Below are 72,089 nucleotides of genomic sequence, written 5' to 3' on the forward strand. Positions count from 1 at the left end.
GTAGGAGCCATGATTCAGATTCTTTCATCCACCAAACCCTTTATGAATATCTCCACCTTGGGCTAGACTCTGTGTTTGGTTCCAGAGACATAGTCCTGGTAGCCAGCCCTCAAGAAGGCCCTGGTCCAGGGGTGACAGACATGACAGTCTGTGTGCTGAGGCCCGTCAATGGATGCACAGCAAGCCGGTGGGGGCACAGAGAGGGACTGGGGAGGGGTTGGAGAAGGGCAAGAGGTGTGGGAAGCTGTTTTTAAGATGAAATAAGGCATGGCCTGAACCTTGAAGGTCATGGAGGAGTTAGCTTAGTGGGCACAAGTAAGGATGGGCATTTCGAGCCGAGGAGAATACAGAAAGCCAGGCTGTGTGAGAGAGGAGCTGTGGTTTGAAAGGGAAGGGGTTGAAACTCAGGGCGTTGCCGCACGAAAAACGAGCCTAGGGAGGTTTAACGTTGTCTTCTGTAGGCACCGCACAGTGACTAAAAATCTTGAGGCCCAGGCATGATGTGGGCCAATTTGTAGTTTAGAATAATCCGCATGTGCATTTTTTATGGCAATTAATAGATGGTCCATGTGATACAAAAACAGGAAGTCAGTTAGGTCAACCTGGTTTCATGGATGAAAGCTTATCCGTTAAAGTACCCTGACAACCTTAAGTGGTTTATTCTTTTGACGTAGGAGGTAAGGATTAAGATGTGCTTCTAGAAGAAATTTCTTTAATGTTGTTCCCTTGTGCAACAGGGGAATTCACTCCTCTAGCTCTCCAACTGCTCCTGTCCTTTGGAAAATGGAGATCAGTAAAACTTTATTTTGAGTGGAGGTAAAAGAGACAGAGACTACAAGAGTTTCAGTGGAAATGCACTCAAAAAATTAGAATAGAATATTACAGAAATTAGAATAAAATATTCTCTATATAGCAGAATTTATATACCTCTGTACCTGTACAGAAAATTCTTTCTTAATAAAAAAATCGTATGGTCTAGGGGCTCCTGGGTGGCTCAGTGAATTAAGCATCTGCTTCGGCTCAGGTCATGTTCCCAGGGTCCTGGGATTGAGCCCCATGTCAGGCTCCCTGCTCAGTGGGGAGTCTGCTTCTCCCTCTCCCTCTGCCCCTCCCACTGCTCATGCTCTCTCTCTCTTTCTCTCTCATTCACTCTCTCTCCAAAATAAATAAAAAAAAAAACTTAAAAGAATATTATGGTCTATTGAAATGATTGTTGAGAAGATGTTAATGCTTTAAGATTTATTAACGATAAAAAGTGACCTTGAAAAAAATTGCAGGCAGTTTTATAAAAAAGATTAAAAGGTAACAAGACCAAATTGAAGAAAGTGTATTTTTTTCAGAAAAAAGTATTAGTGGCATGACATTCAAGAGAGACCTCGCTAAGAAACTAATCAGAGCAAGTGAATATGTGCAAGAAAATTCTACTTACGTTACTTGTCAGCTTTCCGATAATCAATATAAAGAAGGTCTCGGGGCACCTGAGTGGCTCAGTCGGTTAGGCATCTGCCTTCAGCTCAGGTCATGATCTCTGGTCCTGGGATGGAGCCCCTCATTGCATGGGACTCCCGGCTCAGTGGGGAGTCTGCTTCTCCCTCTCCCTCTGCCCCTCTCTCTTGCTGGTGCTTTCTCAATCTTTCTCTCAAATACATAAATCAATAAGTAAAATCTTGTAAAAAATATAAAGAAGGTTTTGAGTTTGATTTATACGACACAGGTATATATTACAGTTTTAGAAAGTTTATTTTTGAAAGTAGTCTTTGAATTGAACTATTCGGCAGATCCAACAAAACAGTGACCCCAATTTGCTAGTCAATAAAAAAATAGCTCAACATGACATAACTTTAATTGTTTTAATGCCCATTTCCTTCTAAAAGGGTCCCAGGTAGGTGTGATAAACTGCTTTAAATTTTTTTTCCCTTTTCTCTTAGTCAGGTTTAGGTTTATAAGGATAAAAACTCCCAACAACACCAGCTTCAGCAAGAGGTTGGCTTCTGTTTCTCTTTTCTGTAAAGTTGGGGGTCAACTGTCCAGGGCCTGCGTGCAAGTCCTGCCCCTTCCCCCTCACACCTCCGGTGTCCGAGTTGGCATTGCCATGTCTGGTTATTTCAGCTGCAGCCATGTGAGGAAATCACAGTCCGCCAGAAGGAAGGCAGCAGGAAAAGAGAGATTGGCCATGTGCCAGCTGTCTTTTAAGGAAGTTTCCAGAAATCGTCTCATTACCTCACTGCTTTCATCACCCTGGCCAGAATTTAGTCACAGGGCCATGCTTAGCTGCAAAGGAGGCTGGGAAATTCAGAATTGGTCATAGCTGGTGATGAATCAAAGTTAATACGAGGGATTGATTACTCTGAAAGAGAACAGTACGTAACAGCGGTTCCTGCCACACACTCTTCCTGCAAATTCATGCCACCCTCTGCCAGCCCCGCAGGCTGACAGGTTTGGTTAGGAAACAGTCTTCGTCTGTGCTTTTTAAGTATGCCAAAGATGGGTCCTTCATACCCCAGGACTACCTTAGTATTCCTTACAACATTTCCTTGAATCTCTCTTTTCAGTTGAAGATTTATGCAAATTTTGATATTATTCTAGAATATTTCTCTCTTTGGTTTAAAATACAAATTATGTCAAAGTTAGGTAGGGTAGAAAAAGCAAACACTCTAGGAAAATGCACCTATTTTGTCTGTGGCTGTGCGTAACCCTGATTTGAGGAGAAACAGATTCTCTAACCTTGAATGGCTCAGCTATCCAAAGGGTATTCGTATTTTAACAGGGCTCTCCAAATTCTAAAGAAACACATTTCTTCTGGTGGAATTCAGGTGCCTGGGAAGGTATGGTGGACATGGGGCTCCCCAGCTCTCCACCCACGCCTCCCAGATAGACACCCCTTGGCCATGAATTTTGTCTGTGTCTGTGACTTGTCCAGGTTTTGATAGACAAGGAATTTACTTCTTTAATTCACTGTTTAAAAGAAGAAAGCAGAAGCGAACTAAAGTTCTGAAAGAGGAGGCCTGGGAACCACGTGTTCTCTCTGTGTTGTTTGCGTCAATATTTAGAATTCCTGTGTCAATGATTTGGAACTTCAGTATACGAGCCATACGCCCCTTGCATCCACGCACTAATTATTATCACACTTAGCCACAGCATCCACAGCCCTCCTAGCAAGGAAATTGTACAGTAAATATAAGGCAACATGTCTAACATGCCCATGTGGGGAGGCCAACATCAAAGCTTAGTAACTAAGACTTTAGCTTCCATTAAACCTAGGAGATCTAATATAGAGATATCTATCAGCAATTCTCAGTGCGGGAGGGAAATATTTACTCATTCGTAGTAGCGTGATCACGTGCCTACTTGTGGCCCTCCTGCACTGGACACAGGATAGATGGGTGATCCAGAGCGAGCGTGGGTGTCAGCCCAGTCATAGACAGGACACTCACCTGAGCTCCAATTGAGTAATTGTAATAAAGCCCATGAAGGAAAGTACAGCCTGCCGAAAGACTGCACCCCGAAGATACCTAACCTACTCTGAGGGTCCGGAAAGGCCTGCCTGAGGAGCCTGAACCCACAGGGTGACAAGTTTGGGGACCAGTGTTTTCAGGTCAAACGAACTGCCTGTGCAGAGGCCTTTGAGACTGAAAAGACTGAGTTTTTTTGTTTTTTGCTTTTTTTTTTTTTTTAAAGATTTTATTTATTTATTCGACAGAGAGAGAGAGGGAACATAAGCAGGGGGAGTGGGCGAGGGAGAAGCAGGCTTCCTGCTGAGCAGGGAGCCTGATGCGGGGGCTTGATCCCAGGACCCTGGGATCATGACCTGAGCCCAAGGCAGATGCCCAATGACTGAGCCACCCCGGCACCCCAAGACTTCGAGTTTTTAAAAGAACTTCCTGCAGGCCATCCAAGAAATTATCGAAGAGTTGAAGCAGAGAGATGATGTACTTAGATTTGCCTTGTTCAAAGACAATGGGGGTCGGAGACTATGGCTTGGGTAGGAGGGCCCGTGGGCTCGGGTGAAGTGGAAGCTGAAATAGAGGTGAAGAGAGGTGGGTGAAGACGTAAGGATGCAGGACGCGGGCTGGCATGTGCATCAGACGTGGGTGTGCTGGGAGGGAGAGCTTGAGAGAGGGTGAGTTGCCTATTTTTTGTGGGAAAATGGTGGTGGGTGGTGGTGACAAGTACCATGATGGGGATCGTGGGGGAGGAGAATGAAGGACGTACTTGAGGGGAAGATCATGAGTTCATAGGATTTGTCAGTGAACCTAACCCTTCGTCTTACAGTTACAGATTCCCAGGCCCAGAAATAAGAAATGATTCCATCTGAGACCTTGCTCCTTGAAGTGTGTGCCAGGGACCAGCAGCATAGGCTTCGACCGGAAGCTAGAAATGCAAAAGCTCGGGCCCTCCCAGACCTCCTGAGCTGCATTTTAACAGGATTCCCCAAGTGATCCATAAAAGATACTAAGGAACTTATACATGGCAGAGCTGGATTGGTACTAAGCTAAACATATGCTTTAGAATAAGTTTTCTTGTTTGTTTTAACCTTTTTCTAGCTGCATGGGTTAGGAGTGACGCCCAAGTTAAAAAGGTAGGTTGAGGGCTGCCATTACTTTAGGGATACTTTATTTAATGGACAAAGGGTTACCAATGTTTTACCTATAATATTAAGGAAGGAAGCGGGGAGGGGAGGGAAGGAAGGAGAGAGAGAACAAGAAAGATCTTCAAAGGCCATACATGCAATGGATTATTCACAATTTGTGAATCTGGGATGGGAAAGAACTGGCCAACTCCAGTCAGCATTACATATTGTGGACACATGCTCCAGTGGATTCTTAAGAAGGGATTCAAAACTTCCAAACTCCTTTTTCTTTCATGAGTTTCTTTTTAAGGAAGGGATATTGGTAAGGATTGCGGATTTCTAAATGTTGCTCATATAACCAGCACTATAAAAACTTCTCAGCATGATGGTTCCTTTTGTTTTTGTTATTTATTAAGCCCCACTGGGCAGGAATCCCAGCTAACACTGTGCCATGTGCCGGCGTGGCCAACACGCTGTGGGTGCCCAAGCGTGAGCCCTCAGTACAGGTGTGGAGTTCAGAAATGACGCATATCAGCACACGTCGTCTAGTGTCATGCGACATATTACTGCAAAATTTAATGGCTCAACACTCAAACATTTCTTGTCTCATAGTTTTTGTGGACCCATAATCTGAGTTCGACTTAGCCTGGTGCCTCTGGCTCAAATCTCACATGAGATTGCTGTTAAGCTATTGGCTGGGGATGAGGTCTTATCTGTGGGGCCACCTGCTCCGAAACCCACTCCGTGTTTGCTGGCCGACCTCAGTCCCTTGCCACAAGGGCCTTTCTATGGGGCTGCTGCCTCATGACGTGGTGGCTGGTGTCCCCCGGACAAGAATCCATGAGAAAGAAGAAGGCAAAATCTTTTTATAACCTAATCCCAGACTGGTCACCTGATCATTTCTGTCATATTCTATTTTTTAGAGACAACTCAGTGAGTCCAGCCCGAGCTCAGGGCGAGGGGACTGCACGAGGGTGTGGCTATGTGGAGGTGGGCGTTCTGAGGGTCCTCTTAGAGGCTGCCTACAACACGGGACTATTTTCTTCTTCATTTATACTCTTATCCGAGTAATATGATACTTAAGGATTCTTTTCCAATGAATCTTTTTTTCTGACCAGTGCAAGGTATTGGGTTTTTACCCCAAATGTTCCAAGGAGAGACTTGGCTTACTGCTTTTTAGGCAGGAATGGGACAGTACCAGAAGCCTTTTGAGGAGATCTGAAAGGGCTGAGAGGCAGGGATGAGGGCAAGAGGGAAGGGATAGGCAACTGTCCAGGCTGGCAGGCCTCTGCTGCTCCACCAGCCACCTCTCACATTCCAGGGCCTTGCATGCGATAGGGAAAGTCCTCTCCTGTCCATTTCTTCCCTCCTCTCTGCTTTCATAGCAGAGTAAGTTCTAAACTTAGGCAGACCTCTTCCTCCCTCATTCCATTCCTTCCTGGCATTGCTGAAGGCCCAACTCAAAGTAGCAGCTCCCCCCCCAGGGCTCATTCTTCTCTTCCCTGTGACCCTCTAGACTTTCATGATGCTAGCCTGCATGTGCCTCCCCTGGGCAGGGGCTAAAATCACCCCTGTAGGCAAAAGGGACCTGTCCCTTGCCCTTAAGGACCTCACAGCCCATTTGGAGAGACAGTACTAATCAAATGACTGCACCAAGTAATGTACAACTCCTACAAAAAAAGTGAACCAACAATGCAGACCTAAGCCATTCTGGGGGTTTGGGCGAGGACTCCGAAGGGACATTTATGCAGAGTCTTAGGAGGGGAGCAGAGTTGGCTGGGTATGCAGAGAGGACTTGGGTGGAGGCAAGCCCAAGACCAATTTGAGAGTAGCCCTGGGGTGCCTGGTGGCTCAGTAGGTTAAGTGTCTGCCGTTGGCTCAGGTCATGATCCCAGGTCCTGGGATGGAGTCCCACATCAGGCTCCCTCCTCAGCGGGGAGTCTGCTTCTCCCTCTCCCTCTGCCCCCGGCCTCGACCTGTGCTTTCTCTCTCTGTCTCTGTCAAATAAATAAAACCTAAAAAAAAAAAAAAAGTTGAGAGTAGCCCTTTAGAAAAAGGAAAGAGGGCCTGGGAGCCTGGAATGAAGATCCGGGTGGAGCAGGCTATGACACAGAGGTGGGATGCTTCATTTGATGTGTGTTATGGAGTGACAAATGGGAAAGACCAGAGCAACCCCTCACTCAAGGCCAGCTTGGGTGTAGAATATGGAATTCCCAGCTTCCCACGAAGGTGGCAGATCTCAGAGGTTTGAGGTCCTCCAGGGCTTTGCAATTAAAGTAGGGAGGTGAAGTCCCTCACTGTCCTTCTCCCCTGCCATGTTCCCCTTCCTCCAGAGCTGAAAACTCTATCTGGACTACCCTACCAGGGCCTCCTTTCCCTGTCCCTGGCTCTGTCTCTCCTTGTCTTTTGTTCCAGGGTCTGCCCTGATCAGAGCTTCCTGCCATTATCAGCTTTCTGTTCTGTGGACACATCACCTCAGGACGTTTGCACTTGCAGCCCTCCCACTTTGAATGGTCCCACCTCTCCTGCAAATGCCTCTTCTCAGAGCTGGACCAGGGATGTAATTTGTGGGGCTCAGTGCAAAATGAAAATGCAAGTCCCCTGGGTTTAAAAGAAAGAAAGGACCTTTCTTTTTGCAGTCTTTCATTTGATTGTCACGGGGTTTTTATTTGCTATTTAACGTCATGCTTTCTTGGGCATGAAGAAAGTTGTAAGCCAAGTGCACACCCTCACAGGCTCCCTGGGGCTCATGACCAACCCTGAGCCTCCCTGCGCTAGTGCCATAGCCCTTGCCAGCCCAGACCCTGAGAAGCCATCCTCCAACATATGCTCCATTGCCCATCACACATCACTTACCCAACAAAAAGCCAAAGATAGAATTACTAAGAATTTTAATATGATGACAGCAGAGTATTAGTCTCTGAGTAGAGGGCCCCTTTTGAACATAGGGTCCTTTGTGACTGCACTGTCTCAGGGACCTGCTCAGATCCCGTATCTAAAATTGCCCCATTCCGTACACACTGTGCGAGGCGCAGCCCATCCCACCACCCTGTTCTATGTCCCTTAGAGTAATATTATGTTCTGAAAGTATCCCTTTAATCTGCTTTCTCTTTTTGCTGTCTGCCTTCACCACGAGAATGTAAACTTTACAAAAGCTTGTTCTAATGATCTCCATGCCTAGTGTGGGAGCTGGCACATGCAAGACCTTCAATAAATATTTGTTGATTGAGTAAATAAACGTAAAAGGGAATTTATTGTGCATAACTTTAAGTAAACTTGCTGTTTCATGCAACCTGGCAACACGACAGAACCTTCCGGCTAACCAGTTTTCGGTCTTTATTTGGGGTTACCATCGGAACCAGGATGTTCCTGCCCATGTCAAGCTGACATAAAGGCTGGTCCAGTCCTACCTCTGCCTTGAAATTTGTTCCTGAATTCCTCCGACCCCTGGGTGTTTTGTCTCTTTGCTGGCCTTCTCCTGGCCTTTCTTATCTGCACTGTGCCTCAGAGCTGACAGGAGGAACACAAGGAAGCCCTGGTATTCAGAGAGACCTGCTGTTTCTTAGTTCATCAACACCATGGCTGGCCTTCCTGGCACTCCCATCTTCCCCTTCTTGGTCTTTTTTTTTTAAAGATTTTATTTATTTATTTGACAGAGATAGAGACAGCCAGCGAGAGAGGGAACACAAGCAGGGGGAGTGGGAGAGGAAGAAGCAGGCTCATAGCGGAGGAGCCTGATGTGGGGCTCGATCCCATAACGCCGGGATCACGCCCTGAGCCGAAGGCAGACACTTAACTGCTGTGCCACCCAGGAGCCCCCCTTCTTGGTCTTTCTGTCCACCGTCCAGGAGGCTCTGCCTGCCCTGGGTGCCCACCAGTCACTGTGACAGCAATCACCTCCCATGTTGCTCAGCAACTGTCACTTGTCCAGAATGAGGCTGAATGTTTGGAAAGCTCCCGAGTGTACCAAGATCTCCTGTTCCCTATAATGAATATAGGCAGTAATTCATCAAGATGAATTGTAAGAAGCTTAAACATTATAGCTTTTAAAAATTATTTATTTACTGCATTATTTATGACAAGTGTGTCATTAATGGAGGTTTGGAAGCCTTTCCAGTTATGCAGAGAGTTTTATACTAAAAAATAATGCGGCATGAAAACTACCAGGAGAGTGTTTCCACTGTAGCTACAAATGATTTCAAACTGCTCTATTTCATAGATGAGGTGAAAAAATGGAGAAGTGAAATAATCCTCCATTTCTTTTTTATTTTTTAAAATATTTTATTTATTTATTTGACATACAGAGCACAAACAGGTGGAGTGGCAGGCAAAGGGAGAGGGAGAGGGAGAGACAGGCTGCTCCCTGAGCAGAGACTCAGAAAGCCAGATGCGGGCTGATCCCAGATCCTGGGATCGTGACCTGAGCTGAAGGCAGACGCTTAACCGACTGAGCCACCCAGGCGCCCCTAATCCTCTATTTTTAAAAGCATCCTTGGATCTTATATTTTTTTTCTAATAAAAATAGCAATATTTTGAGCAAATTCCCACACATGGTGTGTATGTGTCTTTGTTTCAATTTAAAGTGTGGTTTAGGTCTGTTTCTGTGGGCTACTCCATTTGACTAGACATCTGAAGCCAAACTGTTTATTGCATGCATACGTATGATTTTTTCCTGTTTTTTAAATGGAAAAGTATTAATGGCTAATCTTTCTGAAGCAATTTCTTCCCCTGAACATAGCATTAGAGTGGACATGTGCTATATGTGTGTCGAAGCATTTTTTTTTTAAGTAAGCCTTTCCACAAACCAACATCTGGCTTTGTTGATTCTCTGTACTGTTTGTTTTCCATTTCTTTGATTTCTGTTTTTATCTATATTCTTTCTTTTCTTCTACTTTGAGTTTACTTTGCTCTTCCTCTTCCAGCTTCTTATGGTGCACAGTTAAATTGCTAATTTTAAACTATTTTCTTTTCTAATATGGGCATTAATTTTTTAATGCATTTATTTATTTATTTATTTGAGAGAGAGCGAACGGGGATGGTGGTGGGGGGAGCAGAGGGAGAGGTATAAGCAGACTCCATGCTGAGCACGGAGCCCAACACAGGGCCAATCCCAGGACCCAGAGATCATGCCCTGAGACAAAGTCAAGAGTTGGACACCCAACCGACTGAGCCACCCAGGCTCCCCTCTAATATAGGCATTTAAAAGAACACATTTCTCTCTCAGGATTGTTTTTGCTGTTTCTACAAATTTTGACATGTTGATTTTTTTATCATTCAGCATGAATACCTTCTAGTTCCATAATGACTTTTTCCTTTTTGAAAAAACACAACTGATGGTATTTAGAAATGTGTAATTAATCTTTAAATACTTGGATGTTTTCTAGAAATCTTTGTTAAAAGCATCATGTAATTTATTTTTAATTTAATTCCATTGTGGTCAGATTTCAATTGGATGACATTTATGGAGACTTGCTTTAGCATGACATATGCATCTTTAAAGAACTGCCACATCACTTCTGTCTTCAAACCTCACTTCGAATTTCTATCTCCTCTTTAAACTTAGCATGGAAGCTAGAGTGAATTTGCATGCCCAGAATAGCAACACATAATGCCAACTCTGGCCCTATTTGTGTTGGAAAGATCTGTTTATTTTGCAATTAATGAAGATTGGCAAACTTCTCCTAAAATGTTGACTCCAGGGCACAGATTTCCAATTCTCTCTCCTGAAATCAAGTAATGAATACAGAAAAATGTGGTCATCTCTGTGTTTTCCAGTGAGTTACCTTTGACAAGCAAGAGGCATCTAGTGGGGTTCAGCATAGTCCAAAACATAGGATTTGTCACTATCGTTCAATATTTAAGTGTCTGTGTCATTGCCCCATTACAGTTTCCAGTTTGTTGACATCCCACAGGGTCCCACAGTCTTGGACATGGCAGACACTCAAGAAATTCTATTTAATTGAATGATGAACATATAATAAGCATCCTCCAGCAGTGAAATGGTGACATTGAGAAAACAAATTTATGAAAATGAACATCCCCATTAGTTAGACACTGTATTGCTATCTTTAATGAAATTTATGTATTGGATGTTGCCAAATCACTCAAGTGGTTGTTAATAAACACCACAGCTTCTATGCAATTGTTAAGTTCTCACTAAAAGTAGCAACTGTTGAATTCTAAAACCAAGCCCCCAAATTTTAACATGAACATAGTGGGGAGATGTATTTATCAATTAAGAAGTAAAGTGTTGAATATAGCAAAACAGTATAACATAACAAAAGGCAGATTTAATGAGAGGTGAAGGCAGTGCAGAGAGGTAGTTTTCTCTTTTATAGGCTGTCTGGTATATTCACATTTGTTGGTGGATTGAAGAAAGGCAATTTTATCCCTGTGATTAAATTTATTGTCCATAATCTTAATCTAATGGAGAATGGTGTACCAATTATATTTTTATGGTTCTGTTTACCAGATTCCAGAAGAATGTGTTGATTCTGTAAATTTAATTTTCAAATCAGTGAACATCATGTAGCCAGATTTGCTGACTGTTTGAATCGTTCTGCTAATAACCGGTTATTTTGGTGTTGTGCTGTGCCTAGTATATTATCTCATACATAGTAGATCTTCAGTAAACATTCTTGGATTTAATTGATTTTTCTTTTTTTAATATTTTATCTATTTATTTGCGAGGGAGAGAGATAGCAAGAGAGAGAGAGCATGGCAGGGGAAAGAGGGAGAAGCGGGCTCCCTACTGAGCAGGGAGCACAACCCCAGGGACTCAGTCCCAGGACTCTGGGATCATGACCCTAGCCGAAGGCAGATGCGTAACCAACCGAGCCACCCAGACAGCCCTAACTGATTTTTCATACAACTGCGATGGGAAACAAAGTAAAGTCTTGCTGTCATGAATGCTCGTATTTAATAGGAGTGACTGAAACTTAGAGTCATAGCTAAAGAACTCAAGAATGCCCTTTTCCTTATTCTATACCAACCTGCATTACTATTCCTTGCCCATTTCACCAACACTCCTTGTTCCGTCCAACCTTGCTCACGACTTTGTAAACTGACCTTCACTGAACTCTCCTGGGTGTAAGGGCACCTTCTGTTTCTGGAATCCTGACTGATAAGGCAGAGTTGAGGTTTTGCTAGGTATTAGGTGGGGTTCTCTGGAAGGAGACTCTGAGAGGACTTTTGCAAGCAGAAGGTTTACTGGGGAATCCTCTAGTAAAGGAGGGAGGGAAGCAGCATAGGACAGAGGGTAAAGATCAAGTGTGACACAGTTGCCAAGGCCTCAGTCTGTCCCACCAGACTCTAGAGCTGGGAGAGCTGTTCAGAGTTGTCTGGGACAAAGGTGAGGGGGCAGGCTTCTGCACCCCTGTCATGGATGCAGGCTACCCTTGGAGACTGGAGGGAGGGTGGGACGAGGGGTTTGGACGGGACAACTCCCCTTTGCTAAAAGCCATTCCCAGAGAGCAGGTGAGCTGTGAGTCTTCAGCCAGCAGTGATTCTGACAGCTGCGGAAACTAGGCTCTCCTTTCGGATGGGTAGTGCCCCACTGCGCCTGCTTGAGTGTAAGGTGAAACAAGGGCAAGAGGGGCGAGGAAGGATTCAAGGGGGAGGGCATAATGACAAATGACAAATCCTAAATTCTAGCCTCTGAAGACGCATGAGTAAGGGATGGTGAAGGCAGATCAGTGGACGGTAGGCCCCGGTGGAGTCCTGCAGCAACACCACTACAACAGCCACGTTTAGACCTTCCCGGGGCCCTGCACCGGAAACCGAGACTACGGGTTTCCGGGCTGGTGCTGGGAGGGCGGAAGACACGAGGCAGCCAAGTGCATTGGAAGGGAGGGGGAGGAACCAGGAGTTTTATCTACGACGACAGTAAACTCACTAAAATGCGTGATTTAAAATATTATGAAAAAACTTAAAAATAGATTCAAATGCTTTTTATTGTCCTCATTTCGTATTTGGGGGAAAAAACCATTAAGAAGTGTGTGGAGGAAGATAAATACACATTTTGTTTAAAATGAGACCACCAGTTGATTCAGATATTAAGTCCTAAATGAGATTTCTTAGGATAGAGGAAGGCTTTTCCACTCGAAGCCTGTGGCCTTTTCCTCTTTGGGAGCTTCTGCAGCCACCGCGGGTCTTTCTCCGAGTTGTAAACTAGTCTGTCCAGATACTCATCTCTGCCCCGTTTCGCTGCCCTTCTCCTTGGGAGGTTCGTCCGTCACCATCTGCACATGGCTCTGCTGTTCTCTGCTGCCTAGCTCGAGGCCAGCTGTGGCTGCCAGATGTCTGACCTCCTCTCACAGAGAGAGCTGGGGTCACCTCTTCTGCCTGGAGGCTTTCAGCTTTTGTGTCATTCTCTGAACCTGGTCTTGGCTTCCAGCTACCAGGAGAAAGCCAACTTTGATCATGCTTGGCTTACAGAACACCATTAAAAGTTGGCAAGTGCTATAAATTTTATTTTGGACAGAGCATTTTAAAGGCTAATGAATGAAATTAAATGCGTAGAATTTTATTCTGTCTTTTGGGGGTTTTTTGTTTTGTTTTGTTTTTGTAGATTTTTGAAAAAAAATTCCACTTCATGGTCATACTTAACATCTAGCAATCTAGATTCCCTGCCCTTGGTGTTTGTTTCTACCATTTCCATTTCTGGGTCTGACTCTAATTTTCCCCCTATGTTGATTGTTTTTTTTTTTCACCATGCAAAATAATCACTATTTTGAATAATCAGTAATCTTTTCTTTTTCTCTCTTCCTTCTCTCCTCCCTCTTTGCAATACAATATCCTCATTTTTCTAATTCCCTTTCCTGAACAATTCCCAACTTAAAGATAATTCCTTCTGTGGCACTTCATTGGTCTTTAGCCCCATAGCCAAGGCTCTTTTTGTCAAATTAGTCTTAGAATGCCTTTGTGGCCTTCCAAAAAGGAAGCAGTTTTGCTGTTGTAGTTAGGGAACTTTAGGTGGTCTGAAGGCACCTCCTGAGTGAAAGATGGTTTTTAATTCATTCATTAAATTGGAACAATTAAAAGAGTTTCAGTTCAGTTTGTACGTGGAATTCGTGTTGCTTGGTCGGAGTATAATGGTTCCCCTATGACTCTAGGAACATTAGCTGGACAGTCATTTATCTCTGCTTTATCAACATCATTGTCAATCACAGAAATGCTGGGTTGCCTTAGTCAACATGAGGGTCTTTCTCTAATAGCACATGCCATGCCCTAATCAATACTATTGTCAAAGCCTGGTATGAAGACTTCAAAAGTACAAAAGACAAAAATTTGTCTCTACAATTCCAGGACATCTTTTGCAAGCAGAGTTTTGAGCGTCTATGTTTTCCTTAATTGTTATCCAGTTAATTAAAAATGTAAAGTATTTCTCTGATTATAAAGTGAATAGGTGTTCATTGCAGAAATATTAGAAAATGATGAAAAGTATAAAGAAAAGAAGAAAATTCACATTAGATTGCATTGAGTACAGAGAATCACTGTTGACCCCAGGGCAATTGTTTTCCGATTACTTTTTCTTTTCATATTATAAAAGTGGGACCAAAGGAGATATATAGCCTGTAAACTTTAATTCTTTTCACATTATGGACACTTTTGCATATCATTAAATGTGAGATAATTTTTAAGTGACAGCATACTATTTGCTCAGACAGTCACAACTTATGTGAACATTTCTCATTTGTCCTATGTATTGGCTGTTTTAAATGTTTCATCATCACAAATTATGCTGCCATAAACACTGAGCACTCCAGTAGAAGCGGAATTATTGGGTCTTACTACGGTGTTCTGCAAGCTGACAAAAGCTTGTAAGATGAAGGCAACATTTCAAAACCACATTTATGAAGATTTTACAGTTTTAAAAGAGATTTCATTTTGTTCTGGTGAAGTCTCTCTTTCATTTCTTCTTTTTTATAGTTTATAAAGGCATTACAAAGATCTATGTGAGGAACATTCATCCCCACTATTTTATTGATGCCAAAGGGGGCACAATGAGTGCGGGCTGAGGAGGGGTTCTGTACCCTTACCAAGCTAAAACCACCAATGCAATGAATGTGTCACAATGGTCAAGTGCTTTACTGAAAGCCAAAGAAGACTGTCAACCTCAACTTTGTCTGGACTTGTATTGTCTGACCCCACAGTTCATAGCTCTGTCATCCAAATCTCAAGCCATCACTCTTCTCTCATGTCTGTAAATCTTATTTGTCTAAACCATTTCTCAGCACTGCGTTTGCTCAACCAGAAGTTAAAGACAGAGCATCTAATTTCCAGTAGTCATTAAGATACCTCTACTATTTGCTTAAAGAATGACCCCAGGTTGATAGTTTTACTTCCCCCTTTAATGTATCCTCATCCTTGTGCAACTCGGTTTATTTCTTCTAGGATACCGTCTCTTCTTCCCAGACAGTTAACTATTTTCTCTTTCATACTCTCCTTTCTCATTGGATAGTGTTGTGTGATGATTATTAGTTTACCCTCCATGCACCCCTTATCAGAGACTACCTATTTATCCTGATATTCCCTCTATCTTCCCAGAGCCTGCCGGAGTGTGTGTAATAGGAGGTGACCAAATATTGGTTAAAATAATGAATGAGTAGGGGAGCTTGGATGGCTAGTTGGTTAAGCATCTGCCTTCAGCTCAGGTCATGATCCTGGGGTCCTGGGATCCAGCCCCGTGTGTTGTGCCCCACCCCCTACTCATGCTCTCTCTCTCTCTCTCTCTAATAAACAAATAAAATCGTAAAAAAAACCTATGAATGAGTGCTAAGCTTTACTAACTGCTTCCTTGTGTATAACTCATGGGATGTTTGGATGGGAATAGACCAAGACTATTATGTGTATGCTGATCATAATCTTTTTTTTTTTCCCAGATGGCTTGTAACTTCCCAGTGTATTAAGATCAAATACAAAGTCTCTCACTAGGTTTTCAGACTTTTCACACATGGACTCTTGCACTTTTATAATGTTGTTTTTATCCATGGAATTTTGGCTTATCTTCTACCATGGATGCATCCAAAACTGGACCATTCTGCTCTCAAATTGGTGAGAATTGATGGGAACACTTAACTGGATTTATTCCACTTGGTTATGTCCTTGTCTTTCTGTTGTTTCTCTGTGCTCCTCTTGCTTTTAACTTTGTAAATATATAATATTATGTAAATGTGCCTATGAACAGTATCTGTATAGGAGGAGCTCTCCTAGTTTGAAGAAGACGAACCAAGAACAGACTCAACCAAGTAGTATTAATCTTTGACATTAGCTGCGATTTCAAGTTCCACAACAAACACTGTTTCCCCTCTAGCATAGATACTGATCCCCTACAAAAAGAATGGAATTTTATTGAAACTTTGTTATCAAAGTTATTATCAAATTATCAACTTTGTTATCAAATTATTATCAAAATAATTTTTGAGATAATTTTTAAATAAATACAAGAGTATATTTCCTATGTATCAAATCTTCTAGGGAGAAAATTAACAAATGGAAATATTTAAGGTAATTTAATTGGTTATAAATGAGAAAAATAGAATGGTGTCACTCCATACTGGACTATAATTAACTGACCAGTAGTTCTTAGAATATTTACTTTGTTTTAGAATATCGAACTTGCAAAATTAAGAAGAAAGATTTTGCTTTTGAGGACATTTTAAACACATAAGCATATTTTAATTAAATTGGTTAAAAGCACATAGGAATTTAAGGCTTCATTTTTATGTATCTGTTCTAGTCTAATGGCAGTATTGTCTTTTCGGATTTATAATATTGCTAAACAAAACCACTTGGGTCATGCATTTTAAAATGGCCTCTGCAGTTTTGACCCAGGTAAATGCATATCTGGGGATACACAAGAATTAGTGAAATAAAACATGCCAAGGCAGGCTGCTACGTGGACCAGGTACAAAATTCTCAAAACATGCTGAAGAACACTGGTGTTTCCATATAAAATGATTATAAACAAATAAAGCATAAGGCAATGTAAGGCTTGTATTTTAGCTGGAGTCCAAAGAAATAATATTTTCAAGCTCTGAGGCTAATGCTGTTTTGTTTAGTTTAATTTTTGAAAAGCCCTGTGTTTAAAAAATGATTTACTTTTGTTAAAGTTTGGTCATTAGTATAACAATTAGGCAGCTGCTAATAATCAGTTCCCTTTCTGGGGCTCTCAGAGGAAATGAACGGTTTTCTTGTTCAGCATTTTGAAATAAAAATTGCAGGTCAGGTAGAACTTTCTGGGTCACTGTATTCCTTCTGTGACTTAGCGAAGGAGAAGAGTTGAGAAAATAGGGCTTATTTTACACTAATTGCTCTTCCCATTCCTTCAACACTCTTATAAACTAACAAGATTCCAAAAAATAAACATGAGCTGGGGCTCAAGGCCGCTCAGGACCCACCACTCTGTCCACTTTCTGCACCCCTAAGAAGGATGGCTGAGTGCTGGGTTCCACCTACAGCTTCACTGCAAAGCGTCTGTGCACAAACCTTGCTCTCTAACTCATGTGAACCACGTCTGCATGTGGATGGGCACCACTGTTCTCAAAACCGGCTCTGTGCATTGACCCCTGGGGCTGGCTGGTTGCTGTGTTACACAGTTGAGATCGTGATGGTGGGGGAGTACCTGTCCTTGTTCCACAGCTTCGTGAAGCATGATCTGGCTGGGGCTGTCAGACAGAAGGAAGGTTGTGATTGCCAATCTGGCTCTTGCCTGCAACTTTAGACTTTAGGGATTGGTGACTGTGGGGGCTGCTGACATGCCCTCCAATAAAAGATGTCCCCAAGTCATCTCCCCACGAGCTGATTAGCGCTTCATCAACCCATGAAAGAGCAAGGAGCACCCACTGATCATAGCTATTAGACTTTGGCCTGATCCAACCATGAGCTGCTTGGTGATAGAGCTGGATGCATCCCCAGACCTTCCTATAGACAGATGGTTGTGTTGGGAAGGGCCAAGCAAGGTTGGTGCCAGTCATTTTAATGGCTTTGTTTGCAGGCTTTCTGTACAGATAAATTATGCATGTGTGTCAGATATAAAGTGTATTTGTTCCTTCATATTCAATTGATAATGGGACTAAACATCTCATTTCTTCTCTTATTTTAAAGCATGTGTTCTTAATTTACCGAATACTTGAAGACTTGCTGCGTATTGTAAGACGTAGTGCTAAGCATTGAGTAGAAGCATTGTGGTTTCCCTCCCTACCTTATTAGAAATGGCTACTGAGTTTTATCAAATGTCTCTTTAGGAGGCTGACGTCATAATATGCTTTTCCTACTCCAGTTTCTTCGTATAAACTGTTTTGTTGAGAGCGTCTCTTGTGTTGAGCCATCCTAGAACGGTATATACCGAGGGAGTGATGGTAGATACAGTGACCCTTGAACAACACAGGCTTGAACTGCACGGGTCCACATAGACATGGATTTTTTAAAATGAATACAACGTAGTACTGTAAATGCATGATCCCTTCCTTACAATTTTCTTAACGCTTTCTTTTCTCTAGCTTCCTTTACTGTAAGAATGCAGTTTGTAGTACATATAACACACAAACTATGTGTTAATTGACTGTTTATATTACCAGTAAGGCTTCCAGTCAATAGTAGGCTATTAGCAGTTAAGTTTTTGGGGAATCCAAAATTATAAGTGGATTATCAACTGAGTGGGAGACTGGTACCCCTAAGCCCCACATCATTCAAGGGTCAGCTGTAATTATTTTATACACTGCTGGAGTCTACCTGCAAATATTTTATTTAGAATTGCTGTTTATATTATTTGAAAATATTTTATTTAGAATTCATATTCATGAGTGAGATGAGTCTATGGTGCATGTCCGTCTTTATCGGATTTTGGTGTCATGGCTATCTTAGATTTGAAAACGAACTGAGGTTCTTTTCTGCTGGCCTAGAGTGGAAGAGCGATAATCTCTTGTCGTAAGTTATTTCCTGAACCTTCACCTTTACCTATGCACAATGAAAATCACAGATTTCTCTTTGTTTTTCAGAATTGCTGTGAAGATCAAATGTACGTGGTAATGTTTTGCAAATTATAACATGCTATGCAAATGTTAATGATTATCATTCTAATCCAAAGTTGAATTTGTCTGCGTGTTTATAGCTGTATTGCCTTCAAATGTCTTTCCCTCATTCTTTCTCTTTTATGTACTTTGCAGGTTTTTGTCTAATTGACTTGGAAATCCAGTATAATTAAGATCTCATTTTAATCTTTGGCTCTGCCTGTACTAATTTTGTGAACTTTCATCTAACCACAGAATATTTTAAGCCTCAGTTTCTTAATCTATGCAAAGAGGATAATAGAACCTACCTCATGGGCTGTTGTGGGGGCAAACATACTTCAACCACCCTCTGAAGTATACTTGCAAAAAGCATAGCTTGGTGTCTGGCACAAAAGAAGCCTGAAATAAATGTTAGCTTTTATTACTATTATTAATGGTAGTACTTTTGGAGATTGACTGAATTCTTTGGGAGAGCTGGGGTGGATATATGAAGCAGTTTGACTCCCTGAGAAGTTTGTTATTTATCCTGTCTTTAGTAGGTGAAAAGGATTTCAATTCAAGATCTTCCCCAGATGGCATTCTGATACACATAATATATATAATATATATAATTTTACATATATTTTTATATATTTTAAATATATATAAATTTATATATATTACATATATAAATTTTTAAATTTATTTATATATATTTATATATTTTATATATTTAGACATACATATTATATATATATATAATTTTTTTGGGTAAATCTGCACTAGAGCTACTGCAAATTGTGTGACATTTGGGAAGAATTGGGTGATTTTCTGGTATTTTGGTGCTCTGGGATTTGAAATGCAAAGGTATGTATTTGGAACTGTGTTATTTTATTACATTTGGATAAAACCCCAGACTGTATGCAACTTTGTTGAAAGAAGGCGGAAAGAAGAAATCTTGAGAAGTCTTTTTTCCCCAAACTATACATCCCTTCTGCCAATCACTCCTGCCTGATTTGTATTTATGACTCAGATGTCCCCAAAGCAGGTCCCGACAGGATGGAAGGGGAGGCAATATGAGGGAAGTTGTTTTTTTTTTTAGGAGGTCAGTCTTACCCCTAGCTCTAGTAGGTGAGATCTGGACACACATCAACCATGGAAAGTTGGTTTTCCAGAAAAAGTTGAAAGAGGAATTTATTCTTATTCCCAAAATACACCCGTGGACATGTCATACCATTTCCACTCGGTATGCTGAGTAGCTGACTGCAAAGAACAAACGTAAACCTTTAAGATGTTTTTTCTTAGTGAGAGCTTTACCTCAGTCTTAGCCATTGTGGTTATTTCCTCGTTCATAACAAGTCACCAGTGTTCTGAGTTGCAGTGTTAACTGTGAACCTTGTTTTTGTTCATTCACCAGAGTGGAAAATCATAGGGTTCATGTAATTAGCAGTCTAGAAAAATATCAACAAACAGATGTGTCTTCTGTGGCCAGAAAATTTTGAGCCGAGGAGACCACCCTGAGGAGTAAGTGACATCTCGGGGGACATGGTGTGCAGAAATGCTTGACTGTGCAGCAGTTCATGGGGACAGAGGGGATTGTGGCCACATAATTGCTGTTTTTCTCCAACATTTTATTTAGACTTAGGAAGGCTATTTTAATGTGGCTACAAGACCAACCAAATGATGAATCTGCATGCTTTCCATCAAAAGTAGCTAAAAATATATATGTTTTTGACAAAGTGACAAAGATATCTCTTGTAACTGCCCCCTACCTAATCCCACCCCAACCTTCACGTCTGTCTTAGTTTGGTAACTTTTGAGGGATTTTATTATCACTTTGGTGGCATAAACTTTACAAAAATTCTTATGAACATTACTCATTGCTGGTGGTGTGCTGGAGCCTGCGTGTACTGGTTTGTACTGGCTTGTACTGGCTCATGAGGGCTGACTACACACATCTCTTCCCAAACCCACGGTCAATGGCACCATGTTGGTAGCTTGAAATGGGACATGGTGGGAGTATTTACACCATGGAAATCAGCAGATGCTACAATTCATCTCCCCAGCATGCTGGCTCTCCAACGCTTCCCAGCACTATACCTCATACCACTACTCTTTCAATAATTGATCTATTGAAACAGAACTGTGTTTTACTTATTTTTAATTTTTTTATTTATTCATTTGAGACAGAGAGAGACAGAGAGAAATAGCATGAGCAGGGGATAGAGGCAGAGGGAGAGGGAGAAGCAGACTCCCTGCTGAACAGGGAGCCCGACATGGGGCTCGATCCTAGGGCCTGGAGATCATGACCTGAGCCAAAGGCAGAGGCTTAACCATCTGAGCCACCCAGGTGCCTCCTGAACTGTGTTTTAAAACTTACCTCATGAAAAAACACACACACACACACACAAACATACACACACTCGCAAAAGCAAAACAAAACAAAACCTCAAACAACTTACCTCAAGGACTTCATAAATCCATGAGGATACCCTCTATGACCTGCCCTTCTTGGGAAAGGGGAATTTCATTCTGAAGTGAATATTTGGCTTCCTGCCTCCAAATATCCTTCTTTGGGTAACTGTACCGGAACTTCCATCTTCAATTTGCATGTTATTTCCTCATTCACCAACAGCCCAGGGCTCAGTCCTTGCTCCGAGTTGGAGCACGTTACTTGACCAAAGCCCATCAGAGCACTGCCTTCCTTTGGCCAGAGTTCAGGCATGGGCGCATAATGCATGTGGCATTGATGAAGCATGAGAGACATTTTACTACAAATTCTCGAAGAAAGACTCTCGCTTTTTGTGTTGGAATTGAATTACAAAAATGTCATATCTGGAGTTGCTGCTACCATCTTGCTACCATGAGAGCACTGCCATTGAAAAGTAAAGCAGCTCAGAAGAAGTAGAATCAAGGGACAGAGGAGCACTATTGGGTCCTGGTGGCATTGTCCCTCTTTTGATGTCTTGCCTGAAGCCTGCTTTTCCCATTGTCTTTCAGTCATGTGAGCCAATATATTTTCTTTTTACTTAAGTTACTCGGGGTTTGGTTTTCTAGTGCTATAATCCAAACAACATTCATTGGTATAATGAGGAATCTGTCAAATAATTTCTTCCTGATATCATAAAGGGTATTGTGTTAACCCTGCTGCTAGCTTAAGGAAATCAATTCTAGGTCTCCATAACCTGGGATAAAATAGTATGCTGTATCCACTGTATAAGGGGCTAAAGGTAATTCTTAGATAGTATCATTTCTTCATAAATATCGACTACTCCGAATATGAATACAAATGAAAAAAAGCCTGGAGAATCTTAAATCATGAGCTCTCCATTTAATTTGCTGCCTCAATCTTTAGAAACAGGATGTGGTTCCAAGAAAGAAAGAACATTTGGACAATCCTACAATTCATCAGTGGTGGACACTCATGACAAACACTCTTATGATATTTGAACAGATCCCTCTAAGCCAAGGAAGAACATCGTCTTTCTGCCATTGCCCAAATTCGTGTGTCATTCGGCCTCATGGGGAAAACGCCCTTCTTTGATCTACAGAGGACGCTGTGTTAGTAACCACAGTGTAATTCCCTACATTCTCCTTATTGGGCAAGAAAGATGAGGCCAATCCACTTGGATTCATGCCTTTCCCAAATCTCAGACTGTCAGCATGTAGTGTGACCTTCTGCAGTGCCTGGAACAAGACAGGTTCTCAGTAAGGGTGCGAAAAGGATGACCAACAATGACCCTAATAAATGAATCGCCTGGTACAGTGAGGCTCACAGGGCACGAAAATAATCTGCTTATATTAGTCCACCTACTAAGGTGCATTCTGAAATATTATTAAATATTTGTTTCAGCTTTAAAAGAATTAAAAATCTGTTAGGACACAGGCTCTTTCTTCAATTGAAAATACTATTTGTATATTAGAAAAAAGGTTTCTGATACTTTTATTAGTACATTTATCAGTCAGCTATTTCATTGAAGTTGCAATTTTGCCTATTTCCATTGTTACAGGAAAAAGGTAATGTTCTTAACTCACTGTTGCTGAAATAAATGCATTTAGCATCTCCCCTTTTCCCCCAAACCCCACTCTAGATTCCCTTCTGTGGCTAATGACTCTCACTTCATGACTCAGTCCTCTGGCTTAATTGCATAACAGAGTTAGCCTTAAAAAAGAACTGGTGGCTTTATCTATTTAAAATCACAGTAATCGCACTCATCAGAGTGCTGGTGAGGCAAAGGTAGTGAGTTTAAACTTGAACAAGGCAAGTAGTTTTAATGCGAAGCAAAACAAGAAAAATTTCATTGTATCCTAATTAGTCACAGAAAGCAACCTCAGACCTGGCAAGTCTAGTGGGTTTCTTTGGTTTGGTTTGGTTTGGTTTTTGTCACAAGTAGAAAGGGCCAGATAGTACAACTGCATTGTCACGTCTTCCTCATAAGGCTTGGGAATGGCAGCTGAATCTGTAGAATGGGTACATTTTATGTTGCAAAAAGCCACCAGTGAAGCCCAAACTAACAAAAGAGGTCCTTTAAATTTCCTTTAATTATACAAACAGTTCTTCTGTTAGGCCTTTGCATTTCTGTCTTTACATGAGAAAACTGACAAAGCCTTTGGAATCCCAAAGTGTCCATCCAGTGGCCTGCAGACAAAGTAGTTATTAGAAGAGCGACATCACTGTCAAGTCAATGACAGCATAGGCCAGAGATTCCCAAACTTTCTGAGTTCATGGCTCCCTTAACTTCACCATAGTTTCTTTGATGGCACTCTAGGCCAAAAGAAATACCAAATAATTCCATTTATGAAATCCAAACTCCTTAATAATATTTATGTCCTGACAACTTAGTAGCTGTTTGAAAATATAGAATACATACACTAAAAAAAAATTACTTTATTTCATTCTTCAAAACCACATTTACTACTTGGATGTATGTGCCTACTGACACTGCATAACTTCTCAGACTTTGGAATTATATTGGCCAGTACCCCTTCATTTCTTCTTCCACATTGTTTTTCATGCAGTACTGGCTTTTTATCATAGAAATCAAAGAAAACCCAGTTTTGCAAAGATATGGCACCATCAAAAGGATGTCAGATAGCTCTGCATTTCCCTCAAAAATCTAAAATATTCTGTTACGTCCTTGGGTGTTTATGTAGGCTTGACACAAAGTTTGAGAACAAGGGGTGCAATTAATCAATATTCATAAACACCTTTGGTTCATCATTAACAGAGACAATTTTTATTATACTTAATCAGTTATTTTGAGAACTGTAGAATGTGTTTCATTGTGTTTTTCTTTGATGTCTAAATGTTTTCATCAACTGTAATACTTGTCTTGCAGAGGATTTCCAGTCTATTGGTAATGAGGGTCAAGACAAGTAGTTGTCTGTCTCCTATAGCTTTGAGAACACCACCCATATTTAAGCACGGATGGGTCAATTTTTGTCATAAACATTCATGCTTTTCACAAAAGGCTATATAGGAAAGTTGTTGAATTGAGTTGAACTGGTAGCTAAACTAGATGGATCAGACAGAATTTGAGTAGCTGGAGAAGGAAAACAGTAAGATGTGGGACGAGCTGGCCTTTCAATGGAAAGACTAGAAATTGCATTCATCCTTGAAGACCCAACTCACAGCTAATCTCTCCTGGGAGGCTTCCTGACTCACTGTCACTAGGGGGAACTACTCTGTCATACTATTGATCACTCTACTATGACTGTTGGCTCACCCACTGACCTCACCCACCCCATCAGTAGCTCTTTGTCCTTGTTATCCAAGAACCAAGCATAACACCTGACCATGAAAGAATAGATGAATTAACGCTAATAATAAGAGCTATAAGAGTTGAAAAAAGAATTACTGATAAGAAACAATATTGCTAAGAGAAATTATAGAGGGCATTGAAAAGGAGGTAATGTTTAGGCTGAGTGTCTAAGGAAACATAGGAATTCATCAGAAAGCAAAGGGAGAGAGTAGCTTGGGGTAGCATTCCAGGTAGTCAAAACAATAAGTGTGAATTTCGGCAGATATGGATAGAAATGGAATATTTGAAAATGTGTGAGAAGTTCTGAGGGGTTGGAGAGGAGAGTGAATGTCTAGAAATGGTAGGAGTTGAGAATGGAGAGGTAGGTTTGGGCTAGACCATTCAGGGCCTATAGGCTGTTATAAAGAGTGTGGGTTTAATCCACCAGACAAGGGGAACCAATGCAGGATTCCAAACGGGGCAATAATCAGCCCTGTGTTGGAAATGGAGCATTCAGGCTGCAGGGTTGGAGATTGAATAAAGGCATGCGATTAGTTAAATGACTTTTATTTTTATTTTAAAATTTTATTTATTTGTTTTTCAGGGAGAGAGAGAGCACAAGCAGGGTGAGCAGCAGGCAGAGAGAGAAGCAGGGTCCTGCTGAGCAAGGAGTCTGATGTGGGACTTGATCCCAGGACCCTGGGACCATGACCTAAACTGAAGGCAGACGCTTAACTGACTGAACCACCCAGGCGTCCCAGTTACATGACTTTTAGAAAGGACGGTCCAGAAAGGAAAGTCCAGAAAGGAAAAGAGGTGGATATCCTTCACAGGGCCTTGGTCTCTGACTGCCTGGTCTTCATCAGCCTTTTATGTGTAATGTGTTGATATGACATGACAGGGACTTTTTCAAACTTTTCATCTTGAAATAATTTTAGACTTACACAAACATTACAAAAATAGTAGCTATGGTCCTGTATAGTATTCACCCAGTTTTCCTTAAAGTAAACATCTTACAAATCTATAATACAGCCATCAAAACCAGGAAACTAATGTTGACAAAAGACCAGTAACTGATCTACACACCTCATTCGATTTCAGGTTTTCCCATTAATATTCTTTTTCTGCTCCAGGATCCCACATTGCATTTAGTTGTCATGTCTCCTTATCTCTTCCAATCTGGGCCAGTTCCTCATCTTTCCTTATCTTTCATGATCTTGACACTTGTGAAGAGTATTGGCCGGCTGTTTTGTAAAAAGTCCCTCAGTTTGGGTGTATGTAATGGTTTCTCATGATTAGATTGCTGTTATATATTTTTGGCAATAATACAAGGTGACGTTGTGCCTTTCTCAGTGCCTAATATCAGGAACTACGTGATGTTGGTATGTCTTATTATTGGTGATGACTGTTGAGCGTTCACCAATTGGTGAGCATCATTTTAGTGAGAATTTTTGGAAATCTTCGTTTTGAGTCTCTCTCCTGTCTTCTCTACCAGTTTAGATCCTTTATTGCTTTTATTCATCCTTCTTTCATAAAGGGGTTTCCTGGATTCTTCGGTATAAATTGGTCTCTCTGTTCTCAGATAACAGTGATGGGACTACTGACTTCCCAATATAACCCTTCTTTTCTTCCTCTTAGTAATAGAATGCCCTGAAGAGCAGCTCAGTACATGACTGCCTAGCCAAGGATTATAGTTTCCAGATTCCCATGAAGCTAGGTGTGATCATAGACCAAAATGGGGCTGATGGAATGTGAGCCGAGATGATCCCTGCTCATTATAGAACGTCTTTTTTCCTAGGCTCCCTCTAGGAGCTATCAGCACCCATGCACATTGGAGCAGCCATCTCCATCCCCGACTAAGCCAAGGACAAGGCTGGCAGAGCTGCTCCAGGACTGTTTCGTCAAAGAAATAATACCACTGTACTTGAGGCCTTTCTGTTACAGCAGCTTAACCTATTCTCTATTATAGGTACTTAGAGTTAAGAGAGCACAACCAAGATGATGTGTGTATTTTTTTCTTTATATATTAGCTTCTTATTTTCATAGCTATATTCCTATGGGGGGGCATGAAAATTACACGACATATTTCTTATTATTCTCCAGGAAAGATGTGAGTTTTCCAGGCTATTTCATTCTTTTTTGGAAGGTGGGAAATCATGATAAGCTGTCAAATAATTCTGTTTCAGCTGGGCATAGGTTTGCAAATAGTAACATACGGGCTGTTACTCCCCTCTCCTAAACACAAGACAGACATTGGTAACTGATCCCATCGACCTGCTCCTGAGTTGAGATGCAGCATCCTAATCTTTCTCAAATAAAATGCCAGCAGCCACTACTTATCCATTGGAATTGTTTCAAAACATGGCTCTCGTTTGCCATCCTGGAGCTAGAATTTTCATAGAGATACCTTATCAAGTAGCATATCAAGCTTTCCACTATGAACAATTTTATCACTTTATTATAAACAGCATAGAGTATAATTAAGTATAGAGCAGATTGTAACTAAATACGTAAAAAAGATTTTTCTTATCTTTATCCTTCACTTTTTATAGGGAAGAAACATCTCTCACCACTTTTCTTCACTTTTTTTAATTCCCCTGAGGCTGGGCTTACCATTCAACTGTGGCTGTTAACCTGTAATTGTTTTCCTGTCTCTCTTTCATCCTGGGGTAGGAGTTTCTGCAGGACGGTGTGACCCTGTGGTATCCTGGGAGCCTAGCACCATGCTGGGTACATAGTGGACAACTGTCAGCCAGCAGAGGTCCCATTACACTGGAATAACAAAGTCCCAGATCTCGTTCTTACTGAGAGGTTCCCATCATCAAATGAACTGGGGCCTGGAGGTGCCATGTTGCCACCTGCCTCCACGGTGGTGGATGTGTGGAGAAGGGGACATGGTGAGTCACACACCAGTGCTTGGAGCTTTCACATTTCACTGGTCAAAGGAAGTCACATGACCACACCTCGCTTCAAAGAGGCTTCCAACTTACAAAGAGGTAGAAGAAAGAGGCAAATTAGGATATTTCTGAAAGATCTTAACGACTACCACAGTATCCAGGAAGTCACTGGAAATGAATGCAGTCATGTCTGGCTCTTAACAACTGGGATGAGAAACTCAAAGACCACACTTTCCCCTTCCCACAGCTTGCAGAAGCCGAAACAGAGAGACGGTAGCCAAACAGTACAATTCCAGGTCAGCAATACGAAATTCCAATGTTATCGTTTTGTCCCCAATCAGAAGGGAATAGTTGTTGTTTTTTTTTTTTCCTTTTCTAAAAAGGAGCATCAGGAAAAACTTGGAAGTTTCGGAAGGGCTTTTATTTATTCTTAAAATACTTAAACAATGTGTCCTCCACAATTGTTTCAGATTAACTAATTTCAATGAAGAATATCCTTTTCTTCTTACAGAAATCCAAACCTACTGGAACTTTACTTTTAAAAACATATTTAGAGTGAGCATAACAAAGTTTTATTCATTAAATTCTAAACATCAAGCATTAAATGGTCATTCAAGAGACAGCGCTCTTTTCTCACACGCTGCAGCACCAAACCTAGAGCATATGGGTGTCCAATAAAAATTTGATGTTGGGGGCGCCGGTTAAGCGTCTGCCTTCGGCTCAGGGCGTGATCCCAGCGTTATGGGATCAAGCCCCACATCAGGCTCCTCCGCTATGAGGCCTGCTTCTTCCTCTCCCACTCCCCCTGCTTGTGTTCCCTCTCTCGCTGGCTGTCTCTATCTCTGTCAAATAAATAAAATCTTTAAAAAAAAATTTGATGTTGAATTGGTTTTTCCCCCTTTAACTTTTAGCTTGGAGAAAACTCTTTTTTTTTTTTTTTTTTTTTGTTTCTTTCTTTCTTGGCCAAGAAGACATTCTGAGACTATGGAGACTATTTAATCCTTCTATACTTTAAAAAGATTTGCTAAAATTTTTACATCCTGCATTTCAGTGTTAAATGTAATAATGGTGCAAGTGCTTGTTTTAATTTTGGTTTATTTTTACTGGTGTTTTCACTCATTGTCATTATGGCTTGGCTTGGGAAAAAAGATGAAAAGATTCCATGTACTAGAATTTCTCAAACATAAAAGGCCATTGCTTTGTTGAACATCCTGTTTCTCATCACCACGAGCAATGACCACTTTGGACCCCAGGAGGATGCGGTACATCCCCAGCACAAGCCTGCTCTGTAGCATGATGTGGGCAGAAATGGACTGGGAACAGACTTTGGGTAAATACCAACCTCCATGCCATGATATACATGACCTTCCATAATCTGATCCCTGACCATTTTTCTAGTCTCGCCTCCCACTGTTCTCTCTTTGCCAGAGTAGGATAATAAATGTGCCATGGACAGAGACTGTGCCTATCTCATTCAGCATCAAATCCCTAAAACCAACAGCAGGAGGAGGACTTAATAAATACCTGTTGGGTGAGGGAACCTGCAGTAGTCTGGGCATATGGCGTGCTCTTTTCTACTTCCATGGCTTCTCTCAAGCTGTTCCCGAACACGGCAAATCCCCACTCTTCTTTCAAGGCTTGACTTAGCCATCACCTCACCTGTGCACCTGCTTCAGCACATCAGGCAAAAGCGATTGTTTCTTTACTTCTGTGATACTGTGGGCATACCCAGGATATGTCATTGCTCTATACTTGCCCGTCTCATTCACTCAATATACAAGACCTTAGCAGCAGGATAGCGTCCTATTCATCTCAATTTTCCAGAGCCTGATTAAAGTGCCTGGCGTAGAGCCTTTGTATTTAGGATTTGTTAGCACTATACCTTCATTAACGCAGGTCCTAGTTAGACTCACACAACCAAAGAGTGAGGTTTATAGCAGACATCTGATGGTTGCTTGCCGACATGAAATGAGAAGCAAGCACAAATCCGGTAAACCTATATTGCAGGTCTCAAGACCAACGTGATTTGCTCCAGCTCTGTGTTGCTGGGATGAAAGCCTCTGCCCATGTTGCAAGGTGACTATCAACTCTGCCACTGGGGGAGATGCTCCTTCCCCACACTCTTGCTGTTTTTTTCCATGTGGAGGGTGCACACTTTGTATAGTACTCCTGGTTCCTCTCTGCCACTCTGTGGACTCCATCCAGGGATATAGAGGAACTTACTTTTTTGATAAAGTTGGGAGGAATACACTGGGCTTACTCATTTCAGCCCCTCTCTTTTCTTTTAGATGCACACAGGAAGCACGTGTTTTCCTGTGTTCCTCCATGTCATAAGTTTTGCCAGATTGTGAATCCCACTGTCATCCAAAGCTTTCTTGGACTAGGTGATAAAGCCTGCCTGATTCTGGGGTTCACAGCATAAGCCCATGAGCCTATAAGTCCTCTCTCACCAGCTTTATCAGAAGGAATGTGAATTTCCAGTGCCCAGCTCACATACACTGGGAGAGCGGGGGGGATGTTTTTTCTCAATTTGTTTACAGCTGGAGTAGGGAAAGAGGGCTGCTATTTACTGTTTCTCCTGAAAAAACCCAAACAGCTGTCATGGTGTGACTGTGGGTTTCCAGGAGACAAGACTGAGTCCACAATCCACCTCAGATCTGCTCAGAGCCCACCCTGCTGCCAGCTCTGGGCAGTCCTAGCACAACGGGGGTGGAGGTGAGGGTGGGAGGTCCTCTGAGGATCTCACCCTTGGATATGCTTCATGTTTAGCTGACTCCTGGCAGCCCACCACATAAGGAAGCCCTGCCGCGGGCAATACCTCAGGCCTCAAAACTATGTCTCTCTCTTCCCTTCCCTTCAAGAACCAAGACTCCTATTCCTCCCAAAACTCCTAAGGAAAAAACAAACAAACAACTGATCCATGTATTCATACTCGGGAATTAGAGCCTAAAGAAGTCAATTAGATGTATGACTATGCCCAGGGAAACTTATACCTTGAACAACATCTAGAAGGCAGAAATACATTAATCCAAGACTCAAACCAAAGAAGAAAACAGGTGTCCAGCTGGGAGCGTTTCTCTCGTCAGGTAGTAAGTCTCTGGGCTGTCCACACGATCCCCACGTGGCCTCCCCAGCATGCTGACTTGAGGGTGGTTGGACTACTTACACGGCAGCTCAGGGCTCCAAGAGCAAGCGCCTCGTGCCACCTGTCCCACGTTGGCCCGGGCTCTGCCTATTGCGGGGTATGGGTGGGAGCTGCATGGCTTCTTGTGCCTTAACCTTGGAAGTCCCAGAACACTGGGGCCGCTGCACTCGGTGCATCAAGCAGCTTACTAAACCCAGCCGGGGTTTTGACCCCTCCCCTCTCTGCATTAATCAAGTGCATAGTTAAGATGAGTAAAGCCTTGTAAAATAGCCTCTAAAAATTAAAGCATATGGAACATTCAATATAGCTGAATTAGATTCCCAATCCTTAAAGATATCATTCTGAATGATTATCATTTTTTATAAAGTCAGTCATTGAAGTTGTAAGGTGCTCTATGGTTCCACATGCGACTTGCTTTGACTTAAAAAAATAATAATAAAAAGTGAGGAGTCATTTCCAGGCATAAGCTTTAAGCTTTAAGAGCCAATGCAGGCTTCACCATTCCCTGTTGTCCTACCCCCAGCTATTGTGGAATGGTGTGCAGGCTGGAGGCATTACCAACCTGGGTCCCCAAGGGATTACGATGGGCCAAGTCCTCAGCAGCTTAGGATGTATGTGTAACATAAGCAAGAGAGAATCCACTACAGTTCAAGCCTCCTCTGAGACCATCGGGGTCATTGTCACTGCAGCACGACCTAGACTGATCCTGACCGATGTGTGTGCTCTTCAGAATCTAACAGTCTTTCAAAAACACCGATCGTTTTGAAGCCTTGAGTTGGGCATTTATGAAAACATCTCACATCTCATGTGGTCCATGTTCTCTTAAGCAGTTGTCTAAAGAATTCCGTTTTTGTTTATAATGAGCGTAGGTTTTTTTATGTTGAGTTCAAAGAAGGACAAACAGTTCCCTGCCCCGTATCTGAGACAGAAGAGCTTTCTTCTGTTTCTCCAACAGTATGTCAATGAATCGAACACACAGCTACCACTTGTAAGGCATTTTTGTTGCAAGTGGATGAGAACTACCCAATCCATGGTTTAACTTTCAGTTTTGGGAACTGAGAGATGCAGAGAGCCACTGAGAACAAGTCGTCATCTAGCACTTGCAACCCCTATTTCCCTATTTGAATGGTCTATGTGTGCCTGGAAGTTTCCTTCTTGGAGGACGGGTGTACTAATATGTAACCTGGACCAGGGCAGGCCTGGGATTCGCTTCCATGCTTTAGGTGTGACAGCAGATTCACCCGTTTGAAATTTTCTTGGTCCCCTGACCCTTTTCTCCTTAGGATCATATCTGCAATATTCATTTGCCGTTGTACTCTGCTTTAGAATGCAAACTCTGTCTCACTCAGCACTATATCCACAGCACTGAGTGCAGTGGCTGGCCGGGAAGGTGGACACACTCTATTGTCAAATGAATGACTGAAGTCGCCATCTTTTTAGCAGCAAGTTCTTGTGAAACCCGGCAGAGCTGCTGTAAGTCACAGAGAAAGCACAAAACCAAGGACAGAGAGCTATTAAAGGCTATTAAGTATTTTTTTTGTTTGTTTGTTAAATAGTTAAAATGCATTTATTGTAGAGCAGTCTTTAAAAATGATTTCACTACTACATTTGTATTATTTGGTCATGTACATTTATACCATTTCTATAGCATTTAGAAAATAATACAGACATTCATTTGTTTTCTTAATTTGACCTTCTATCCAGTACTTATTTCCTAAGAAATGTTGAGGAAGAAGAAGTTTCTATACCCTTCTGGGTCCCTGTCTTGAGCTCTATATATGAATAAAGACACTCATATCTTTGGACTGTGGTCTTTGGGCTACAGGCCCCACATCTCTGTTCCTCCCTTAGCCCAGGGGGCTTCCTCTCTTCTGCTGGAGATAAAGGGATGGAGGATTCTACTGATAAAGTGCTTTAGTTACAAATTATTACATATACTCCATTTGCCAGTCCTGTTCACTCCGTTGTGCCTGGTATCTATGTGAACCCTGTAGGTTGGTGGTTGTGACGGACACCTAATGTCTTGTTAGTCTAGCTCTTTTCCCCTTTCTTCAGAGAAGTGCTACTTTCACCTCTCCAGCCTTATGGCTCAAGAGGGGGCTTCTAAGTTTTTATTCAATGCCATTTCTTGGGCCAGAGTCCATTGACTAAAGAAGTCCCCCTGACTGGGTACCTGGCTGGCTCAGTTGGTAGAGCATGCAAGTCTTGATCTCAGGGCTTCTGGGTTTAAGCCCCATGATGGGTGCAGGGGTTATTTAAAAAAAAAAAAAAGTCCCCTAACATTGCATCAATCGTAGTGTCACTCCCTCACACATCTGGCCATAGCTGATTGGATCCAGGGTGACTACCTGATCTAGTCCTGGCCAATCAGTGCCCTTCCCTGGCAGTTTTTTTAGGTGAAACTGGGGAAATAGATTCCATCACTCTCTGATGGTGATGCTGAGGGATAAGAGATATAGCAGAGCCTGGAAGGCATATATATTACCAGGTAGGGAAGGCCAACCTGAGTGATTTAAGCTGAAATGCAGAAAGAAACAGAAAAGACAGGGATGGTACAAAAATCTTGGAAGAGTTCAGCCCTACATTCTAGTTTTTTGAGCCCCAGCTGCTTCTCTGTCCTACGGCTGGGTTGTTCAATTTTCCTGTAGAGTCTGTGAGATAAACCCCCATTCTCCCTAGCTAATCCGATTCCTGTGACTTACAACCGAAGGATCTGACCAATCCAGTGGTCCCCTTTGCCTTCCTCATCCCCACCAACTCCTTTCTCAGGGTATACGATCAGGAATACCTGAGAATTTCCAGGTTTTGAAATAAAGGTTTTCCCTTCCACAACATATTAATCATAAAGGAATAACGAACAAAATCATTGTGGAAAGACCCTCAGGTTCATGGTGAGTGGGTCACTTCTTCCTCCCTCCTTCCTTCTGTTGCCCATGCAATGTAGTTACTTAGGACACTTTGCCTTCTCTTAAAGGGGAGGAAAGTGTCTCAGTGAAACTCGTGACTCCACTGTATCCATATACTTACGATGTGCACGTCTGTTGTCCAAAGAGTTGGGGTATTTTACTACCCCCCTCTCTGGTATATAACTCTTTATGTTCAAGAACTTTTAAAAACCACAATTTTGGAAACATCCATAGTTCCTAGGATAATGCTGTACACTCTGTGATCTCTTCTTTGTGTCTGCCTGTTCATCAAACAACTAAGAAATCCCCACCTCTTGTGGATTTTTAGAAAGTTCTTACCAAATATACTTATGCATCCTTCCTTTCCTAGGGTGCACCTGACAGAGGGCTGAGACTGGGGTCTCACTCCTGTCTTGCCATTACACTCATTGGCTCATTGGCCTGAGCAAGGCTTACAAAGACTCAGATTAGACTTCAAACAATCAGCAGCAGGACTGAGGCAAATCTGGTCATCTCCTCCTTTGGGCAGGTTTTGGTGGGAATTGCTTATGGGGGTGAACTTCAGTTTGTGCCCCAGAACCACCCGTCCTGAATTTTTTCGGAACATGATGTAGTTCACTTCAGGTAGGGGCAGCTCAATTCAATGTAGCTGGGTCAAAGTTAACACTGTACAAGGGTTCACTTGGCTAGGAACTTGACTTCTACTTTTCAATCTGTGAATATGTCCCCATTCTGTTTCTCTCTCTCTCTCTTTAGTTTCTATTTTGTTCCTACTTTCATGTTGTTATGTTGGAGGTTTTATGTTCTTATAAGCCAACTGAAATACTTCTTGGAACAAGGCAAGTGTAAACAGATATATACATATGTGAGTGTTTTTACAAAGCAAGTACCAATCAGTATTCTTTGTGGTCTTCAGGACTGGAACAAAGGGAAGGGATTGAAATCCAAGCTGGGAGGATTTGGTGGGACATAGAGAGTTCTGTGCTCTCTGAAAGAGATAAGCTCATTAGCAAATTTAAGAACAATGTTGTTCCTAATGGTTTGTGATTCTTTTCTGGGACACACATGCTCAAGGTCATGCATGGTTCTTAGTTTTTTGAAATGAGGTCATTTAGATCCTTTCTGACCAAATCTATATGCCAGGGGCACAGAAAGGAAGACACAGTCCTGCCTTCAAAGAAGCTCGTGGTCAAAAGCAGAAAAGCAAACAGATCATTACAATAAAGCGCAAGGTATATCATAACAGAGATGGGCAAAGAATTCTGGGATCCCAGAGGATGCTAAAAGAAGTATTGAAAGACTGTGTGATAAATGGAATCAGGGAAATGCAAATAAAAACCAAATGAAATATTACCACACACCTGTCAGAGCAGCTAAAAAATCAAAAACACAAAATAACAAGTATTGGTGAGGATGTGGAGAAAAAGGAACCCTTGTGCACTCTTGGTGGGAACGTAAATGGGTGCAACAACTATGGGAAAGTATAGAGGTTTCTCAAAAAATGGAAATACCATATGATCTAATAATTCTACTACTGGGTATTTACCAAAAAAAACCCTAAAAACATGAATTCAAAAAAATGCATGCACTCTTACGTTTATTGACGCATTATTTATAATAGTCCAGATATGAAGCTGCCCATGTGTCCATTGTCCATCGGTAGGCAGATGGATAAGAAGGATGTCACACACACACACACACACACACACACACACACACACACACACGAATAATATACAGCCATAAAAAAGGATGAGATCTGCCTCTGGTACAACATGGATGGACCCAGAGGGCATATGCTAAGTGACATAAGTCAAACAGAGAAAGACAAATACTATATGATTTCACTCCTGTGTGGAATCTAAAAAACAAAATAAATGAATAAACAAACAAAACAAAACAAATGAATAAACACACAAAAAGCAGAACCGACCTATAAATACAGGGAACAAACTGATGGTGCCCGAGGAAAGCAGGTCGAGGGATGGGCAAAATGGGCGAAGGGGACGGGGAGGTACAGGTTCCCGGCTATGGAATGAATAAGTCATGGGAGTAACAGGCTCAGCATAGGGTATACAGTCAATGACATTGTGACTGTGTTGTGTGGTGGCAGATGGCAGCTACACTGGTGGTGAGCAGAGATAACGTGTAGAGAAGTTGAATCACTCTATTGTACGCTGGAAACTAATGTAACGTGTCCAGTATACTCAAAGAAAGAAAGAGAAAAAGAAAAGAAAGGCTATGTGATAAGTGGAGAGGGCTTAAGCTTAGGTTGAAAGTGCATTGGTTTTAACACTATACTCTTAAGTCTGCTATTTTCGGGTAAATAACTATTACCTTAAACACTTCAAGGTTCTTCCCATAAACCTGTTGTCCAAGACATTAGGTAAAGATGCTACCATCCGAGCAAGGGCATTAAAGAGCAGGATACAGGGGTGCCTGGGCGACACAGTTGGTTAAACATCTGACTCTTGATTTCTGCTGGGGTCAGGGTCTCAGGGTGGTAAGATCGAGCCCTGTGTTGTGCTCAGCACTGGGCATGGAGCCTGCTTGGATTCTCACTCTCCCTCTCCCTCTGTTCCTCCCCCTCCCCCACCCTCATTCTCTCTCTTAAGAAAGAAAGAAAGAAAGAAAGAAAGAAAGAAAGAAAGAAAGAAAGAAAGAAAGAATGGGATACAGCAGCACACACCTGTCTTGGCACACAAGGTATCAAAAAAGAGAGGGCAATAAAGTTTGTGCTATCTAAAAAGAGAGAGAAAGAGAGAGAGAGAGAGAGGGCGATCAGGAAGAAACCCAGGTGATAAGAAGGTTGGAGAGAAGGGTGTTGGGAAAGGAGAGCAAGAACACGGATGAAAGAGATGCTGCCTCTATCTCTTAAAGGTGTGTTGCTTATGACGCCCAGCCAGGGTGGCCTGGTGCAGTAGTACAGGTTGCTTACTGCATCAGCACACTCAGCCAGAAGGGGAAGGTGGCTGAACTGGAGCCTGCATTCTGTGCCATATGCCTCCACATGGGGCTGACTCTGCTGGCAGAAAGGAAAGGCCGTTTTCTAAATTATATAGATTTATTAAGCAATGGCCTTGAGTGCAACCCTCTCCCCCCATATGTTTCTGCCTTTAAATGATCGCTAGCCTTGGCTTTCATAGCTATTTAAACAAAAATTTCATACTATGCTTTTTAAAAACAATGTTTGCTACATGGCTTGAACATCAAAAAAGCAATGCATAATCTTTAAAGCGTGGTGTGGCAGAAAGAGTGTGGCTTTTGGAGTGAAACAGATGTTATTTCAAATCTTGGCTCTCTTGTTAACTTGGGCAAATTGGCCAATCTCTTTGTACCTAAGTCTGCTATCTGTGCAACACGGATAAAACTTACCTTGACTTCTGTCCTGGGAATGAGAGACGATATATACAAATGGCTTACCATTGTGCCTGGCACACACGTACTCAATAAAAAGATATTATTACATAAAATCGGGAAATGGTAGGAAGAAGATCGTGGGGGAGCAAGGATTATGCTTGATCTTTCTACCCAGTCACGGCCAACTTTGATATTCCAGCGTATTTCTTTTAGTCTTTCCTCTGTGCATTGCCGTCGTTGGTGTACAGTCGAATCACAGTATGTGTGCGCGTGCACTGATTTTGTTACAGTACCTATCACTGCATTTTCTTATATTCTTAGAAACACTTCACAAATGTCATTTTTAATTGTTGCATAGCGGGCATCCTGTAGTTACACAGACTTTAGTTAACCAATCCCCTGTTGTTGGCCCTTTGAGTTGTTTCCAGTTGTTTTTTGGTTTTTTTTGTTTTCTCAATTATAAATCCCATGCCTACTTTTAACTGCTTATAGGTTGCCAACTCCTTAGCGTGCTGCTGTGTGGAAGGAATGCAGGATAATTTACAGTCCAAGCACCAGACCAATGTTCAGATTATAAATTTACCCAAGAGAGAAGAAAGGCAGGGAAAAAATAGCTAAAAGAGAGCCCAATCATCCTTACAGTGGCAGACCCAGAGGATGAACAAAGAACCAAATCAACAATGCAGATAGAAATGAGAGGCCTCAGGGTGCCTGGGTGGCTCAGTTGGTTAAGAGTCTGTCTTTAGCTCAGGTTGTGATTCTGGGGTCCTGGGATCCAGTCCTGAATCAGGCTCCTTGCTCAGTGGGGTGTCTGCTTCTCCCTCTACCCCCTACCCTGCTCATGCTCTTTCTCTTCAATTAAAAAAAAAATGGGAAGCATGAATGGGCCTTTCAGTGCAAACTTTTTAGTGCAATTAACCTGTGCCGCCAGAGCTGAGACTAGCTGCTGAACAAAGTCTCAGAGAAAACGAAGTAATCAGAGGTGAGCCCCGACCAGGGAACGGCCACAGGCGGCGTTAGACCAGGGAGAGGCCGAGGAGATGTTCTCAGCAGCCTTCTTCCGCCAGACTGCCTTTAAAACAGCTGCTGCAGGACTACCTGTGAGCAGGGTCAGGCATCAAGTTCCTTTAATGCCCGGCTACTGCCTGGGAGGGCCCTTGGGCCGGGTGCTCCCAACAGGCCTTGCCACCCCTCCCAGCAGGACCAGGAGCTGTTATTACCTGTTTTACAGATAAGAACATTGAGGCTTAAAGTGATTAGGCAACATGTCCGGAGGGTCAGTGGCTAGTAGGTAACAGGGCCGGGTACCTGCTGCCAGCCTAGGCTGTGCTTCTCTTCCCAGCCTCAGGCAGGAGAGAGTTCTTGGGGGCTGCACAGCTGCCCCGGGGGCTTGATGTTGGGAGGCTGGTGCTGCAAATGGGGCTTTTGTTGTTGTTGAGAGCCGGCTCTTACCACTGTGTGCTTCCACCAGTCTGCTAATTTCGTGTCTCCATGAAACAAACACATGCTTTTCTTCCAAAGAGAAGAGGAAATAAGACAAACAGAAACAAGGCCTTTATCTCTTCAGTGAGGAGGCATCAACCTGATTAGATCAAGTCAAACAACTGATAAACTTAATCCCGAACCATGAAGATCACTGCCTGATTGAATTCCTTATCTATGTCAGTGGTTCTCAAAGTCTGGTCCCATCACCATCACCAGGGAACTTGCTAGAATTGGAGATTCTTGAAAACTAACCAGCCTCCTGGGAGCTTTCAGGAGATTCTGATGTTCACTAACGTTTGAGAACCACTTACGTAGACTAACTCCAGTCTCCTTTCATTTATTTATTTTATTTCTGTCAAAGTAGGTGAGTTTTGAAAAAGCACTTACCAGAAAAATTCAGTTACTATAAAACATGTAAAAATATTTTTCTCTAACTTTTCTTAAAACATAATTCAATTTTCTTGTTAATTTATGGGACGCCAAAGCAAGATGCCAATCAATTTCTCGAGCAGCTTGCGCTTATAAATTAATCGATTTTAGAGTTCAGGTAAAGTTTCAGGTCAACTGGTTAGAGAGTGGAAAATCATTTAACTGATTAGTCGTTTGGTGTTCACCACACTGGTTTGGGTCAGTGAGCAGCTGACTGGAAAGCTGTTGTAGCCAAAGCCAGAGAAGGGCTGGAAGGGACAGAACTTCTAGAATCTTCAGACATCTTAGTGTATGTGGAGGTCCTTGTAAACGATAAAAGAGTTGAAAATCTATACAGCCACGCAGTCAGCAGGCCCAGACGTCGCCGTCAGCGCTGAGGCTCAGAAGTCAGCAAGCCACATCTTGAGGCTTGAGGAAGTCACGGCCAAGGGGCCCGGGCCGACGGAAGTGTGTGTTTCCCCGCTTGCAGCATGAACAGCACTCTGGGAGCAGAGGAGAAGGTGAGTCTGTGTGCGACTGATGTGGGGTGGCAGGATATGGTTAAAATATCGCAAGAACCTTGGTTTCCTCCACCCTTAGGTCTTTCTCCGTGGATGACTGATGTGGGGGGTGGCAGGATATGGTGAAAATATCGCAAGAACCTTGGTCTCCTCCACCCTTCGGTCTTTCTCCGTGGATCCCAAAAACCTGTCATCAACTACCAATAAGGCTGATAGGCAGCATGCTGGTTTATTCCACTCTCCGAAAGGTTGAAACTCACCCAGCAGCACCTTTATTAAGCAGAGAGACTTCATTTGCAAGACAATGGAGGCAGAGTCCGGAGCTGTGGGGTTTTTCTTGGAAACGGTCCTCGTTTGGATGGCAGGGGTGGGGGAGGTGGAATTTCAGAAGACACATTTTCCAAAGCTAATGTCTACGTCAGGAAAGTGGAGACTGTGTTTGCTTTGTCTTCGCGTTGTCATTTTGGGGTGGCGAGCGCTTTCCCCGTCAGCGAGCATAGAGCACGTGTTCCCTCTGCGCAGTGCATCGCTGGCTTGCTTTTCTCACTCAACCACAAAGGCCTCTGACAAGAGGCCCAGAGCTGATGGAAAAGTCTTGGGTAGAAGTAATCAATCTAAGGAATACCAGAACAGTATTCCCATGGTTAGTCAAAATATACATATACACGCAGCATACACACAATTATGTCATTTAGATTGTCTGCGTTCGTGGCTCCATTTGAGAAAGAATGTGGGGGAAATAGCTCCTCTCAGGTTCCATTGGTGGAAAGAAAAATGTTAAACTTCATCTCCAGCAGAACACGCTATTCTTCTTAAGTACGAACTACGGAGACATCAAAGGTCCATAAAGCATTCTCGGCAGAAACCAGAGAAGTGATACAGCAGGAAAGGAAATAGAGCACACTCTTAGTTTATACAATTATTTATAAAGTAGTTTATGAAGGCTATAAGGAGAGAGATTGCAGTTAATGAATTCAGCAGAACCATGGAAATGTCATGTGCAAATTGCAGTGACTATGTCAGGGTAGAGCAGAGACCAGAGTCTGTTTATCAAAAATGGTATGGACACAATTAGCAGAGAATCTTTGCACTTGGCAGTCCGACCGTCATCTCGAAAGATTGATTCCCTGGGTGACTCTTCCGTCACAATGGCTTGCTGAACACACAGATCAAGGCTTTTGCTGCCACTGTGGTTACTCTTACATAACATCACAGCCATAGAGCCGTGAGAGACTCTCTGCAGCGCACACTCTCCCCCCGCTCGTCTTTTTCCACCAGTAGATTCCTGGTGACGAAGTAAGTGGCAGAAGGAACAGATGCCTTGTCATAAGCCACACTAAGCTTGCAATTCATAAACATGAAAATTTGAACCAGAAATTACATAGAAAAAAAAGTAGATGGAAAGTCCCACACTATCCCTTTTGCAGAATTTCTTCCTTTCCCCACCTCTGGCCTCCTAAAGCTGAGAATTACTCTTCCCAATCTTTCTGAGGATGACCCTCCCTGCAGGTGAATGTGTCGTCAGGGGTGGGATCTGGGGAGGTGTCTTGTCATCCATGGTTCCAGGCCACTCATGTATAGTATAGACCAGAGGTCTAGAAGCAGACAGTCCTTGGTTTTAAGTTAGGCTGAATGTAGGTCTGTGGTCGGAACCCTGTGTGCCATTACACTCCATCGTTCTTGTTGAGGGAGCTTGAATTTGTCCAGAAGTCTGCTTGATGCCCACCCAACTTTATTTTTATATTTTTTCACTAAATAATTGCAAGCTGTTTATAACAAATTCTTCTTGCTCAATCTTTGCATGAAACCATAAGAACAAACAGCACAAAGGCTCTCCACAGACATGTTTCACATTACAAAGAGATTTAGGGCTCTACGAGGGACGCAAACTATGCGAAGCAGCCCCCTGCTCTCTGGGAGGAAAGAGACTATTATTAGATGTTCCATATTGTCTGCAGTATGATAATTGTGCCCGAAGGGAGCCATTGCCCTCAGAGAAGCTGACTGCCCCCAGGTGAGCATGTCCCGACCACAGAAAAGGTGCCAACACCAGTCAATATACTATGGCTTCCCTTGCCCGCTCTTCTGGGAAACTGGATGATATTCAAACCCTTCAAATGTTCCAATTCCTAAAATGTTAGGTCCCTATTCAGGAGAAACTGCCATTGAATTGCTCCAGACTCCTGTTGGCTCCTAGTAACCAGAGTGCGTCAGGGCGGAAATAGCTTCCTTTTCTGGAACATCCTTTATGTGATACCATCGGGCATTGGTACTTTACATGATTTATCTTGTTTAAATATGCTAACATCTCTACCCGTTGGGTATGATCATTTTATAAATGAAGAAAGTGGCTCAAGGAGGCAAGATTAGGCAACTAGTAAGGAAGAGGAAGAGCCAGGTTTCCAAGCCAGATCTGCCTGATTCCAGAGCCCCTGCACAGTCCCCTACACAAGGAGACGGCTTCTTCACCACGTTCCTTTCTGAACCTCTTGCTCCTAAACCTGACACATGGAAGCCCCTTAGTGAATAAATATTCTAGTAAGTATAAGGTAGAACCTCTTAAAACAGCAGAAACGAGGGGCGTCGGGGGGCTCGGTGGGTTAAGCGTCTGCCTTCGGCTCAGGTCATGGTCCCAAGGTCCTGGGATCGAGTCCCGCATGGGGCTCCCTGCTCAGCGGGGAGCCTGCTTCTCCCTCTGCCTCTGCTGCTCCCCCTGCTTGTGCTCTCTCTCTCTCTTTCTTTCTCTCTCTCTGACAAATAAATAAATAAAAATCTTTTTTAAAAAGTCAGAAATGAGTAAGCTAAGTGAAATAGAATCATGAACTCAGATTTGGCCCATAATGTAACAAGAAAATAAGATATGAATTTTCAGTGAATTTGTAAGTACCATGAAGGCTTCCAGATCAGACTTTCTTGGTTTCCTGATTGGATTTAGATATTTTAGAATGCAATGTAAAGTGCTTGCTTCCATAGTCTAAATCAGATCAATCTTCCAAGACCAGACTCAGGTTGCCGCAAATAGGCAACAATTCCCACCAGGTGCTACAACCCATCACCTCGCTCCCGTGTCATCTGCTCGATGCCCAGACCCTGGCACAGTGCCAGGCACATTGTCATTCTACCATAGATATCGATTGTGATTGTACCTTGCAATAAAATGGCAAAAAGGATGGGTGTGTCCATGTTCACAGGAGGCACAACGGGGCACAGGCTACGTCCTACACTCTAGTTATGAGACCTAAATCTTTCCTCATCCCGCAGAGGCTCATTCACCATTATCACTCTAAGTGATTAAGCCTGTATCAGTTTAGAAAGAGTCTTAACATCTCGCCTCTCCTTGTTGGGCATTTTTGTTGCCAGCGCAGATTGTAAAAAGCAAAGGAAGTCTCTCCTAACCGGTCTTCTACTCTCTATGCCTTCAGTTTGTTAACTGTCGCTGGCAGATAAAAGAAATCATGCTTTCGGAATGGAAAACAAATCCCTCTCTATTCTTCACTCATTGCATTGATTGTGCACCCACTGTGTGCTGGGCACTGTCCAAGGTGCTGGGAATACAGCATTTGGCAAAACCAGGGTTCTTGCTCGTGATGCTCATGGTCTGGTTGATGGCAGACAGATAATAAAAAATAAAGACATTATATGACATGAGGCAATGAGAAGAAAAGCAGAAGCAGAGGACAGACACTGAAAGAAGGGTAGGGGAACATTTATCTGGAGGGGTCAGGAGAACAGCCCGTGTAGTTGGTGTTCTGGAAAGCCCCAGGCATGTGGTCCCATGTCCAGGGTCTCAGTGGGAACCTGAGCTGGGTTTAGGCCTAAGATCCAGACCAGTCTGGGGGGCTATGGGCCTTGAGGACATGCCCTGGCAGAAAGAGTTGAGGGCCCAGGTCCGGCTCAAGAACAATGGGCCAGTGGAAGGGAGGGTGGCCCTGAATAGGCATCATGGCGTCCGCCACTCACGCTGTCCTCAGCCCAGCCCCAGGGACCATTACTGAGTCTGGGAAAGGAGCGGTGATAGTCATGCAAGCTCAGAGCCCGGGCCACACTGCTCTGTGCAACTGGGTGCAGCTGGGGGGCTGGGGAGGATGACAGTCCTTTCTCTGGGGGTCCCTGTTAGAGCCACATGTGACCAGCAAGCCAGAGGTGGCATGGCAGGGACATGACAGCCTCCGGGGAGCTTGGGTGGCCTCAGTGGCAGGTACCACAGGACAGAAAGAGCATCAGAGGAGGAAGGTGGCAAATGCCGGGTGGTACCTGAAGGACTACATGTTGAGCGTGTCGGAGAAGCCCCTCAGGGAAGCTCTGGAAACGGGTCTGGAATTCCTCGGCTGGAGGTAGAGCCAGGGAAATACCGTGATGTTACTTCTACCCCAGGCTGGTGTGTTCTGACACAAGCAGACCAAACTTGGCAAGAACAGTCTGCTTTAAGCTTCAGTTGCAGAGCCCCCAGCTTTGCTGGGGCCCAGAGTGGGGGCAAGACTTACAGCCTCCAGGGTCCTCGACAAAGGCCTCCCCTCCAGCAGGCAGTGGGGCTGATGTAAATGGCCTGCTGTGCTAACATTGCCGTCATAGGGTGAAAGATTAGGACCTGGGAATTTGCATTTAATAGGTAATAAAGTGATTGTGAGGAATGCAGTAAAAACAGCCCAAATATGTGCCCAGGAGAAGCTAATACCACATGACAAACGCGCCTCTTCTGTGCTTGCAGGACCCTCCTACCCACCCTTGGGGCAGCAATCTTGAAGCTAAGCTATGACCTATGACCCATGTGGACCTATTTGCCATAACTAACCTGCCAGGCTACAAATGCATGAGCATCATTTAAAAGGCAGGGCTGGTACTTCGCGCAGAGGTACTTCTTTCTGACCTCGTGTTTCCTTTCAAAGCCGCGGGAATCTCAAACTTGGAAGCCGAAGGAGCCGCACAGGACGTCTAATGAGGAAAACCCAGGCCCCTTGGAGATTCTGGGACACTCAGCCCCACCTGACATTCTCCGTGTGAGAAAGTAGGCCCGTTGTTTCCACATCTTTGAGTTTTTTCTAGAGAAGTTAGAAGGTTATTTTTAAATGCAAAGTCTCCCAATAAAATGTGAAAGTTTTACATTTTTCTCCCAGTAAAAGTCGGCAATAACTTTTTTTTTTTTTTTAAAGCACAGTATGGAGCAAACAATATCTGTGGGCTCTGTAGGCCACCAACCATTCTAGAGCCTCTGGATGAAAGGATGGTTGGGGCCTCTGTGTAGACACAGCTCGTTGTGTGTTCTTTCCTTGGTGCTCCTAGCATTTCTGTTAATAATTTTTCCATGGTGAAGTAGAGACTCATTTGGCCAAGTTGTGCCTTGGGCCACCAATACAACACGATCTTCCTCTGTGCCCTGAATCAGCAAAGCTCAGTCCAAAATGCAGACAATTTGACTTTAATGGCGGCTATCGTTCTATATCCTTCAGGCCACGGACAGTTGTGTGCTGGCTGGTGAAGTGTGAGGGAAAATGGCTCCTGGAAGAACAAGGAGAGGGTGATGGGACTCCAGCGACTTGTACATACCAGTGACTTCCAACTTTCACCCGGAGAGCAGACTGAGGACAGCAGCCAGTATCAAAGTTAGACCTGAAAGACCTGAATTTGGGTCACTAGCTTTGTGACCTGAGCCCCAGTCATCCCAGCTGAGGCCCGAGGCATCATGGCGTAGAGACGAGCTCCTGCCAAGCTCTGCCCAAATTACAGATTCATAAGCAAAATAAATGCCTTGTTCTAAGCCACTAAGTTTTGGGGTGGTTTGTTACTCAGTAATAAGGAGCCAGAATAGTTATTATGACTATGGGCAGTTAGGAACTGAGGAGCTCTGAAAACCCAGGGAATTATAGTCGCCCCGAGTCCAAGGCTTCTCCCTCTTGGCCCTTGTGGCCACGACTCTGCTGTTGGGCTCCTCTCTTTCTGAGTCCACCTTACCTTCTGCTCTGTCTTCTAACTGCGTGGCTTTCTTCATGTCTCTACTTCAGATCCCTCTGAAAAAGAGCCTCTCATGGGCTCAGCTCATCACCTTGTGCCAGGCCCTCGATTGCTGGCTCACCCGTAGATTAGCTATTGTCAAATCAGATGCCACCCTGGTCCAGCTGTGGCAGGTGCCGCTGGGATGGCGCACTTGCTGGGGAGGCCATTCCAGGAGGCCATGGGAAAGAACGTTTCTCTGGGAAGGTGCTTTGGAATAGGTTGATATGATCAACATGTCTAGAACACAAAGGAAAGGAAGGACAAACGGTGGTAGAAATTCGTGCAGTGGACAGCAGTCTTCAAATAAGGTGCACAAATTTTCCAAAGGGTGCGCTAGCAATGAGCTCTGTGACCCAGATCAGGAGAGGTTTCAGAGTCAACTTGTAATTGTCCTCTTCCTACATCTAATCAGGAGGTATGACGCTGGTTTCCTCTGCTCATCTTTACTCTTAAAATCAGCCTTCTGCCACTTTCTAAAAGCAAGGCATATCTTACTCTTCCTGAATATTCTCAAACGAATTTCTTCAAGGTCCGAAAACTTTCAGAGTGTTTATCAAGGCCATAATTAAAATATTGGTGTCCCTTAATGTTGATTCTTCATTCTAAGGAAAAAAAAATCCTCTTCCATCATGGTGAGAGATTCACTTCCAAAATCTTATTTTTTTTTCTTTTTAAAAACCATCCACATTCATATCAACAGTGCTTTTGATCAGTTGTAGTAACAATGAAATGACAACTCCATCCAGGTACATGCTTTAGTTGCCTGAAAACTTACGGTCCTAAAGAATGTTTTTAAAAAAATGAATTTAGTTTTATTTATGTATCTTTGCCTTAAAGGAACAGGATAGCCATTTTATTTTGAAATGTTGTGGTTGAGCCTCTGGGAAGGGCATGGTGACACGGGGTTTTGTGTGTAGAATGTTCTTTCGGGGTTGCCCTTGAGAGGAACCCGCATGGAAAGAAGAGAGGGAAAGCAGGAGTGGCAGAGAAAGATGCCCTGCGATGCAGCCGTGGGGCAGATGTGGCCAGTCCCATGGGAGTGCTGCCACTAAAAGGGTCTGTCAGCATTGCTTGCCTCTGCCTTGTACCATTATACCCCCACCACCATCCTTCAGCAGATGTAGGCTGCTGGGAAGGGACGTGACCTTGGAGTAAGCAGCTCTGCAACTGAGGCAGGCCCTGACAGGACCGCAGGGCAGCGGCAGTGGGTACAGGGGAGAGTAAATCTTTCCTGCAAGGGCGATCTGGGTGGCAGGTCACTGCAACCACTGCAAATGTCATATTTAAATATGCCAGAATTGCATACTTTCACAACTATTTTACACTTATGGTGAAAAATTTCAGGTGCAAGCTTTAAAATGCAAAGAGGTACACCACGTATGAAAGAAAGTTTAGAAGAACATGAGTGCAAACCCTGATCGCTGTTGGGAAACTTCCTTTGGAACCCTTTGTAAGCATAGACATCTGCCTCAGAGGCATGTTAAATGTTCATTAAGCTCTGCTTTCTTTTCCTCCTGGGCACCCAGATAGACTTTATTTGCCAGGTTTCTCCTGCAGACAGACCTGCGGGACCATGTGACCAAGCTCCGATCAGAGAATGTGGCAGAAGTGACATGTTCTACCACATCCAAGCGTCGACCATGAAACGTCCTGGGAATCCCCTGCACTCTCGCTCTTCTCTGTCCCGCTGCTCAGGGGCAGATGATGCAGGGGAGGCCTCCAAGACCTCAGGCCATGGCAGAGCCACCAGATAGATCGTGCTTGGTCCCCCAATGGTGCACAGAGGACAGTCTCCTCCAACCTGCTTTGAATTGTGATGTAATCAAGAAATGACCTTTATCTGGCATGCCCCTGAGTTTTGGGGATTGTTAGTTCTAGTGGTTAGCTTATGCTGACTGATGCAAAATCTGTTGAAAAGAGGAAACTGTGAACTCAGATGTTTTTGATATCATACATGGGGGAAATGCTGCTTGATTTCCAGGCAGCTCAGAAAAATCAGAGTGGGAAAGATTTCCTCTGGGTAACTTTCACCGAGAAGGAGCCCAGTTTGCACTGAATCAGAGGGGGTTTGTCACAGTGACAAATCAGTGATTTATTAATGGTACGCATGTGAGTGATTCTGGTGAGTGAGGCTGGCACTGGGGAAGTGTATCAGTTAGGGAGTTCAGCAATATTTAAAAGCAAACCTATAATTGAAGCTTAAACAACATCAGGATTTATTTATTGATTTATTTATTTGTTTGTTTGTTTGTTTTTGGTCATATAACAAGCTCAAAGTTATATGGTCCAAGGTTTCTTAGCTCCATGGTGACTCAGGAGCCTAGGTTTCTTGTAACTTTCCACTCAGCCCTTCTAAGGGTATGGCCCCCTCTCAGTGCTCACGGCTGTTAGAGTTCTTGTCATGTTTACACTCTGGGCAGAAGGAAGAGGAAAAAGTGGGGTGTGCATAGACATGTGCTGGTTCTGGTAGGTGCTGTGATGCTCTGACCACATTCCCTTGGCCCCCTTCATTTAGCCATCTATGCCCATAATCCCATGCGCATTATAAGCATCACAGACCAGCCACACTACAGCATCTCTGCTTTGCTGGGGCCACAGAAGACTACCCAACTGCAAGCAAGAACAACTGGTTAGTGTTGGGGAGTTCAGAGTGATCTCAACCACTGGAGTACAAGGGGTGCCAGCTTGCTTGTCCTCCACTGAGACGGTTGTGAGGCACATTCCACACAGCTCCTCTGAGGGTCCCTAGTGGGACTGAGGTCCTGGTAACTGGCTCATTAATGCTTCCTTCCTTTGCCCTTCTGCCTTCCCCTTCCTACTCTCCCCTCCACTTCTGCTTCTTGTGATCACCATCTGAGTAAACCACCTGCACCTAAATCCTTGTCTCAGGATCTTTTGGGGGAACCCAACTAAGACACCAACTGAGACTACCCCATTTAAGGGGATTTCACAGGAACCCTTTCTAATACACTCCAGCTAATCTCATTGGCCGGAATCAAGTTGTGTGGTCATTCTGAGCTGCAGGAGAAATTGGGAAATATACCTTTTTTGGGGGTGGGCACTTTGGTACCTCCAACTAAATCGAGGTTCTGTTTGCATGCAAGAAGAAGATGCATTTTGACAGATAACTAGGCAGTGCTGTCACAGACACAGGCATCTGTAAAAGTAAAGATCAACAAATGTTAATAATAATCTTTTGGTGATTTTTCAGCAATAAATTAATGAAAAAAATTAGGGAAATGAAATACATAAAAGTATAAACAGGTATAAAGAGTATAAAAAAGAGGATTTTTACAAAAGTTTTTATTTAAATTCCAGTTATTTAACCTACAGTTTCAGGTGTACAATTTCGTGCTTTAACACTTATATGCAACACTGTGTTCATCACAAGTGTACTCCTTAATCCCCATCACCCATTAAACATCCTGCCCAAAATAGGAATTTTAGAAACCAGTTCTTGATCATTAAGGATCCATTTAAGCTGGGAGTATTTTATGTAGTACGAAAATGTGCTGTGTTCCAGTCAAGTCATTCTTCATGGATGGCCCCTTTGATTCACCATTGTGGTGATTCTAGCCTTTTGAGTTGGCTTTGATAAAATGTATTGAAATAAAAACACATTAATTCTCTCTCTTCCCCATCTACTGATTGTTCCTTTTCCACAGAACATTTGACATGGGTTACAACAGGATACAGTCCATAAAACAATAACAAATGAAAACCATGTCAGGGAGAACAGGAAGACAAATGAGCCTCTCCTGGGGCCATGCACTGTTACTGCTGTGGTCCAAAGTTGGATCTGTGCTTCTGGTACCCAAGGCTAAGTGGACGGGACCATGCTTTACATTATTTGTGTTAGAAAGAAGACAGCATGCCAATTTCCCTAGAGCAAGAGAATCTTTCCCAGCACTGAGCTCTAAAAGAAATCTCTCAGGGCTTAATTTTGGGAATTGGGAGCAATGCATGGAAATTGTCCTCAAGAACATTTTTACAGCAAATCTCAATAATGGATTTCATGGGCTTGGGTCCTATAGTATAAGAGACTCTATGAGCATTGAAGATAAGAGCACTAACATCAACCAAGTGACAGTGATTCTGCAAAGGACAAATGTGTGATCTCTAGTGACTCAGCAGATTTCAAGGATAGACCTTGGAATTTCTAGAGGAGTGCCGAGAATGCCTGACCCTCATACAAGCTGGATGGAAGAAGAGTACTCTGATGAAGCCAGAAAGTTCTAGCTATCTGTTTCCTTGTTGAGACAGCCACTCATTGCTTGGCTAACACAACAGCTATTCCCAGCCCTGTTTCTCTTGTCTGTCTTTTTCTGTAAAAGCTTCTTCTCCCTTCTTCCTGTTTTGAGCATGGATGAGATGCATGATATAGTGGTAACTACAAAACGAGGCCAAAAGTGTAAGATGGAAAAGCCAATTAGCTGAGGACTGTCTTGGGTAAAGAGAGAAAGCATCTGGGTCTTAGCTGACACTGAGCTGTCAGTCCAATCTTGAGACAGCCCACTAATAGATTCTTAAGTAAACAGTAAAATAATAGCAATATAGTAAGAAATCATAAGTATGGTCTGTCCTATTGGTGGTGGGGAGTTACCTATTTCTTGCTACTGAAAGCAAGTTCTAACTTTTTACCTTTGTGAAGAGATAATCTGTGTACTTAAAAAAAACCAACAACAGAGAACTAATGATGACATTAGTATTGTGTTATGAAAATAAGGAGTCCAATTAGGATACCAACTCATAAGCAAACAGAGGTGGGACCTGAATAGAGTCAGAATTTTCCTCAGGAAATAATCTTGCACCAACTACAGCATGGGAATCGTTGCTTAATTGAGTTCTCAATATGTGATGCTCTAAAACTTGGCTAAAGAGGTTTTGATCACTAAAATTTTAAAACAGGAATAATTAGTCACCTAATTAGGGCATTGTAAATCCTCAATAAATCTATCTTGAATCGATTGACTTGAAAAAAACATGGCTTCTCAGTGAACTGACTGGGATAATTGAGCTGGAGAATGTATCCCTGGATTATTGAATTAATTCGTCTGCAGCTTCAGGTTAGTAAATATAAATAGATTTAATTCTAGATGCTGTTATTAAAGATAATGATTTTGGCTTTCAAGAAATTAATACGCTTCTGTCATTATTTCTGAAAAATAGAAATCAGTGCTGGATTCTTAATAAGAAACGTAGTTGTCTCATGGACAAGGTGATACGTACGTAGTTCTTTTCAAAGCAGTTTCAAATAAGTGAAAGATAATTGAAAGGAAAGGGAGGATACTGAACATCAGGAACCTGTTTAAAACCAGTTAGAATAAATAAATAAATAAATAAACAAACCAGTTAGAATTATTCTTCCATGTACTGATATCCTGTGAGCATTTTCATGCTAATCTTGATTTTCATGATGGCTTGGTGTGTGCACCAATGACCAAGGCTCATGTTGTTCTTTTGCAACTTGACCACACAATTGTCATCATTATTATTATTTTTAAAAGATTTATTTATTTATTTTAGAGAGAGAGTGCGAGTGAGCAGGGGGAGGGGCAGCAAGAGAGGGATATAAGCAGACTCCCTGCTGAGTTGATATCCTGTCTTGGGGGCTTGATCCCAGGACCCTGATACAATGACCTGAGCTGAAACCAGGAGTCGGATGCTTAACCAACTGAGCCACCCGGGTGCCCCTACTACTGTTATTATTACTGACTGGGGTGTGGAAAGCATTTCTAGCCCTGCCTCCTTCTTTTATATGGACTCACAGATTAGGTTAACACTTCAATAGAATGCCTTGGAATACAAAGGACAGCTATACTGTATGTGAAGGTATGGGAATGCTAATGTACTTGGTTCATTTGTTTCAATGACATAATATTGGTCACTTGTAAACATTGGAATACTAATGCAATGAGAGAAGAAGGCATAGTAATATTCCCTATGTACAATGAAGCTCCTAATATGCAGCTTGAGTAGACAAAACGCTTTTTCCAAATGTTTCCAATTATAAGAGGAAAATGAAATTGTTTTTACTATTCTTGGGTCTTTTTTCTTTCAAGTACATTGTTTTTTGAAAACGTGGGAGACAGAGATGCAAATAACTATTTTCTTTACAATCTTCTGCTATAAAACTCCAAGTTTCTCTTTTGTTTTTGTTGGGTGTAATTTATCATTTCTAAAGTTGTGTCAAAAATCATTTCTGTGAAACACATGGTGGAATGTCTCCTACGGTAAATGAAATAGTAATTCAACTTGTCGTTGTTTGGGTCATAGTGTGTTGTAAGAGACCACTTTTTCTGGATCACCAGCAACATAAACAAAGGGTTTATCACAAAATAAATAAATGTAATCTACAGTTTTCCACTTAACTGTATCAGAAAACATTTGGAGGACATAGCCACATGCTCATTCAATTTAGTTTCAATAACGTTATTGGCACGACAAGGCCAACAAGTATTGCCAAAGTCAATACAGTAGGCCAGGATGTGCCGAGCAGGTTTCACAACGGTGGTGAGATTTTATGTCAAGAGCCTTGGTGTTCACCCAGACGTGGTCCTGTTTCTGGGCCTCCCAAATAAGGGGTCCCCTGTTTCCAAATTAGATAAGCTTTGAGGTTGTCGGGAAGACTGGAAGTTTTAGGGGAGACGGGGAGAGAAAGAATGACTAAAAGAACTGTTTACATCAGTGATACATTGAGAATCCACGTGTGAAAATTTGGGATTAAGAAAATCAAAGCAACGGGGCTCCTGGGTGGCTCAGTCGTTAAGCATCTGCCTTTGGCTCGGGTCATGATCCCAGAGTCCTGGAATCAAGCTCCTCACCCGGCTCCCTGTTCAGCGGGAGGCCTGCTTCTCTCTCTCCCCCTCCCCCTGCTTGTGTTCTTTGCTCTCTCTGGCTGTCTCTCTCTCTGTCAAATAAATAAATAAATAAATAAATAAATAAATAAATAAATAAAATCTTTTTTTTAAAAAAAGAAAGAAAATCAAAGCAACATCAGTGAAACTTAATCCAGATCTAACTCTCATTAACATTTTTTTCAGTTACTACACCAATAGTTATATTTTTTAAACATTTTTTAGACTTGCATTTGCTAGTTGCTGGAATAAATCATGCATGATAATGGTACACCACTAAAAGTTAAAAATGTGTGTACAATGAAACAGAAATCTCTTTCCTATCCCTGCCCTGTGGCCACACATCTCCCCTCCCCAAAACAGTTCCTGGGACCAATCTGTTATAGCTACTTTCAGAAACCTCCTATGCATACACAAAAGCACACGTGCATTGCAGCAGTTCTTTCACTTAGTGATATAATAATCTTCGAGATTATTTCATATCAGTATGTATAAACCTTTCTCATTCTTTTTAATGGCTGCAGAGTATTCTGTTGCTTGGAACTTCCATTGCATAATATTATTTAATTATTATTAGACATTTAATTAGTCTCCTGTCATTGGTCGTTTAGGTTGTTTCAGTAGTTTACCGTTATAGAAGTTGCCACCACCGATACCACTGAAAGATTATTTCATGAATGTTAAGCATACAGAGAAAATGTATTTCTGAAAGTGAAATTATTGGATCAAAAGATTTGTGAGTTTTGTAATCTTTAAAGCTTTTGCCAAATTGTCCTCCAAAGAGGTTTACCAGTTCCCCCTAGAAATGTGGGGAATGGCTCCCCACAACTCACCAACACAGTACGTTGTCAAACTCAGTCTAAAATTTGAATGGTCCCTTTTATTCAGACATTAACAGTAAGTCAGAGTCACACTATTTTAACAGCTTCTTTTGCTTTTAGGGACTATAACAGACCAAACAACCATCTATTCATCCATGTAACAAATAGGCATTGAGCTCTTATTAATTCATTCAAGAACACCTTCTATGTACCAGGCATTCTGCCAGGCCTGGGGATACAGTGGTGATACAATGATCCCGGATTTTATTGACAATGAGGGAGAGAGACAAATAATCACATACAAGAGCTTGGAAGGAAAAGCACAAAGTCTATGAGGGTGTAAAGCGGGACAGTCTGCTGTGGTCTGGAGTGGCTACAAAAGCTTCCTTGAGAAATGCCGTCTGAGCTGAAGGATGAGGAGGAGTCATGGAGTGTGTGTGTGTGTGTGTGTGTGTGTGTGTGTGTGCATTCACACAGAACTTTCCAGAGAGTAGAGAAAGAGCATGTCACCTGCAAAAGGAGAGCGGGATATGGAAGAAGGGAGGAGCAAAGAATGCAAGAAGGCCAGGATGCTGGGCACTGTGGGACAGATTACTCAACATCAAGAGAGTTGCTGTAGAAAGGATTGGATAACATCCAACAATAAATGAGACTAGTAAAGAACTGAGCGATAAGGGCCATTACAGAGGTAAAGACAAAGTACAAGAAGAATTTAAGAGAATTCCCCTGGTTTTAGTTGACTTGTACAATTTGTGTGCTTGATTTGTTTATTTCACTTATTTGTTTTGGTAAAATAAATACTGTGATACTTCTCAACTCTTGAGTCTACTTTAATATGTCAATTGTGGTTGCCTGGAATCCTCTTCTTACAATTTTATTCTACAAGAAGAAGTAAGAGATTTAAGCATTTCCAACTCCCAGGGCTCCACATGTTCTCAGCAGTGTAATGAGAGCTGGGTCAAGATGGAGGGCCCCACCTATCTCACGTGGGTCTCTAACCTCTCCAGGTATATGTTATGGTGTTTGGAATATTGAGATATACTACGTGGTAAGGCATCCAAATATTTTAGAATATATGGGAAGAGAAGTTAAGACCAGGACAGCTGCCCTTTGACATTTTTTTCTTCCTATTTCACACCTTCCTCAACTACCCTCCCCTCTGGTGGCCATCAGTTTGTTCCTGGTATTTAGGAGTCCGTTTTCTGTGTGTTTGTTTGTTCATTTGTTTTGTTTTTTAGATTCCACATATAAGTGAAAGCATATGGTATTTGTCTTTCTCTGAGTTATTTCACTCAACATAATACCTCTAGGTCCATCCATGTTGTCATAAATGGAAGATTCCACCCTTATATATGGCTAATATTCCACTGTGTGTGTGTGTGTGTGTGTGTGTGTGTATCACATCTTTATCCATTCATCTATTGATGGACAGGTAACTTGTTTCCATTCTTGGCTATTGTAAATAATGCTGCGATAAACATAGGGGTGCATATATCTCTGTGAAGTGCTAGTGCTTTTGTTTTCTTTGAGTAAATGCCCAGCAGTGGAATTACTGGATCATATGATATTTAAATTTTTTAACTTTTTGAGGAAACTTCATATTGTTGGAATATTTGGAATATTGAGACTGACTAGGCTATAAGACATCCAACTATTTCAGAATGTATGGGAAGAGAAGTTTAGACCAGGGAAGCTTCCCTTTGAAATTATTTTTAAATGAGTTGGAACATCACACTTGGTTTATATTAACATGATATAAATACTGCGAAGCAAGTATAAATGAAACAATGACTATCATTTTGGCTATTGGTACAGTATACTTTTCAAAAAGTAAAAAAAAAATTACTCATATACAAATGTAAATTATATACATGTCAAAATTGTATGGAACTCTTTAGTGAGGGAACCAGTAAAATGTTAAGACTGGTTCAAAGGAGATTTTGAAGAACAGATTTACATAGGCAGACTAAAGAATGCTGAAAAACAAACTTGCTAACAGAGGCAAAGCTGTTTAATATTCTACAGAGTAATAGTGTGAATGTCTGGGGCTTGTTTGGGGCTATCCTCTCCATCAGATGGAAACTGAATGCATCTCTACTGGACATAATTCATTTGTGTTGTAATGAGCAGGAATCATTTGCATTGCTCTCAAACAAGAATCATTTCTCATTGCTATCAATGTTGTACAAATTAATCTGTCTCCCTACAGAGCTATAAAATAGTCCAGTCAATAGGAAGCCAAAGGGACATGCCCAGCAGCGCTGCATTGTTGGAACAGTCTGTAATCCCTCTGCTTTTTTAAACATTGTATTACGGGGCATTAACGCTGATGAAGTCAGAGCACTCATTTTACGACACATGTGATCACCTCAAGTCTGATGTTTATTTTTTTAGATTTTATTTATTTTATTTATTTGACAGAGATAGAGACAGCCAGCGAGAGAGGGAGCACAAGCAGGGGGAGTGGGAGAGGAAGAAGCAGGCTCGTAGCGGAGGAGCCTGATGTGGGGCTCAATCCCATAACGCCGGGATCACGCCCTGAGCCGAAGGCAGACGCTTAACCGCTGTGCCACCCAGGCGCCCCTCAAGTCTGATGTTTAAAAACTAGCGTCCTGCTACTACACCAAGACTGAAGAGAAGTGTTTATATATCACGTATTAGTAAGAGCTAGAAATAAGCACCTGAAGCAGTTAAACTAACCTATAATGAATTATTCTCATAGCACCAACTAGAAGGATCACTGCTCTTTGAACCACATTTTATTTATTTTATATTTATTTATTTATTTATTATTATGATATGTTAGTCACCATACAGTACATCATTAGCTTTTGGTATAATGTTCCATGATTCATTGTTTGCGTATAACACCCAGTGCTCCATGCAATACGTGCCCTCCTTAATACCCATCACCGGGCTTAGCCGATCCCCCCACCCCCTCCCCTCTGAAGCCCTCAGTGTGTTTCCCGGAGTCCATAGTCTCTCATGGTTCATTTCCCCCTGTTTACCTCCCCACTTCATTTTTCCCTTCCTTCTCCTAATGATCTCCCTGTTACTCCTTATGTTCCATAGATGAGAGAAACCATATGATAATCGTCTTTCTCTGCTTGACTTATTTCACTTAGCATAATCTCCTCCAGTCCCATCCATGTTGATGCAAATGTTGGGTGATCATTCTTTCTGATGGCTGAGTAATATTCCACTGTATATATGGACCACATCTTCTTTATCCATTCATCTGTTGAAGGGCATCTCGGCTCCTTCAAAAATTTGTCTATTGTGGACAATGCTGCTATGAACATTGGGGTGCATATGGCCCTTCTTTTTACTACACCTGTATCTTTGGGGTAAATACCCAGTAATGCAATGGCTGGCTCATAAGGTAGCTCTATTTTTAACTTTTTGAGGAACCACATTTCATTATTTTTAGTTCTACAAACCCTTGACTTCTAAGTTTCAGTCATAGAAGGTAAAACCTTTATACTACCTTTAAATTCTTTGGTAGTATGAATGTAGCATCAACTTACTTGCACTTGCTTTCTTTTTGACTAGAGAACTTTGTCAGACATGGTGAGAGGGTGAGAAATAGAGAAGATCTTGGGCTTGTGGCAGGAAGCAGTATCTAAAGATGCCATTTTCAGGCCAGGAGGTTCAAAGCAAAAGTGAAGGCTGGAAAGAAGCCTGATGGTCCATAAAAGGAAAACAGAGTGAAGTGCAACTGGAATCTAACATTTGGACATCTCAACAGAAAACATCAAAATCTGAGTAGAAGAACACAAGAGCCAGTGTTTAAGGTTGTGTCAGACAGGGCTCAGAGAAGCTGACCACGATGAATATTACAGAATGAAGAATTTATTATAGAGATTGGACCTTATGCAATTGTGGGCAGAGATGAGGAAGCAAGGATCTGAAAATTCATGGTAGATAGACTTCCTCTGAAGAAGACAGACCCACCAGTAAAGACATGCCACCAAGAGTACTGAAGGACCCAGCAGTGACATGTATGGACACATGGATATGTGTCTACAGCTTCCTTGTAAACTGAAGACACGAACGTTTTGTGTCCATCAATGTGGGGTGTAGCATTTTGGACTACTTGAGCCATGCATTAGTGGTCTGATGGGAATTCTTATGACCAGTTCGCAGCAGCTCATTGCTTTAGAGAAAAAGCATCAAAGAAAATCAGTCTCCATTCAGTTGATTTGCTTCCAAGTCCCCTCTTCCAAATTGATGCAAAGTTCTCATTTTCCCTTCTCCTCTTTTCCCTCACTTTTATTCTTCCTTCCTTTCTTTTCTCCCTGCCATTTTTTTCTCCTCTACACTTCTGCATTTATCCATAGAACACAAAATGGTGGATGGGTTGATGGATAAGCTCAGAATGAATAGTAATGGGAAGCAATTTCAGGTGCCAAGAGCAATGGATTGAGCATCAGAAGGTATGGGCACTGCTGTTAGTATGATGACTGGCGGTGAGCTATTCAACAGCTCTGAGGTTCCAGAGACCAGATTTCCCCAAGAGTAATCAAAACAAAAACAAGAAAATAACTGTGTGTGTGTTCTATGAAAGAATCGCTTTGGAGACCTACAAGGCATCTTAATTTAATAAAGGCTCTGAGAAGAACTCCTACAGTAAAGAACTCTTTCCACCTTTGTTCAGCCCAGTGTTCCCCAAATTAATTTGATTCTGGAACGCTTTTTTGTAATGTCTATTAATATTCTGCAGATGAAATACACTCTGGGAAATGTTCCAGATGATGTCTAGGGTACTTCTTTCACCTCTGCAAGACCTTGAACTTACCTACTTTTCTCATAAAACTCAAACCACAATATAAATTCCATGGCCAGATAGAACATGGACCAGCCTGGAAAGGGACACATTTTTTTTTTTAATAAAGACTTTGCTGATGACCAATTTGAGAGGTAATATATAAGATGCACTTGGTAATGTAAAAAATGGATCATCTGGATTTGTCTGCAGTCAAGAAACCCAGTTAGTTTTCAGTATTTTTCAAATACTCAGAGAGTAATCTCGTTCAGGAATGTTTTTGAAGTGCAACAGCAGCAATGTGCAGAAAAATATACCCTCCCAGCTTGCACTGGACGACCTCAGGTCTTCTACTGTGATGGTCGGCTGGGATTCTAATCTTCCAAGCGTTTGAGACCTTGGATTGATCTACTGGTGGAAGGTTAGACAGGTGTTGGTTTATGCTGGAGCTCAAAATACAGCCATCCTGTATTACGGATCTTTTGGGCTGACCACTAGGGGTCACTAAAGAGAGATGGGAGACTGAGTTTTTTTCTAAGTAATTCCGTAATAGCCACGGGCTTTGGACAACGTGCAGTTAGTGCTTCTTCAGCTTTAATGTGCATTTGAACAACCTGGGGATTTTGTGCAGATTTCGATCCAGTAGTTTTGGGGTGCAGGCTGAGACTCTCCATTTCCATCGAACTCCCAGGTGATGTCGATACCGTTGGCGCTACAGTACAGGCCGTTTGGGGAAGAGCTCAAGATCTCAAGATGGAACATTGCCTCAATTCAGCTCCCTTGGAGGAGATAGAGATTACATCTCATTCTAGCCAGAGCCATATTTCTTCTTTTCCCACACTCCCCTTTCTCCTCCCTTTCCCTCTCCTCTCCCCTCTCTACCTCCTACCCATGCCCCAACTTCTCCTTCTTCCCTCTTCCTCCCTTTTCTGCCAGCTGTATTTTGAGTTCAATCATCTCAAAGGATACCTTCCCAAACATTTGTTATTAAAGCTTTTCTTCATGAAAGCTAGCTTGGTGACATTAATATTTATTTATCAAACAAACATTAGAGAACCAGAGGCTTTGCAAATAGTTGAACACGTATTTTTTCCTACAATTTCTTCTCTCCCTCTCTCTCTCTCTCTCTCTTTGCATAAATTACGTTTTGTGTAAATAAATGAAGATAGTCCTGAGTTCTGGCTTCGGTAGGCCAGAATAGATGGGTCTATTATATGTCTTTGGTGTTAAACTCTATTTGGTGTTATTCTTCAACCCCAGTTATGAAGTTATTTTCACCAATGAGAAATCCATTTTGATCTTTTTTCAGAGCTGAGATGAAAAGACAATTGCCTTTGTTGAATCCAGAGAGTCTCATTTTCCATACAATGTAGTAACTTAATGAAAATAAAAGAGAGAGATATAGCAAATCCCTTTTGGTATGAGAGATTTGTGAATGGCCCTCTATATAGGTAAGTGTAAAGATTTCATTGTTGTTGACTTTTTTGTATAGAACATCACTTAAAAAAATAGCACCAAAATACCACCATCCAGAGATAACCACTGTTAATTTTTAGAGATTTTCCAGTCTTTTTTTGTCATGTGTTCATTTTTTTTAAGATTATGAGACACTGTTTTATAATCTGATGCCTTCACTTCCCAATATAGACTAATTTCTCATTTCCATATGTGTCTTTCTACACATGAATTGCTAATAGTTTTGTGGTAATCTATCATATTTTCTGCAATTTACATCATTAATGCCCTATTGTTGGATATTCAGGTCATTCCTAATTTTTTTGCACGAATGTGAAAGATTTTTATGAGCATTCTTACATAGACATATCTGCCCACGTCTTTGGTTTGGTTTGGAAAAATTCCGCGATGTCGAAGTGCCAGGTCGAAGGCTTTGAAACGGCACTGCCGGGTCTCCTGGGAAAGCTGCACCACCAGGGGCCAGGGCGGCAGCCTGCGCAGCCCAGGTGTACGAGTGGGATTCGCAGGCAGGTTTCCTGTGCTAGAATCAACCCTGGAAGATTAACCTCTGTGCCCCTATAAAACCGGATAATACTATTTCCTGCCACATGAAGTTGTTTTGCAGAACAAGTGACAGAATATATGTAAACCCTGAAATGACAAATAATTAACAAATGTCAGCTATTATTATTATTGTTATATTTTTCCTTCATGCTCAGCAATAACCCCAGGGTCTTTAAATGCCAAATGATTCAGAAACCTGCCTTCTACGTTTCTGCCAGGGCCATCTGCTCAGGTCAGGGAGACTGGCAGTGGCTGGGAAAAGCTTGTGCAGATGGGACTTCAGGAGAGGGAAGTATAAGAATGCTGTTCTGCCTCCCTCACCTGGGAAGGCTCATCGCAAACTTTTCCCAGGAATAGAATCTTAAAAACAACTGAACCAAATGGAAGTTTCAGGGGCCCCATTGCTGACCTGCAGCCTTGGAGGATAAAATACAGCAAGAGACAGGGAGAGGAGTTTCTGTGGGGTGACAAACTCATGCTTTCTTGGAAAGAAGAGGTAGGTCTTTGAGCACCAGGAAGGAACCTGGGGAGGCAGGGTGAAGGGAAGGTGCCTCTGGCTTTCAGTTACTGTGGGGAAGCTTTGAGGTGTCCTGGCAGGAAGAGCGAATATTTCCCAGGAAAATAAGGTTGTACCTCAGAGATCTGCTGAAGGGAGAACTAACAAGTTTCTCACTGGTTTGTATTGGTGGTGGGTGCACATGGTCAGAAGGAAATTAAGCTGCCTGGAGATACCGTATGTCTGCTTTCAGGAGCTTTAGGAGAGGATGAGTTGCAGGCTAGACTGGAGTTTGCCCCCCCCCGCCCCGCCCGCCACTGCCTGCAGTCAGATGCTGGGGCCAGAAGTTGCCCCTCTCTGAAGAGGGAGTGGGGATAGAGGACCACAGCCAGGGGAGAGCTCAGAGGAAATGCATGCTGGGATTGAGGAGAAGGGAGACCGTAGACAAGAAGAGCACTTCCATGTGAGCCGTCCTCCAGGCTGGAGACTTGGCACTTAGGGGCCTCCTGGGAGAGGAAAGGTGGAGAGGCCTCACCCCCGCGGGGAAGACAGCAGCCAAGTAGCTGGTGAGGGACTCTGTCCCTGGTGGCACCTTTAGGGGGCAGCCGCACAGCCTTACTCTTCAGCAAAGAACAATTTCCACCTTCAGGGGGAACCCCGGGTGGATTTAGTCTAGGGAAGGGGTGAGGCCGTTCTTAGGATAGGTAGGGAGAAGTTCTTCCTCACTGGGCATCAGCAGCCCCCAAATGGGGAGGACAGATGGGGAGGACCTAGCCAGAAAAGGACTAAGGCCAACCTCCCTCCATCTCTGCAGAAGGGGCTAGAGGTGTGCTCATGCGCAAATGGGGGAGGCGCCCACAGGTAGAGCTCAAAAATCCAAAGTGCACACTTACAAAGGGACACAGCAGGCATGGGTAGGGTCTCATTGGGAATGTGAAGTGTACTTCTGGGAGAACATTCTGTTTTCTCATAATCAGAGCAATGAAGAAGTACCTGAGAAAAACATGTCGTGATCACAAAGACCAGAGGTCGGCAACGTTTTTCTGTAAAGTGCCAGGTAGTAAATATTTTTGGCTTTATGGGCCATACGGTCTGTGTTTCAACTACTTACATTAAAGTCCCAAAGTAGCCACAGATAATGCGTAAACAAGTTGGTGTGGCTGTGTTCCAATAAAACTTTATTTATACGTAAAGGGAGTTGGCTGGATTTGGTCCATGTGTCCTAGTTTGCCGAGCCCTGATACAACCTTCCTCAAACACAAGTCCCTTTTTTCTTGATGTTGGAAATTAATGTAAGGAGCCCGTGAGTGACAACTCCATAGGCACTCTCTTGTGTTGACTTCAGATTGACCTTACGCATTTGTTTTTGAGCCAACATGAGCCTTGCCTTGGACAAAGCCTGTTACTTCTCTGGATGCCAGCTTCCTCATCAGGGATGTCAGGGTCTTATTGAGACATATGATCTGCAGGTGTTCTCTTTGCAAATTCACAGATTCATATAATGAAGCTATATTTAGAACATAATCCTATATAATATAGATCTGAGAACCTTAACTCACATGCAGTCTAAAAAGCTGGCTCAATAAATTTCGTGACCTAATTTACAAGCAGATTATGGTAAGAAACAAAGTGAAATTTCAGTGTTTCAAAGAGAGAAAAGAAAACCTTTGCCAAAGATGTGTGAGACTGTAAAAAGATGTTGAACAGATCTCAAACCCATGGCACATGAAAGACCCAAAAGTTCTAGAGACCTAGAACTTTGCCTGTGCTCCTCTTTCTTTCCCCAGAGAAGATGTGAGAGAAACTCAAGTATTAGTCTATCCTTCACAATCCAGTGCATTCACTTTTCTGTAGACAGTCGTTCCATACAGATCAACAACAACCAAAACAGCTTAAACAAGATGGAAGTCTGCTTCTCTCCTATGAAGGGGGTACTGAAATTTGACAGTCCGAGGCCCATATGGAAGCTATTTTGGTATCACCAGGGACCCAGGCTCGTCCTTGCTGTGGTAGGCGCTGTAAGCCTGTGACTCCCACCTCAAGGTCCAAGATGGCCACCCAAGCTTCACCCAGTCACAAACAAGAAGATGGATGGGGAAGGGAACCTAGTTACCTGGCCACAACCAGCCACAGGGAGAGTGGGAAATGTAGATTTTTCAGGCGGGTAACGATGGTAAAAGCCCGAGTTCTTGTATTAAAGGAAAGGATATTGGATATTCATAGGCATGCACCCGTCCACAAGGAGAGACCGCTACGGATCGAACAGTGATACAAAAATGTAATGATTAACTGTGAGAAGCGCAGGGAGAGGTAACTATCGAAGTGGGTTGAAGTCTGTGTTTGGGAGAGTGGAAGTGTTTAAGAAGTGCTGCCCTTACAAATGACTGGCTGGAGCTTGCTTGGTGGGTCGGCACCCTCCAGGCCCAGAGGCAGGAGGAAGAGCGTTCCCCGCAGAGAGCGTGGCCCCTGCGAGTCCCGGGAGTCCCGGAGAGTTTGGCTCTGCCATGGTCCAGCAGCCGAATACAGGCCTGTGTTGTTGGCCTGGAGTGTGGGCAGGGGAGAGGGGCCCACAGCTGGGCTGGGAAGGCAGGAAGGAACCAGATCACCGGAAGCTTTCGGAGTCATGTTGAACATTGTGCTTTATTTTTAGTGCAACAGAAAGCCATTAGACGGTTCTAAGTGGGGGGTTGGCTCCCTCTGATTCATGTTTCGGGAAGATCCACCTGGCTCCCTGCTGCGTAGGGAGAGCTGGCTGTAGGGCCTGAGGCGAGGCAGTGAGAGGGGGCTCCCAGCGCAGGGGACGGATGGACGGGGACAGACAGTGGGGGTAGAACTGAGGCGTCTTGGTAAAGGGCCGGATGTGGGGGATCAGATGGGGGGAGACTTCTGGGTAGAGTGGTTAGCTGAGCACACTGCCCAGGAGGCCCCGTTTCTGGGGATGTTACTAGCTGTGGGAGCCTCAACCCTTAAGGACAAGGGGTTCCGAATGCTAATGAGGCTTCGAGCTCCCTTGGGATCAAAGCGAAGAGTTACAGAACAGGAAGATGGGTTTCTCGGGCCAGCTTTCTCTAGCATTTGCCCCTTCATCAAGTGTAGAGGGCCTACGCCAGTTTATCAGCCATCCTGCCGGCTCAGAGCCAGCGGAGGGAGGTGGGAAATGATGGCGTGAAAGGCGTGGCAGCGTAAAGGTGAGGGAGGAGATTTGTTTCTCAAGTCCACCCCTGTCTGAGGGGATGTGCGATCTTGGGGCTCAGGCGACGGACTGACTTACTCCAAACTTAGTCCAACATCATGAACCGGCTCGGCCTTCGAACTTCCAGCCTGGGAATTTGGGAAGTTTAGGCTCGTCTGAACTTCCTGCCTTACTACTTGGACATGAAGCCTGTTTCTCTGAGTCACTGACCCACCCCTGATCACAAGAGTTGGCCTGTGCCTTTGAGGTCACTGCTGGACTCGAGTGAAAATTACAAGCTTAAGACAGAAACAAACTGTCACTTCCTTGTAAATCAAACAACACTGATGGAGCAAAGCACAAGTTCAAAGGTCAACACGGACGTTACCAAAATGTTTTCTTTGCTATATATTTTAATTATGCAAGTATAACTGGAGATGAATTACAAACACGCTGTAGTTAAGAGTTCTGTTTTCAGAGAGTTCTGGACGATGAAATGAATGACCCCGTCCTATTCCTTGCAAACCTTGTCAAGAGTTGCTGTTTGGGGCAGGGGTGCTAAAGAACTGGACTGGGGCAAATGTTACAGATGGAGGATTTGAAAAGTCCAGATCTGTTATTGCTATCCCCTTGTCACCTCTGGCCCATGTGCACAACCAGATTTATCTTCTTGCAACAGACATACACAAATATCGCATTCCTTTACCATTGAGATGTTACAACAGTAATCAGCGAACCCCTCAGGGGCCTGGTTATCTTGGCCAAGGAATTACCGACAGCCAGCTCCGAGCTACAAGGCTGCAGGGATGTCATTGTCCCATGATAACCCGGACCGACTTTGTTCTCTGGATGTCTCTCATCTCGGGTGTGTTTTCTGGATGCCTTCCTTTTCCATGAAAACATCTATGTCTGTAGAAGCACTTTCGAAGTCACCAGGGCTCTAAAAATTAAAGGGAATCAATGCAAAACCACAGCTATTTTACCTACTTTTGGAAAACAAAAAATAAAAGCTGACATCTGGTAAGTAAGAAACTTCCCCTGGATCCCAAGTAACTAACTTTTATTTCCTCATCATGAAAGGGACGGATCTCCATCGGTGGCCTTTCTTATTTACACCACACACATGGCGATGGCTCCGACATCCAGTCCCTTTAGTATAAACAGAAAGGGTGGCCTTTTTCTGTGGAAGTGAATGAATTGAAAAACAAAGCTGTTCTGTATACCCACTCCTTCCAAATGAATAAAAGAACTACAGTGTTCTGAGGCTTGTGCAAAATAGTTGCATTCAAATTAATTTTGCCCCCTTCTTCTTCCCCCTCCCCACTTCCCACCACTCCCCCCCTTTTAAGGAGAAAAAGGACCATTTAATCACCTTATAAGGGCAGAGAGCATTAAGGGAATAGAACAAGAGTCAGGAGGCCCAGATCTTATTCTTGGCTCAGACAGGGGCTCTCTGGGCGATCCCGGGGCTGTCCCTTCACCGCGTGCCTCTGTTGACGCAGCTGTAATATGGGGACACGGATGTGTGTGTGTGGTGCCCACGTGGGGCCTTTGGTGAGAGGTCCAAAGCTAATGTGGGGTCCATATTGCTGCTTGTGGGCTGTTTCCAATTTGAAACGGCTGTTTGCCGTTCAGGAATAGGAAAGTGACCTGGTAGGTCTTAGATCAGATAACAGGTATTATAGATGCACTAAAAACACAAACCCACCAATAAGCCCTGCGGGTCCCTGATCTCTTGGGGTTAGATTGCCATGACAACCACAGCCACTAGAATCTGACTTTATAAAGAGCTTATCACAATGTTGGGCCATTTTTTATCAGTAAAGTGTGGTGCCATTTTCCTCCAAAATATTAGCATGATGTTTCCTGTGGCATATTCGAAGGATGAAGATGGAGACGAGTGGGCATATTCAAGTTCCCCTGGGCAGCATCCAGGGACCTCTCTTGTGGCGGAGATCTAGTCAAACTCTGTACCTGGGCCGGGCTTCTGGGGTTTTGCCTTTTCCTCTGGGATTTGATTGCATTCACCTGCCAAAGTCACTTAAAGCCGACTGTAGTTCCTACTGGCTGGTTTTCTAGTGAGCAGAGCTGAGCCCGCTTCTAAGAACAAATGTGTTGCTCCTTGCTCCTTCTGTCCTCGGCAAATCCCAGGAGAGCTGCCCTTCTCGTGCCTTTCCCTGTGTCCCCGAAGCTTTCCCCCTCTTCTCCATGGCAGTCCAGACCTCGGCTGACCTGGAAACTCTTAAAAATGTCTGTTGGGAGCAGTGGAGAAGATTTGCAGTCAGGAACCCAGAGCATACACCTGAGAAAGGAGGTCCAAGAGTTTGTCTTACCCTGAAGGTGGTGGGTGTCTCTGAACTTGACTTGAGTTAATCACCCTGATGGCAGAGTGCTTGAAAGTCAAGTGAGGTAACAGCTCTTCTGGCCAAAGTTAAGACCATGGAATGGGGACCTTGCCCATCCTCCTCTTTCCTCCTCCTTCAGATGCATCGCTTATCTCCATCTGTGCAAAGTGGATTCTCACTCCTGAGAGACAGTGAGAGATTTCATACTGAATTGGCTCCCAAACATTCTGTGGAAAAGATCTATGCTTTTCAACTTTTCCACATTTGCATTTCAGGTGTGCTGGGATTGGGTCATTTTTGTGCCCAGTCTCTTGTCTACCATGCTTACTGCCAGAGTGAAACCAGAAAATGGTCACATTGTCTTTATAAACATCTGACCTCCTCTCCACTGCCCGCAGATGGGCTCCAAATTCCTTTCCATTCCTAGGAGGCCCTTCTTGATTTGGCTCTGACACAATTCCATCTCCTTCTCCTTCCCTCCCCGCCTCTCCCTCTCCCCCTTCCCGACAGCCTCAGGACTGTGGACACGTTGTTCCTTTTCCTGCAATGCATTTCCTTCGCTTCCACGCATTCCTTTTCTTTCTGGTGAGCTCCTATGTATCCTTCGTGACCCAACTCAAAGGTGATGTATTAAGGTTTCCTTGAGGCTGCTCCCACCTCTGCCTGCAGGTAGAGTTAATTACCCCTTCCTCGGAGCTGTCATTGTCCTTGGGGAGGGTCTCGTTCAGAGGAAGTATCACATTGCACGGGAACTACACGCTCACGTGCCCGCCTCCCTCCTTAAACTGCGGACTCCTCATGGTCAGGGGTAAGGACTTATTCGTCTTTATGATACTAGTTCCTGGGGTCAAGACCAACAGATGCTTAATACACAGGACAGGAACGCATGTATTCAACTGTAGGGTCTGATGAGTGTATTTCATTATTTCAGATTTTGAAGACATCTAGAAACTGACATCACCAATAACTTACATAAGTTTTCTGTATTTTGAAGGATCAGTATTAATGTAAGCTCACTTTTAGAACTAAGCAAAGATAGAGACACCTTAGGCCAAAGAGCTCCACGTGAATGAAAAAGTCCTGTTTTAGACAGACTGCTTTAATGGAGAGGGGTTCACATACTCTAACCCGAGCAGTGATAACACTTCAGCTTTGTTCAGTGTTTCCTGTGCACCAGGCCCTGTGAAATCCGCCCTATGCGTTGTCCATTGGGCGCCTCCAACAACCTTTCAAGGTGGCTATTATTATGATTCCAATTTTGCAGGTGGGGAAATGGAAAATGAGGTAAGTTGCAAAGTCATGCAGCTGGTAATAGGGATGGTGTACCGGCAGGCAGATGCTGAAGGCCCCACATTCCACCCCTGCTAACCTGCCCACCGCTGCTGCTCCCCAACCCCTGCTGCTGACCGCCCCTCCCCCACCCTCGCCCCCGCCCCCCACTCACTAACATCTAATGAAGAGGGGAATTGGGGTTGTGCAAGTGATACTAATAACAATTTTAGGAAACACCATGACTTCCTCACTGTTCCATGTATTAACTTATTGAATCCTGACACTGACTCCGCAAGAGGGGTATAGTTATTATCCTCATTTTACAGATGAGAAAACAGAGACAGAGAAGTTAGCAGTTTGCCCAGAGGCGACATAGCTAAGTGACAATCCTGGGCTAGAAACCCAGACAGGCTGGCTCCACAGACCCTGCTCGGAGATCTCCCAGGAACCTCACCCCTGGGGAGCCGGGACAGCTGTCCGGACAGCATCCGGGGCTGCGGGAGCATGAGGACCAGACCCAGGGCCCCTGGCAAGTCTAGCAGGAACTCTGAAGACCCGGTAATGAGATGTGAAGCATCTAGGTAAGAACTGTGTTCTCATCAGGCAAACAGACGCTTCACGAGAAGCCGCCCTGTCCGGAAGGCCCCCTGCTTCTTTTACACGAACATTCTGAAATGGCTCAGAAGCCTCTCTTCTCAAGGGCTCTGCTGTTACCCTGCTGGGCGGAGCCGCTCTGTGGCCTCCCACTCCCCGCTGGGCTCCCTCCCACTACTATACAGAGCCCCCCATCTGCTTATCACAGCTCCTAGTTCCTCAGAATCTCCAGGGGGCGGGACCCTTGGTGGTGGTCCCCCTTCCATGAGGACTTTCTTCTGCCCCGTGACTCTGTCCACCTCTCCACGTCAGGTGCAGCTGCCAATCTCTTCACACGTTTTCAGAGTCACGTTTTGGAAGGAAGACACTGACAGGTCTGGTTCGACTTTTCGAGCTAAGCATGACACAGGTTGCTGTCAACCTAAGAACTCATTGTCCTCATCCCAGGTATGAGGTCCTGCGCCAGCTTTAGGGAGACAGATGGGGACAAAAAAAAGAGCAGAAACACATGGGGAAAGAAATGGCCACCCAGGGCTGCCTCATCCTCAGGGGCTGAGGACAGGGTGGTCCCCTTTGAAGGGGCTATAAATATGACAGTCAGCGGGATGGATGTGTTGGCTCTAATACCACGGGGTGTGAATAGGCTCTCTGTTCCATCGTAACCTGTCCCACAGCAGATCCAGGAAGTGTTACTCTGTAATGACAGAAAGCAGGGTCCTCCCACCGGTGAGCATCTGTAAACCTAACTGCTTCTGTCAGGTTCCGGCAGAAAACAGATGGCACGGGCACGCAGGGGAGCTAGCGAGAGTTCAGTGAAGGAACTATTTGCAAAGCTGTGGGTGGGCAGGATGAAGGGAAGCCAACAACGGGTGGGGACACGTTGGAGACCCAGGGCCATCCTTAGGGCTAAAAGGCCAGGCAGGGCAGGGAGTGATCCCCGGAGACGGGGAGAGAGACAGCCTCACTGTGACTGTGGCTGTGTCTGCAGGACACCGCCACCAACAACCCTGCAGCTTTTGGGAAGGGAGAGCAGCCTCTGCCCACCTGTGACTCAGAAGGAAAGGAGCAGGCAGAGCCGTATGCCCCTCTCCCCAGCCTCCTGCCCTTTGATCTGTTGCCAGCACTTCTGGCAGGAACGACACCGGAGTCAGGGGGCAGAGACCCGAGGAGAGACAGGCAGTGTCCCCGAGGCACCAAGCACGGTGGGGAAGAACCCAGAGGGACGCGGGAGGGGCGAGCAGAGCACACTCAGCACACTGACTTTCCTCATCCTGAAGCACTTGTTTTCCAGAAGTAACCACACTGACTCGGTCCCAAGAAAGTAGCATATTCCCTGCTTATTACATTTCACATATTTTCAAGTGAAAGGAAATCAGACTGTTGGAGTATCCCATCCCGGAGCTTCAAGTATGTTTTTCTGGGATCTAATGAGAATTTCCACTTCTGTGTAGAGTAGCTGAATATTCCTGAAACACCAAACAAGAATAGCTGTTGGGGAAAGTGGGACACACAGACCTGGGAAGGACAAGCTGTTCCACTGAGGGTCTGTAGCAGGGAGGGCGCGTGGCCTGCCCAGCCCCAGGTGGGTGGGCGTGTGGCCCTTCAGGGAGTGGCAGGATGTCATCAGCGACGGCCAGGAGCCCAGCAGAAAGCCTCCAGAATGGAAGGTACAACCCAAGACAGAAATGGGAAGCTGGAAAATGCTGAAAAGAAATTATCCTGAATTGACAAATGTTAAGGTTCTGCCAGGTAGTAGAATGAGGGCTTCAAATAAAAATAAAGTTCTCTGTAGGGGCACCTGGGTGGCACAGCGGTTAAGCGTCTGCCTTTGGCTCAGGGCGTGGTCCCGGAGTTACGGGATCGAGCCCCACATCAGGCTCCTCCGCTGTGAGCCTGCTTCTTCCTCTCCCACTCCCCCTGCTTGTGTTCCCTCTCTCACTGGCTGTCTCTATCTCTGTCAAATAAATAAATAAAATCTTTAAAAAAAATTTAAAAAAATAATAAAGTTCTATGTAAAAAAAGTAAGGTGTGTGTGTGTGTGTGTNGTTCCCTTTCTCGCTGGCTGTCTCTATCTCTGTCAAATAAATAAATAAAATCTTTAAAAAAAATTAAAAAAAATAATAAAGTTCTATGTAAAAAAAAGTAAGGTGTGTGTGTGTGTGTGTGTGTGTGGTACACCTGCCTTTGGCAGTGGCATAGTCTAAACTCACAGCAAATTCCACTGTTGCTGTTTGGGATAGAGGATAACGCTTAAATCCTTGACTATCGTACAACTTAGGCCCTTCCCATATCTGCATTTCCTTTAGGATAGAACGATTCCCAGAGGANTCCTTTAGGATAGAACTATTCCCAGAGGAGGAGTTTGTCCTGAGTTAAAAGGTGTTAATTGATGTAGTGTGCAAGTCTATAAAAAGTTGCTGATAGAATAAGATATGGCACTCAGGGAAAGTGGCTTCATTATATCATCTTTGAAGGCCCAAATGAAGGCATGTTTAGATTAAAAAAATACCTCCCAGGGAGTTAAAAATGTACTGGCCTCAAGTATATCTCTTTCCCATCACTCATGCGTGTTCACACGAAGGAAATCACTAAGGGATGCTTGATGTTTAGTTGTTCTAGATGTTAGTGGGAGGCAGGGAGGATGAAGGTCCTGGCATGTGCCTCTAATTTATTTCCTTCTACTTTCCCAAGAGTGGGAGAAAAAATATTTGTGAACTTGGTGTTATTAAAAAGTTCATGCTGTCTGCTTAGCTCCTACCTATAATCCTCTCTCTTCTCTGGACCAAGAATGAGTTTCGATCTGCAGATTAACTAACTAGCAGATTCTGACTTTGTGTGCTTGACAAAAAGAGGAATATGAGTAATTTCTTCAGAAAGATTCTTCTGGCATTCTGCTGCGTCTTTTATGTCTTCCTTCTGCTGTATCTGCCACTCCACTCATGATAGCCCAAGGAGGGCAAAAGTATGAACGTTTTGAAAGGGCCTTTCTTCTCTCTCTCTTCCTCTAAATCTCTTTGTCTCTTCCCAATGCACAATTAATACTTAACAGGTTATGGCCAGTGTTTTCCTAACAATGGAGGACTCTGAGCCTTCGTCACCTACTTAAGGTTGATGGTGCTGGTGCACACGACAGTCGTCCTTGGCGGCCACACACTCCTAATCCCATGAAATGAAGATACTGCTCTTTCTTCAGTTATCCTTGGGCAACTATTCTTACACCGCAGGTCCTGAAAGCAATGCAGAGGGTCATGACCAGCCTTAAAAATAATAATAGGAGAGAATCGAACTGAAAATGTCAAACTATGTTGCATATATGAAAATAAATATGAGAATTTTGTTTTAATTATGCCTATGGTGTGTGCTAGTTTTGGCTGGTGGCATAAAATGTCCTTGTTGTGGATCACCGCAAAGTTCCGAAGCCACTGAACTGTGTTATTGCGGGGCAGTCATTCACTCACAGCCGAGCTTTGCCATGAAGGCTTGGCCTCCTGGGCTGGAGGGCAGGTGCCCTGCTGGACTTCAGGGTCTAGCGCCCTGTCTATCTCCACGTTTCCAATTTCTCAAAAACATGTGCATTCCTAATTCCACGTCCTGAGGTGCTGCTATCCCCCAACCAGCACCTCACTCCTCCCCCTGACAAGATGGCAGGCTTCAGAGAAGACACGACCTAGATACCCACGATGGTCCATTCTAGAGTAGACTTTGGGTTCTGCTGTCCTGGAAACTGTTGTAGACATGGTCCTGGGACTGACCCCATAGAAAGACTTCTGGTGTTCTCTTCTCCTTCCAGCACACTCTTTTCATTTCTCTAGCCTGGCCCACCAAACCACGGCTAAGGGATCTTTGAGATGGTCTTACAACACTCTAGGCAGCCAGAAGAGGACTGTTACTGGTGTGACAGCCTGTTTGCTCTGTTTACTCTCAGATAATAGTTTACTCACTTTTAAAAAGGGTCAAGCCCAAGAGAGAATTTAAACTTCAGATAGAAATATCAGTGATTCAATGAAACTCCATCGAATAATCATACATTCTCGCCACAAGCACTGAGCAACTACTTTGCTGTGTCAGGTCCTACCTACGCGAGGTGCTGGGCACGAGGCTGGCTATAGAACAGGAAAGGACACCCACTTGCTGGCGTCAGAAGCCTGACTCCAGGGCAAGAGAATCTCCTGAAAAATACTCATGATACCTGTTTTCATGCATGTGGGAATAAAAAGCTGTGGTTCCTCAGAGCAAGGAAACAACGCTTGACCTGGGACAAGGTCAGAGAGGTTTTACAAAGGAGGGGGCACCAGAGCTGAGTCTGGAGGTGCGGGGGGCACGGAGCCTGGCTGGAGAGGGGGCTCGCAAGGGAACTGGGGCTGGATCATAAGAAGCTTCATAAACCAGGTTTAAGAGGATGGCTTATCCCAACAGCAAAAGGGTCATAGCCAGTAATGGTTTTATTATTTTTTAAAGATTTTTACAAATTTATTTATTTGAGAGAAAGAGAGAGAGAGAGAACGGGCTGGGAAGGGAGGAGCAGAGGGAGAGGGAGAAGCCGACTCCCTGCTGAGTGGGGAGCCCAACTCAGGACCCGATCCCAGGACCCTGGGATCATGACCTGAGCCAAAGGCAGACACTTAACTGAATGACCACCCAGGTGCCCACAATAATGGTTTTAAAGAAATTAATTGGTATGATTCATCTTATAAACAAAACTGTTCAATCCAGATTTGTTTGTAATAGTGAAA

The sequence above is a fragment of the Ailuropoda melanoleuca genome, chromosome 17, assembly GCF_002007445.2.
Source record: "Ailuropoda melanoleuca isolate Jingjing chromosome 17, ASM200744v2, whole genome shotgun sequence".
NCBI classification, from domain to species: Eukaryota; Metazoa; Chordata; class Mammalia; order Carnivora; family Ursidae; genus Ailuropoda; species Ailuropoda melanoleuca.